This window comes from Perognathus longimembris, chromosome 12 (assembly GCF_023159225.1).
Source record: "Perognathus longimembris pacificus isolate PPM17 chromosome 12, ASM2315922v1, whole genome shotgun sequence".
NCBI classification, from domain to species: domain Eukaryota; kingdom Metazoa; phylum Chordata; class Mammalia; order Rodentia; family Heteromyidae; genus Perognathus; species Perognathus longimembris.
In genome coordinates, this window is record NC_063172.1 from 50103878 (window position 1) to 50173357 (window position 69480).

Below are 69480 nucleotides of genomic sequence, written 5' to 3' on the forward strand. Positions count from 1 at the left end.
AGACTGTGGTTTAAGTGAGATGTAGCAATTGATGGTTCTCAGGGACTGGGGTTCCTGATAGGGCAGTAAAGAATGTAGGACACCACTGACAAACTTGAGAAAGTTTTTCCATCCTGGGTCTGGTGTCAACCCATCAACAGGAAATCAAAGCAAATCTCAGCAAACCTAGTCCTTCCCTTATAGCTCTCCCCCCCCCCCCCCCGCCCCCGCTCCAGCCCCAGAAGCTTCCTCCATTAAAAATCCCACAGGACTCCTGTAGAAAACAAGGCTGGAGGTCAGTATTGAAAAGACAGGAAATCTATGAGACAATTAATGGACTTGAGAACTAGAATAAGGGATCAATGGCAACAGGATGGTTGGATGGATGCATCTATTTGGTTCTTAGGTGAGCCCCTTGACCTAGGTCCCAAGAAAAAGTGCTTGCCTCTTAGGCATGAAGTTGATCATATATTAGTGGATTTTTTTTATTCATCTCTCTTTTTTCTTTCTCTCTTTACCTGTACTGGTGCTTGAACTCAGTACCTCAGGGTTGCTATACTTTTTTGCTCATGACTAGAGTTCTACTACTTGAGCCACATCTCCAGTCCATCTTTTCTGCTGGTTAATTGGAGATAAGGGTCTCTCCAATTTTTTTCTGCCCAAGCTAGCTTAGAATCTCAGCCCTCTGATTTCAGCCTCTTGAGTAGCCAAGATTACAGATGGGAGCTCTTGGTGCCTAGATGTTTATTCTCACCTTTGGGCACATTTAAAATCTTCACATATCTCCAGTAGCTTCAAATATTTAAAATGTTGAAATGAGTAAGTATTAAGAGGTAGTCTTTCTCTTCTCTAGCACATTAAATATTCAAGCCACTAGATTTTCTTTCTTTTTTTCTTTTTTTTGTTGTCTGTCATGGGGCTTGAACTCTGGGCCTGGGCACTGTCCCTGCGCTCTTCAGCTCAAGTCTAGTGCTCTACCACTTGAGCCACAGTGCCACTTCCAGTTTTCTGGTGGTTAATTGGAAATTAGAGTCTCATGAACTGTCCTGCCCGGGATAGCTTTGAACTATGACCCTCAGATCTCAGCCTCCTGAGTAGCTAGGATTTACAGGTGTGAGTGCCTGTGCTGGATTTCTTTAAAGGTAGATTTTTAATTTTTTTTTAAATAAGAACTCAGGGCTGGGAATGTGGTGTAGTAGTAGAATGCTTTTCTGGTATGCATGAAACCCTGAGTTCAATTCCTCAGCACCACATAAATGGAAAAAGTCAGAAGTGGTGCTGTGGCTCAAGTGGCAGAGTGTTAGCCATGAACAAAAAGAAGCCAGGGATAGTGCTCAGGCCCTGAGTTCAAGCCCCAGGACTGGAAAAAAGAGAACCCATATTAAATGTTTCAAAAGAGATATTCATGGAGTGAGAGGTCTTAATGTCTGCTGTCATTTGTCCTATGCAAATGCAGCCGAACAAGGCAGAACATTTGTTTGTGGGTGCATTTCATGCCGCATTCCAACTCTACAATATGTTTGATTTATAACCCTAAAAATAAGACATACTTTGGAGAAAGATGTGGGTTGGGTCAGAGTGAAAGTAATGGAATAAACAACCTCTTGTAATCACTAACATTCCAAAATCATTTTCCAGAGTGATTATCTAGCCAAGAACTACAATACAATGTTTTCTAATTTGTGCTACACTAATTGATGGAAAAAAAGGAAAGCCCTACTCACTCAAGAGCAGATTTTGTTTGTTTGTTTTTTTCATTTCCTAGATCAACTTCCAGGTTGTATGTGGTTTTTAGAAATTGCAAAGCAATGGAACTATTGCTGTACATTCCATTTCTTCCTCTTCTTTCTCCCTTGCTGCTTCTTTACTGGATTTGAAATTAACATATTAAAAATTGTAAAGCATAGGCATTTGAAATTAACTTATACTTAAAATTATAAAGCATAAGCATGCATGACAAATATTAAACACTTGCCATTTAAGATATTAAATTTTTTTTGTCTATTGTGGGGCTTGAACTTAGGGCTTGGACATTGTCCCTGAGCTTTGTTCAAGGCTAGTGAGCTACCATTTTGAGCCACAGCCCTACTTCCAGTTTTCTTTTTCTTTTTTTTTTTTTTTGGCCAGTCCTGGGCCTTGGACTCAGGGCCTGAGCACTGTCCCTGGCTTCTTCCCGCTCAAGGCTAGCACTCCGCCACTTGAGCCACAGCGCCGCTTCTGGCCGTTTTTCTGTGTATGTGGTGCTGGGGAATCGAACCTAGGGCCTCGTGTATCCGAGGCAGGCACTCTTGCCACTAGGCTATCTCCCCAGCCCCAGTACTTCCAGTTTTCTGATGGTTAATTGGAGATAAGATTCCCATGGACTTTCCTACCTGGGCTGGCTTTGAATTGTAGTCCTCAGCGCTCAGCCTCCCGAGTAGCTAGGATTACAGGCCACTGCCTGGCTCTACTTTTTTAATTTTAAGAATACAAAAATCAATTGGGCTGAGGATGTAGCTCATGGTATTGCACTTGTATAATATATGTCAGGCTCTGGTTTGTGTCCTGACACTTCAAAACAAAAGAAAACCAAGCCAAGGAGCAAGTGAACACCAATGAGTTAAAAGTACATTAAAATTTAGGAAAAAGTATAAAACTCCTATCAAGTTTTCTTCCGACACACACTGGAGTCTCTTCTTCTGCAGTCCAGCTACTGGCTAGGCTTGCAGCCCCATATTTCTGTAGTATTATGGCCCTGAAAGACTTCCCCACACAACTGAGAAACAGAAGTGCTCGGTGATGGAACAATTAGATCTCCTAAACCATCAGAACCTTGTGCTTCAGGCCTTCTTTCTGACAGCATGGTTGCTCAGTAAACTTGCATTGAGAATCGGGCTGGGAATGTGGTTTAGTGTAGAGTACTTGCCTATCATACATGAAGCCCTATGTTTGATTCCTCAGTACCACATAAACAGAAAAAGCCAGAAGTGGTGCTGTGACACAGTGGTAGAGTGGTCTTGAGCAAAAAGAAGCTCGGGGATGGTGCCCAGGCCCTGAGTTCAAGCCCCAGGACTGGCAAAAAGTAAAGGGAAGACAATCACTCGTGCTGGATTTCAGAGATGAGAACAACACAATCCTTGCCTTATGGGATGTCTCACTTCTAGAAGGAAAATGGCTGGCAATACAGGATAGCTGCACATTATAAGGCGTGCACAACTGAAGAGAGAGCTGTAGTAACAGTTCATATGTACAAAATGATCGTACATGGTATGGTGCTGGAATGTGTGTTTACTGTGCTGAGAAATTATGGAGAAGGGACAAAAGTAACTAGGATGATAGAAAACTTGATTATATATGAAAATGTATAGGCTGCCCCTGTAGGATGATGTATGATATAAAAAAAAAGGTGGTAGAATGGTATGGGGGGAAAGGCCAGAATCAGGCTGCTTAAAGGTTGCTTTGTTTTCATTGCCTCATAGAACCTGAAATAAGAGCTATAGCAGAGTCTTTTTCATCCTTCAGCCTTTCATACCTGAGCCTTTCATCCCTCACTTTTACTCAGGTAACCAGAGAAGTGAGGTCAGAAACAGGCCAGAATATCATTGATCAAACAAAAACTAGTGTTTAATGCTTTTATTCACCAAAGCAAAATATTCCTGGGCCTGGCTTCGCAGTGGATGTGAAAGTGTCATTATATTTGGATGTAGTGGAGCGCTCCTGTAATCTTAACAACTTGAGAGGCAAAAGCAGCAGATCACAGGTTCAGTGGCAGGCTGGGCAAAGTTAGTGAGACCTAATCTCAAAAACAATACAAACAACAAGGCCACACCCCTAGTCCTGAACAGTGGCTGAGCACCCCGAGGGGCAGATCATGTACACCTGGGTAAGAACTGGGTTGCATTTTCTTCTTCTGTGAAGTCAAATTGAGAATGTCTGTGCTGGTGGATCCTAGCTGCTCGAGAGGATGAGGTCTCAGGATCATGGTTCAAAGCCAGCCCAGGCAGAAAAGACCACAAGACTCTTATCTCCAATATACTACTCAGATAAAAGCTGGAAGTGGCGCTGTGGCTCAACTGGTAGAGTGCCTAGCCTTGAGCAAAAGAAGCTCAGGAACAATGCCCAGGTCCCAAATTCAAGCCCTAGGACTGGCATGTGCATGCGTGCACGCACGCACACACACACACACACACACACACACACCTCACAGTTGAGAATGCCTGAATTGCATAGCTAAAGATGAAATAAGATATTTGTAAAATATGGTGCTCAGTATGCAGTACTTCAAATAGACAGCTAAATTCTCATTTTACGTAGATACATTTGTACAAAGGTAACAGCCCAACACACTGGCCCTGAAGGCTCAGACTGGGACTCCTGAACTCACTATGTGCATACCTGTGTATGTGTGAAGGTGTGGCATGTGTGTTTACATGTATGGCACACATGTATGCACATGTGATCGTGCATGCATGTTCTTTTTATTGTTGTTGTTGTTATTATTATTAGATAGAACTGGGGTTGAACTCAGGGCCTTGCACTTGCTGGGCAGTTGCTTTATCACTGTTTTTTGCTTTAGTTATTTTTCTGCTAGGGTCTTGTGCTTTTGTCCAAGCCATCCTGGACCAGATCCTTGTATTTACGCTTCTCATGTAGCTTCTCAAGCCCAACATGCTTAGCATGTTGATTTAAATGAGGTATCACATTAATTTTTTTTTAATCTGGTCTGGTTTCACACTTCAATCTTCCCAATTACCTCCACCTCAGAAGCTGGGACTCCAGGCCTGAGATACCACTCCAGGCCATATTCGTGTGTGTGTGTGTGTGTGTGTGTGTGTGTGTGTGTGTACTTGAGTTTGCATGTGTGCCCTCGGCATGAAGCATGAGAGAGACAGATGATGGCTCTGGTAATGGTTGTGAGGGTTGCCCCTGTACATTGCAGGGTGTTTATCAGCATCCCAGCCCTCTACCTTCTAGATGTCAGTAGTACCACCTGCCTCCCATGTGTGTCAACCAAAAATGCCTCCAGACATTGCCCTATGCCCTGAAGAAAGGAGGCGTAACTTTTACTCCTCTTGTTGCTAACCAAATATATCAGAGATGAGGATGGTGATTTTCCGAGCCTTTGTGCAGGAACATCATGTCAAAGTTTTCCAATAGCCCCTTTAAGTGGTTTCCCTGTCTGTCATGCTCTATCTGATAAAACCCCAAATAAAACAAAATTCTTCTTCTAAGGACATACCTTGCCCATATTAACAGCAAGTTTTCATTTATCTTACTAGCATAGATAGCGTGCGCGCGCGCGTGCGTGCGTGCGTGCGTGCGTGCGTGCGTGCGTGTGTGTGTGTGTGTGTGTGTGCTGTCTCTGAGCTTGTTTTGCTCAAGGCTAATGCTCTTACCAGGTAAGCCACAGCTCCACTCCCGGCTTTTTAGGTGGGTGGTTGACTGGATATAAAGGTATCACATGGGCTGGCATTGAACTGCAATCCTCAGATCTCAGCCTCCGGAGATGCTAGGATTACAGGTGTGAGCCACTAGCACCCCACACCCTCTTGTTTTTGAGGTGAAACCTTGTCAACTTCCATCTCTCTCTGTTGTACTTGTGACTGGGACACTATGGCATTTCCATCCTGTTCACTTAGTGGGCTTTTCTTCCTCATTTTGTCCAGGTGGACAAACGCTTGATCTTTTACTTGGAGATGTTTTTGTTCCCCACCTCCGCCCCAGCTGAGAACTCCCACATCCTTCCTGCCTCTCACACCCACCTCCTCTCTTTTCCACACAACTTTTTCCAAGCACATCTCCGCAGGGACATCTTTGCTAACTCCGTCTGGTCATCTCTCTTCCCTCCCGCAGCTTTCCCATGACCACATCTACTCACCCTTCTAGTGCATAGGTTCAGAGGAGAGCATCATTTTGATAAATAGATGGGTCACAGCAACTTCAGTAAATTCAAGAAATCACTGTTTTCTGCTGTCTTTTCTGAGCTGTCTGCACAGCACTTGCAGCAAACTGTATCTTGCATTTATCTTAGTCAAACATTTTGCATTCTATGTCTTTTAATAGTTAAAGAATTAAGGTCTATGCAGTAAGTGACTGGCTATTTAGAGAGTCAGAGTCCATTCACTGGCACACGTGAACCTAACCTATATCCTTGGGCAGTTTCTCTACGTATGCATTGCCAGTTTTGCTCTCTGCTCCAAATTAAGTTTGTTTTTTTGTTTCTCCCCCAGTCCCCTAAATTTCTCCCTTCCTTACTTGGGTCTGACATTAAGTTAACATTAAAATCTATATAATTAAAATTTGGCTAGTAAGTTATCTGTAATTTCCAGAGAGACAGAGAGAGAGAGAGAGAGAGAGAGAGAGAGAGAGAGAGAGAGAGAGAGAGAGTAAAAAAGAAAGAGTTAAATAAGTAGAGTAATAAAAATAGAGAGAGAAATGCCCGATCTTGGGATATGTAGCACTGCAAGTTTGGGACCCAGTTATGTCAGAACACATTTATGTTTTTAAGTTTATGAGTACATTTACCATTGAGCCAACAACATTTTCAAAGGCTACTTAGCATATTTGGGGGGAGAAGAATGGGCACATCCTGTGCTTAATGAATCCAGTTACCAAAAGAAAAACTTGCTCAGTGTATTCAGAATGGCTTTTCTTTTGTGCTAAAATATTGTCTAGACCACTGAGCTTTTATTTGTATAAAAAAATTCCCTAGTGAGCATTTTGGTGCTCTGGTTTTCATCAACTTTGCATCTGGTGATGCATCTAAAAGCCATCAGCACGATTGTCCATCACTCTGATGAAGGCAAAGAGCAGACCATATGTTCTGTTCATTTTGAGGCTGGTCTCTGCACTTTTAAGAGCTACTCTCCTCTTCCTCACCTCTCTTTCAGCACCAATCCCACCCATACAGTGCTAATTCATACAATTTTCCAATGAAAGTGTCCATTTCACATTGAGAGGTGCTAATTGCTATCGATCCTTTTTGCCATATTTATGTTTAATCCTTTAAGACTTCTCATTCACTTGTTCTCTTGAAAATACTTCATCTCTGCGCTAGGAACTCATCTTTCTTTCCTAGAGCTTTACAGAATTCTGGAGCATAAACTCATCCAAACATCACCTTTTAGAGATTCTCACCAGCACAAAAAAAAAAAAAATGAGCTGGGAACCAAATCTTATTTTCTTTTTGCTGATGTGTGTCTAAGTTGGGTTTAAATTCCAGTTCTACCATTTTCTAGCTCTGTGAATTGAAGCACGAAGTCTCAGTATTTTCTTTTAGGAGATGTATTTCATATGGTTGGTCTGAGGATTAGTTGAGTGAATATACATAAAGGCACTTAAAGCTATAATGACTTAGTACTGAGATCTGAGAATCACAGGTTGTGGCTCAAGTGGCAGAGTATTAGCCTTGTGCAAAAAGCTCCAAGTCCAAGGCATATACAGACACAACAAAACATCAGTCCTATTATTGCGATGTGATCAGAGAACAGCTCCAAAAGAAAGTCTTTAACGTTTCTTTTGGAATTGCCTCAGAGTGACAGACTTATTCTAACAAGAATGAGTCAGCACATTGATCTTCATTGCCCCAAAAGTTAGAAAATTACCAACTATGAATAGTTTCATAATACATCAAACATTACTTTTTAGAATGACTTACACACACACACACACACACACACACACACACACACACACACACACACCCCAATAATTTAAAAAAAAACACCAAGTTTAAAAGTGGCCAAAACAGCTGGGTGCTGGTGTCCCATGCCTATAATCTCAATTACTCAAGAAGCTAAGATATGAAAGATGGAAGTTCAAAGGCAGCCCAGGCAAACTCCAAAGTAACAACCAAAAAGCCTGGCTTAGAGGCATGAGTTCAAGTGGTCAAGCAAGTCAAGAAAATGTGAGTCTCCAGTTCAAATTCTGGTACTGTCGAAATAAAAGTTATCAGATAACTTGAGTAATCATTTCTTCAAAGAAGATATACAAATGGCCAATAAATATATATATATATATATATATATATATATATATATATACATATATATTTTTGGCCAGTCCTGGGCCTTGGACTCAGGGCCTGAGCAGTGTCCCTGGCTTCTTCTTGCTCAAGGCTAGCACTCTGCCACTTGAGCCATAGTGCCGCTTCTGGCCATTTTCTGTATATGTGGTGCTGGGGAATTGAACCCAGGGCCTCATGTCTACAAGGCAAGCACTCTTGCCACTAGGCCATATCCCTAGCCCCGGCCAATAAATATTTTAAAAGATGTTCAACACGACTAACAATTAGGAAGAAGTAAATCAAAAGAACAATAAAATGTGACACACACTGACAGTTATAGTCATTCTTAAAAAGGAAAACATAAATGCTGATTGGTTTAAGGTGAAACTGGAACTTTCATACCCTGCTGATAGAAATGTCAAATGGTATAGCTGCTGTGGAAGACAGTCCCTTGAAAAGTTAAAGATGAGGACTGGGAATGTGGCTTAGCGGTTAAGTGCTTGCCTGGCATGCATGAAGCCCTGGGTTCGATTCCTCAGCACCAAATAAACAACAACAACAAAAAAGCCAGAAATGGCTCTGTGGCTCAAGAGGTAGAGGCTATCCTTGAGCAAAGGAAGCTCAGGGACAGCACCCAGGCCCTGGGTTCAGGCCCCAGGACTGGCAAAAAGAAAAAAGTTAAAGATGAAACTTAAAGTAGGGCTGGGAATGTGGCCTAGTGGCAAGAGCACTTACCTTGTATACATGAAGCCCTGGGTTCGATTCCCTAGCACCACATATATAGAAATCGGCCAGAAGTGGTGCTGTGGCTCAAGTGGCAAAGTGCTAGCCTTGAGCAAAAAGAAGCCAGGGACAGTGCTCAGGCCCTGAGTTCAAGCCCCAGGACTGGCAAAAAAAAAAAAAAAGAAAGAAAGAAACTTAAAGTAATTTATGTACACATGCATTATGCTATCAATAGCGGTTCAGTTCACAATAGTCATAAAGTGAAAAGAATTCAAATGTCAATTGATGGATAGACATACACAGAGAAATATGAGCTATCCATACTACAAAGTATTATTGAGCCAAAAATGGAATGAGTATTGATTAATACTAAAATGTGGATGCCACTTGAAAATTTTGTGCTAAGAGAAGCTAGATAATTAAAGGCCACATATTGTGTGATTTTATTCATACCAAGTGAGCAGAAGAAGTAAATTCACAGGGAAAGGACACAGACTGGTAGTTACCTGGGATGAGTAGAAGAGAAGTTATCAGGAATAATGAAGTAATAAAATATTTCAGGACTAGTTAGAGATGATGGTGCACAGTTTTGTGAATGCACTCACTACTCAAGTTGTACAATTTTTATTAGTCCAATATGGCTCTAAATATTCTGGTGGTGACTATATGGTCTTCATTTTCCTCAGTATCTGTCACCCTCAATGAAATCAAATTGCATAGAATTTGTCTTTGATGTCAATTGGCTGAATCATTCATAGTAAAATGTTGATTTTATGTTATGTGAATTTCACTTCATTTTTAGAAAAACAATGTAATAATATGAATCATTTTCTAGTGAGGGTATTTAATCCTGTACTACGATGTATATTTTCTATTCTTTTTTTAATCTTTTTTTCATTCTAATTTCGAGGCAAATGCTTGATGTTTAGGCCATGCTGACCTGGAACTTATGATGTAACCTTGGCTGGCCTTGAACTTTCAACTCTTCAGCCTCAGCCTCTTGATCACTAGAATTATAGGCTCTAGGTATCTTATGATACAGGGATGTGCTGCTTAACAATGTAAGTATATGTAGGGATTTTGTTGTCATGTGAACATCATAGACTGCTTATGCCAATTAAGAGGACTATGACACACAGAGGGCCCATCTCAGGGCCCACGGTGGTCCTTTCCTGACTAACCATTGCTATGTGGTAGGTGACTGTATTAGGACATCTAAGAAATCATTGAGAAAATATTCTTTTTGAAAAGCAAAAACCCAAACCAAAACTGGTAGTAAACTCTGGATTCTCGATTGCTTTTGAGAACAAACTATGTTCTGCATGCCGTGGGGGAACAACATGGTGGTCTCTCTTGCCATTCGAGCCTGGTGGCTGGCCAGGAAGCTGGAAAGGCAGGTTGTGGTAAGACACATGTCAGAAAATAGCTCAGCCAGTGGAGGTGGGAAGCCTATCAGACAGGGGAACATGGCTCCTTTCAGAGAAAGGCATAGCAGTAACACTCTTGTTGGAATCCTCCAAGGTGCTTTCTAGACACTTCTAGTGTTTTAATCCAGAAGGCTAGTGTGTGAGGTGATTTGAAGTATCACAAACAAGTCAGTAAATGAAGAAGATCAGATTGCTGAGGATGGGGCTTTCTGCGTATTTTGTAACAAATTTATCATTATTTATTATGGCCATAGGCACAGACACCCTTGTTGGAATAGAACTGACTTAAGAACAATTGGTTAGCTATTCCAAATTCCCCTTATTGCTAGCATACAGCTCAGTAAGATCTGTGAATTTAACAATAATAGAAAGCCTTCCACTGCTTATGGGAAGTTGTATGTGTAAAGGGGTGTGTGTGTGTGTGTGTGTGTGTGTGTGTGTGTGTGTGTGTATGTGTGTGTGTGTGTGTGTTTAAATTAATTAGTTATTTTTTGGCCAGTTGTGGGGCTTGAACTCAGGGCCTGGGCACTGTCCCTGAGCCTCATTGTGCTCAAGTCCAGTGCTCAAGTCCACTTGAGCCACAGTGCCACTTCTGCTTTTTTTGTTTGTTTGTTTTGTTTTTACAGCAATCTATCTCCAACTCACTTCCCTTCAGTCCTTGTCCATATTAAGGCTCCAGGTTGTTTCTAATGCCTTATTTTTATCTTTGCTTGTTGTCTAGCCTTTGTTTTTCCCTTTAGCCAGAATACACCAGCGGTAATGCTCTCTTCTCAGTATCTTTCTAGCCCATGGCAGTACATATGGATTTGACACTAGCTGGCTTCTTTCCAAGTTTCACTGATGGAACAACTGTTATTATTTGATATTAACTACTCTTTGTGAGCTTCGGTGGAAAAGATATTGTCCAGGGATGGAATGTGACTTAGAAACAAGATAGAGGGCACAAAGATTTTTAAATTTTTTAAAAATGTATTTATTTATTTATTTATTTATTTCCAGTCCTGGGCTTGAACTCTGAGTCTGAGCACTGTCCCTAGGTTCTTTTTGCTCAAGATTAGCACTCTACCACTTGAGCCACAGCACCACTTCTGGCCTTTTCTGTGTATGTGGTGCTGAAGAATCAAGCCCAGGGCTTCATGTATGCGAGCTAAGTACTCTACCAGTAGGCCATATTCCCAGCCCCTGCACAAAGATTTTTAATGTTGAGAGTAATCATGTGATATTTATAGGTGCTTTTGGAGGACTGGAGACATTGGTATAGCTAAATAAAACTGGGAAGGACAAGACAAGACAAATAAATGATCATGTAGGAAACAGGAAGGCAAAGATAGTAAGGAGGTACTGTAGCAGATACCTAAGAAGCTGATTATATGTAGTGTTAATGTAGGCCCATAATGATCACTTCTCAAGCTGCTCTGGGATAGTGACTGGATCATGAAAAGGAAAAAAAAAGTACTTTATCAATGGATGAATCCATTGATGAGCTTATAGCTGGGATTGTGGGAGTGCTTCTGAGAGGTGTGATGGTTAAAGACAGTGGACTTGGAAAGCAGAATAGGGTAAGTTTTAATTCAGGCTATCTTCAAGTAGGCAATCTACTAACCCCCAACACGTCTAGTTTCCTTACCTACAACCTATACAAAAGGATAAAAGAGACTACAGAGTATCTTCATTATTATGAGATTCTCATTTCTTACCTACTTTCAAAGCTGTTACTCTTCCATTTTACAAAAAAAGCGATCATACATCGCTAATTCTACTGTGCTGCATTGTTCTTAATGTACAAGGTGCTCCTCATGCAGCAAGTACTCAATAGCTGACACTGTTACCATAATTATTGCAGTAGCTTGAGTGGGAGTGGCCCTTTGCTTTTTCTTCCTTTTTCCTCCATCTTCATGTTGTATAATTTTTGTTTTTGGAAGAGAAGCTTTGTTAATGTACTTGAGATGACTTGGCATTTTATTTAATTCTTAACTATTTTATACTGAGCTATGCAAGTCCTTGATTATGTCCCAACAAAACTATTCTAAGATGAAAATATAAGTTGGAAATGCATTTAATACTCTTAACTCATCAAAAATCATAACTTAGTTTAGCCTACATTAACTATTCTCAGGATATTTATATTAGCCTGTAGCTAGGCAAAATTATTTAACACAAAATCGATTTTACAACAAAGTGATTTTTTTTTCCAAATTACTTCTTGAATATTTGATTCAAAAAACACTGACACAATATAGTATGGACAGAGTTCTGGTCACTTCCCTCATGGCCAAGTGGCTGACTGAGAGCTGTGGCCAGCATTTCTAGAAAGGATAGTTTAGAATTATTACTAGCCTGGGGAAAAAACTCTTCAATTCAAAATCATAATATGGTTTCTAACAGATATGTCTTACTTTCACCCCATCAATAAAGCTGAAAATTGTAAGGTGAACAACTATAAATCAGAAGCTCTTTATATTTCTTTCCTCCTCCCTCCCTCCCTCCCTTCCTCCCTTCCTCCCTTCCTCCCTCCCTTCCTCCCTTCCTCCCTTCCTCCCTAGCTTCCTCCCTTCCTCCCTCCCTCCTTCCTTCCCTCCTCAGCACCACATATACAGAAAATGGCCAGAAGCGGCGCTGTGGCTCAAGTGGCAGAGTGCTAGCCTTGAGCAAAAAAGAAGCCAGGGACAGTGCTCAGGCTCTGAGTTCACAGCCTAGGACTGGCCAAAAAAAAGAAAAAAGAAATATATCTAGTGAGGCTAAGAGGGTTGACTTTTGACATAACAAAACACTTTCCCTCATCTACACAGGAGGTACAGATGGGAAGGGTCATGGTTGAAGGCCGGTCTGTGCAAAAAATAGGTGAGATACCACTTCAACAAACAAGCAAGGGCATGGTGGCCCACTTTTGTAATTCTAACTATGCTGGAAGCAGACATAGGAAGATTTCAGACTGAGGTTGGCCCCTGGCCAAATATGAAACTCTATCTAAAAAATCACTAATGCAAGAAAGGGCTGGGGATATGGCTCAAATGACTCAGCAAGCCCTAAGTTCAAACCTCAGTACTAACGAAAACAAGACAACAAAATTCTTCCATTCTCAATTATTTATGTGAACAAATGTTCTTAATGCTTGTATAAAAAAAGGAATAAAGGGCTGGGAATATGGCCTAGTGGTAGAGTGCTTGCCTAGTAAAAAAGGAATAAAATCTATTCCAACCCTACCTTATTATAGCAGTACACACACACACACACACACACATACACACACACACACACACACACACATACACATTCTGACCAAGATCAAGAGAAGTATTTCAAGGCATCCCATACTACATACAATACCTTAGTGCCTTTCACTACTGAGATCTTTTCTTGAAGTTTCTATGGATTAGAAGCATTTACTACCTCACTTTCTTGAGTGTATAGACTGACTGGTGCTACTCCTAAGCCACTCACTAGTCAACTGAATTAATTAAAAGGAAAAGATTATAGTTTTGGTAGTAAGGTGTATATGCAGCTTATTGAGCAATGGAATTTGATGGATAACAAACACAGTTCAAAATGTCCAATTATTGCCTTTAAAGCTACTCTGTCTAATTTGTATAGCCCATTCCACAGCTTCTGGATCATTTGAAACATTTAAACTAACCCATGGGATACGCAGGGTAGATTTCCTTGTTATAACTCTTTTGAGTAATTAACTGACAATTTATCAGGAAGCTGAAACGTGTCTTGTCTGAGGGAGGTGAAGCTTAAGAGGAGTGGATGGATGAATGAAGAAATGAATGTTGAGTAACTACAGTCGTAATACTCAATGTATATATGTGGAAACAGAGCTAGGTAACTAGAGGGGATGGGTCAGTTCAGATGGTGGGAAGAGCAATGGAAGGGTTGACACTGATCAAGATGCAGTGTCCCCCTTGTAGAGAGGAGGCAGACTGACTTCATCCCAGATTATTTAAAAAGAGCAGAAGCTGACTCCATCTTCACTAAGATCTCCCCCACCCCTGAGCTTCAGGGTTGAGGGGACACCCTGTCTGCTTGGAATCCAGGGAAGATCCCCCTTACTGTGAACAATAGTACCCCCGCCCCCATGAGTAAGCATATCCCCCTGCATTGTGTGAGCCTGCCAAATTTGCATGCTAATTCTAACTAAAATGATAGGTTGATTCAAACAGATACTATGAGGCAGGCTGTAACTGCCACCTGCGTGTGACCTGGCATGCGCTGTAAGTGTTGTAACCTCATTGGCCATTTGTGTGTGGCAGGCTTGACCATGTGGTGTTTGCCCTTATAACCCTAACTTGAGCATGGCTCATGGTCGCAGCTGCAGCTCTGGAGTCTGCACTGTGGCCCTGGCCGGTCAGCTCACTTTTTACTTCCCAATGACTGTTTCTGCATGGTGGACTCTGAAGGAACGTGGGTTTGCGTCCCACTTGGGGTACCCCCCCCACACCCGGTGGCACCATAAATGGCTATGTTGAATTGAAATCCCACTCTACAACTATTTAAAGAAAATTTCACAAATAAATTTAATTAAAAAATATACACAGTTCATGTTCAGTGTGACCTAAAATGAAGTTTTGTATGTCGTTTAGCAATTTTAAGTTTCTCTCTTCTTCCTTGTAGCTTATTAAGAAAAATTGTTGTTTAGTAAGAAAAAAACTGTTGGACTGTTGTCTCCACTCTCAGATGAGTTAAAGGTTCTCTTATACAGTGATCATTAAAGTATTTCTTTCAAAATATCTTCAAAAACTGTACACTTATCCCTTAAAAATCATTGACATCTAGTTTTTTAATCATTGATATAATATTAAGGATGTAATTTGTATTGCATTTTACATAGGGACACATAAAAACAACTATATTAACTCAAGAATTTTAGTCCTGAATAATTTCGTTATTTTGTAACCACTAATATCAACTAGTTGGTTAGCATACCACCACCTTAACAACTAGGAATGAATTTGTAATCCATTGAAAAACTTTTCTCTAATGGTGGAAAAGTTTCCAAGGTTTTTCTTGCTTCTTTGGGTTTGTATTTCCATTTCATTTCTCCAGTAGAGTTTTATCCTGCTATGCCTGAAAGTTTCTGAAAAAAAAACACCCTATCATAGCTGTCTACAATAAAAAATACTTGTGTAAATATAAATCTTTTGGCTTCCTAGGTCTCTTAGAGTGTGTTAGTGGAATGGGTTATCAAATATGATCAGAAGTCAGCTGATCAGAAACCATATATTTTTATGGGAAATGTACTTATTTTAGGGAGTCTCTGCCTTCTAGCTTTGGCGCCTGAGGACAGTGAAGAAAAGTCCAGGAAGGGGAGTGCTGTCTCTTTGGGAATAGAGCTGAGAGAACGAGCCTAGCCCAGGCCCAAACTGAACCTCAGTGCTTTTTCCCAATGGGCTGCTTCCTTCCTAAGGTTGGAGGTCACTAGCTTCTTTCTGTCCGTTTCCCATCCTTGTAAACTGGAGCAAATACAATACTTGCACTATTACCTTTGCAGAAAGGTTCACCTAAGATGATAATATAAAAAATAAGGGACTACAGGGTAGTTGACAGAGCATTTGCCTAGCAGGCATGAGGCTCAAGTTCCATACAATGAGGTAAAAATTCTTTCTTTCCACTAAAACAAAATACAAATGGTGATTACCCTTATTAAAGAAAATTACCTTATTGAAATTTAGCCTTTGAGATGCAGAATTTGAATTTCAGGTTGATAAATGTAATGCTAGCTTAATCCTACCTGTTTAGTTTTATCTTGGGTTTTTCTGTACCCCTTATATTAAAGTTAAAATAAATAGTGCCTAGTGCCAGTGGTTCATGCCAGTAATCTTAGCTACTCAGGAGGCTGAGATCTGAGTATCAAAGTTCAAAGACAGGTCAGGCAGAAAAGCCTGATCCTCTTATCTCTAATCACCGAAAAAACTGGAAGTGGAGCAGTGGCTCAAGTGGTAAAGCTGTAGCCTTGAGCAAAAAAGCTTATGGACAGTGCCTAGTTCCTTAAGGATCCTTGAAGTAATCTTAAAAATAAAATTTAAAGAATTCATTCCAAGTCTAAAAGATTGTTCGATGACTCCCATGGGAAGCTGGCTCTGAGCTAATTATCATCCTGGGACGGGAAGCCAGGAGAGCAAGCGAGCATCTAGTCTCCTAGGAATGAATTTGTGAACACAGTCACATCCTATGTACACATACCAAGATGCTTTTGGTCTTAGGAGATTTTCATTCAGGAATTTTGTGGAAGAGTGTGTGGGGGGAGCATAATAAATCCCTAGAGTAAACAGATATAAAGAAATAGCAAGGGAGAAAAGAAGGGAAAACAAAACAGGGGGAAAAAAGCAACGTTTGAAGTCTTCTCATCTTGATTCCATCAGTGAAATCCCCTGGAGGACAAACAAAGTGAACTAGACTTTTGTAGTCCCTCTGGGTCCCAGAGAGGAGGTGGAGGTAGAGGTGTGGTCTCTCCCCTGTCAGCCTGCCTTCCACCCAGCTTTGAAGTTGACCTGAATGATTGTTTCATTGAGTTTTCAATGGTATTGTGGCTATAATTCAAACTGGAAATGGGAACAAAGTGTTTTTTTACAAATCCTGTGTGAGAGGAGATTCTAAGCACACAGATGGTTTCCGTCTGTTGTTCTCTCCTTGGTGGTACCTTTAGACGCCATGTTTCTCACCCCTGCCTCGGAAACCCCTGCTCTCTGCAGACCTGCTCAACAAAACATTCCCAGCCATCTGCAGATGGTCTAACAAGGGCAGTAGCATTTCTAAATGTTTTCTTCTTCTTTTATTCCCTCCTTTCTCTACTCACTGCCTCTTTCCTTCTCTTCTTTCCTGTTTCTTAGAAAAGGGATTTTTCGGGGGCTGGGGATATGGCCTAGTGGTAAAGTGCTTGCCTCGTACACATGAAGCCCTGGGTTCGATTCCTCAGCATCACATATATAGAAAAAGCTGGAAGTGGCACTGTGGGTCAAGTGGCAGAGTGCTAGCCTTGAGCAAAAAGAAGTCAGGGACAGGGCTCAGGCCCTGAGTTCAAGCCCCCGAACTGGCAACAAAACAAAACCAAACAACAAAAGGGATTTCTCTTTTTGTTTCCTTATAACATGAACAACAGTACTGTAAATGTAATGTTTATGATAAACTTATTAAGGGAAATAAAGATAACGCAGAACAAAACAAAAGAAAACATTTGCATTAAATCGCTTCATCTGAAGTTCATGTCACTTAACATTCTGGGAATACAGAAGTCCTGTTTCTCTGTATGTCTGCCTCTCATTCTCTCTGTCTCTGTGTGTGTGTTTTCACAAATTAAAGAATATTCTATTAGCAATAAAATTTCTTAAGGGTATTGACTCTCATTTCCCTCAAACTGACCCAGTGCTGAAGAGCATCTTCTACTTGTCTCTTTGGTAGAGAATACTTGCAGGATTGATTTCTGCCTATTCCTCCAGGTCAAGCAAGACACCAGGCACATGCAAACAGGCTTGACCACATGCCTGGCCCGGGATACCACCCTTGGTCCCCAGGGGACAATAGCCCTCAAACCAGGTGGAGCATTCCACTGTGGGTCTGGCCAAGGACGTCACCCTGGGCCCCCAAGAGACAATAACCCATTTTCTATTTTCTGCTTCTTTGTTAAACCCTATATAAGCCCACCCCAAAATCCAGTCCTTGGCACAACCTCTAATCCCACAGGAAGGTATGTGCCCCTCACTGTTCCTCAATAAACAGTCCTCGCCTGTTGAGGTTGAGTCCGGTCTATTCCTTTTCTGTTCTCCTCCATTTTCCTAGTAGTACCTCTCAGATCGTGTGATAGGAGATGACTTTCCAGTCATCATCTGAGATCAGTCCTAAAGTTTCTGTTTGTGAGAGTGATTTTGGAATGAATGTTTGGGGTTATGAATAGATGCTGAAATCAGAGCTTTCTGAGCAGGTGCGTGTGGTCTCTGTTGACAAAGTATGATTGGAATATGGAAGTAACGTAGTCCTACAGGAAGGTCATCATACACTGCCCTCCTCAGTTCACTCTGGTCTTCAGACTTTCTAAGAAGCACTGTTGTGTGAACTGTAGGAATTGTAGGAAGATTAGCCAGTGGAAACATGCCTTTGGATAGACAGCACTCCAAACAGAGCTTTTCCTCACCATTTAAAACCACCTTACCAGGGATTAGATCCTTACCAGGGATTAGACCTTGATAAAGGCCTGGGTGGAGGTTGGAGGAAAGAAGAGGGAATTTAGAAAGAGAAAGATAAGGACTCAGAACTATGCACTTCAACTCATTGAGTGTTCTTTAATAGTAAGGACCAGGGCATCGCTCAGTACACTCATGCATATGCACACTTACACATGCACACAAATGGAGAGAGAAGGTAGGAAGGAGTATTGTAAAGATTCATCAGTCTTAGAAGTTATGAGGTCATGGAATAAAAGTATGGCAGGTTCAGACACTTTGGAATTCAGAAACAGTCCCGTGTCCCTTCTTTGCTTCTGCCTCTCCAAATCCCTGACAAGTTCCTCTATTCCTTCAGCTACATCTTCAAATCACTCTTTTGACACGTGGCCCCAAATGATCTCAAGCTCTAGTGTCAAAGATGTTCCAGTATCTATCATACCTGAGAACTGTTTCTGAATATCTTAATTCAGATCTATTAGAGTAATGACACTCAAGACAAGATTGTCATTGAAATCACTTGGGGCATTCAAAATGTTTCAGAATTCATTAAGGAGTCTCACCCTTGGTAATTCAATCACAATCTCTTGGTGGGAGTTTGGAAAGAAAAAGGAGAGAGAGGAAGAGAGAGAGCATGCATGTCTGTATTTGAGCAGAGCATCTGTCATAGCCGATGATGGGTGACTCTTGAGTCAAGCACCATCCAAGGGTCCTGAGCTGAGTTTGGTAAGTAACCTTCAAGAGGCACAAATGGTCCACAACTAGAAAGAGAATGGATTGACCTTCTCTCTTCAATCCATTCTGTTCTTGTCATTAGGGAGTTGTTATTTTTTTAATAATATTTATGAATCAGATGATGTTCACCTCAGCTTAAAGACCTTTAGTGGATCCCCTTATTTTAGATAAGGATCAAACTCTTTAATATGGTTCATCTGGAGAAAGGGTTTGAGGATGGGAACAGAGAAAAAAAGAAAAATTGAATGTGTATGGAAGTGGCGGGATCTAGTTTGGTTTCTGTATCATCTTAACTGTCGGGAAACTCTGACCTCAACTTCTCTACTATAAAAGTATATAGTTGCTGAGCATGTTGTAATGTTCTAGCCCTCAGGAGGCTGAGCCAACCTGGGCTACATGGAGAATTCAAATCTAGCCTCAACTTCATGGTGAGTCTCTGACTCAAACTCTCCCCTCTCCCCAATATGATAGATAAGATGGGCTCTAACATTCTCAGCTTTAATATCCTCAAATTTATTGGCTCTGCACTAACATTTTGGGTACAGAAATCCATTCCAAGGAATGAAATAAGATTTGGTTGAAGCAACATATGCCATGAATACTGTACTTTCTATCGCTCTAACAAGCCATTCTTGATAACTAACTTATAAAGAAAAATAAAGGTTTATTTTGCCTCAGGGTTTGAGAGTTCTAGTTCATGATCAAGTAGACATTACTTTCTGATCTGGTGTGTGTGGGGTACTGGATGGTAATAGCCAGAATTCATATCTTGGTCAGAAAGCAGCAGAGAGAGAGAGAGAGACAGAGACAGAGACAGAGAGACAGACAGACAGAGAGACAGAGACAGAGAGACAGACAGAGAGGCCAGAGTCCTACTACTACTGCCCTCCCTAAGGGCACTTTTTTTGTAACCTAAAGACTTCATATAAGGCCTTACTTTCTAAAGATTCCACCACCTCCCAATAGTGCCACAGTGAGAACTATACTTTTAACATATGGGCCTTTGGGGGACATCCACAAACAAATCATAGCAAATAAATTTACTTCTCACAAATTGGTGAGAAGCAAAAGTGAGAAATCAGGGGTTATAAGAGACTGTGTATGAGATTCTGATGAAATTTTGGCATAATACACAATCCCCATACTCATATGTTCCTCCTGGGGTCTGAAAATACAATCATGTTGTTCAAGTGGCAACAACTGAGATCTGAAACTTCTTCCCAAGGAATTATTCTACTGCCTACTTAGGAACATACCCAGGTTTAAGCTTGGTAAGTGTATGGCAAGTGGCTAAAATCATTCAGCCTCAAATAAACATTGGGAAATGGTAGAGGGGGAAATGATGTGAAACTAACTACCAAGAGAAAATTAAAAGTTTGTATGGATGACTGGGCACATAACAGCTCATAATAGTCATTTGTAGGGTAGATGAAATAGCATGTCAACAATTCATTGGTTGGATGATTATAATGACTCCTGTAAATTGATGAAGAGGCTTGAATTGCAGTTTCTAAAAGCAAGTTTAGAAACATTTCATTCATTTCTACTCAGCCGTGTGCATGTCCCTGAGGTCAAAGATGGTATCCATCACTTTAACATACCAGGGATGAACAAATGCAAACTAATCCATGGCCATAGACTGAGACTGATGGCTGGTAGAAGACTGCTCAAAAATCCTTTGATCTGAAATCACACTGGCACACCCCATCTACCTCCTGTTTCACTCCAGTGTGCTCAAGATCCCTTCTTGTCTGCTGCCCAGGCCTTTTCTCTTCTCATTTAATCTGATAGGAAATTTATGCCTTCACCAAGAAGATTGCCCTTTACTAAATAGACAGGGACTGGTAACTTATGAGCCCTGATGTTTATCCCATCTCCTGTGCTGGAATATCATCTTACAAATAACACTATTCCAAGACTTAAAGCATTAATTATGCCTGTCTGTCCCTTTAGATTGTATGTCTCTTTGTAGCAGACATCATGACTCACTTATTTGTTTCTCCAACATCTGCCACAGTGCCTAGCACATAGTTGGTATTCACTAAATACCCAGAGCACGAATTGTGTTGAGGACTGAGGACTGGCATGGAGAGGGGAGGGTGGATCCTTACCTTCCTGTCAGGACTTTTACTCCAATTTTTTGTGTGTGTGTGTGTGTCTGTCATGGGGCTTGAACTTTGAGACTGAGCACTGTCCCTGAGCTCTTGAGCTCAAGGCTAGCGTTCTACCACTTTGAACCACAGTGCCACTTCTAGTTTTCCGGTGGTTAATTAGAGATAAGAGTCTCATGGAGTTTCCTGCTTGGGCTGGCTGTGAACTGTGATTCTCGGATCTCAGCTTACTAGGATTATAGGCATGAGCCACCGGCACCCAGCTTACTCCAGTTTATTTTGTAACAGTTAAAATATGGTATAGACCATGTGCTTGTGGCTCATACCTGTAATTCTAGCTATACAGAAGGCTGAGATCTGAGGATCTTGGTCAGAAGCCAGCCCAGGCAGAAAAGTCACGGTGAGACTCTTATCTCCAATTAACCACTCAAAAACTGGAAGTGGCACTGTGGCTCACATGGTAGGTAGAGCACCAGTCTTGAGCACAAAGAAGCTCAAGGACAGTGCCTAGGCCCTGAGTTCAAGCCCCACAACTGGCAAAAAATATACTGTACAGGTGATGGAAATTCAGCAGCACATAATATTATTTGAAAATTAATGGAACGGGAAGATGCAGCATAGGAATATTTATCCTGAGTGATTGTGTTTAGGAAAAGGTAACAAACTAGGTTAAACAGAGGAGAATGATGAATGACCTTCTAAAGAGATTAAAATCTCCTAAGCTGACTCAGGGAGTCTCACAATTCTAACCAAGTCCAGTTCAATTTCAAAGCACATGATCTTTTCTTCCCTCAAAGCATGTCCATTCTTATGCATTTCCACTACATATGGGATAATTCATTTGGCTGACAGAATAGGGAGATAATGAGAACAGAAGACCGCCTTTGGGTATCAGAACAAGTTGGGACAAGGAAGAAGAAAGGGGAGTTTTTAAAAAATTTATCTATTGAAGTCCTAATTAGTAAAATTATTTAAAAAAAATAAGGCCATGTCAGATATAGTAAAAAGTAAGTTTAAATTGTGGTCATTTGGGAGGGTCATAATCCAAAATAATGATTGTTCTTATATGAAGCAAAGATTTGGACACAGAAAGATTGCCCTGTTGAGGGGCTGGGGATATAGCCTAGTGGCAAGAGTGCCTGCCTCGGATACACCAGGCCCTAGGTTCGATTCCCCAGCACCACATATACAGAAAACGGCCAGAAGCGGCGCTGTGGCTCAAGTGGCGGAGTGCTAGCCTTGAGCAGAAAGAAGCCAGGGACAGTGCTCAGGCCCGGAGTCCAAGACCCAGGACTGGCCAAAAAAAAAAAAAAAAAAAAAAGATTGCCCTGTTGAATATGATGACTCTCATCTCAAGCCAAAGAGAGGACCATGAGACAGGCTTCTCTCAAAGCTCATTGTGACCTCACACTTCCGGCCTTCAGAATGGAGATCATACATTTCTGGTTAAGCCACCTAGTTTTTGGTCCTTTGTTTCGGCAGCCCTACCAAACTAATTCAGGAATGAAAGAGAATGTGTGTATGTATATTTTTTAAAAAGATGATTTCCTGAGGTGGAGCTGGTTGAATTGCGGACTGTGAATTACAGAAGTGTAAGTGGGGCAGCTAATTCAAGAAGGTTATGAGGAAGGTCAGAGGACGTTGACTCAGTCCCTGATGTCGGCCAGCAGATGGAGCTGTTGGCCGAAACAGCTCTTTTAGGAGAAGGAAGACTGTTAGTCTTTCCATTCGTTAAGTATTTGCAGGTGCAGAGACCAAGTAGTTAGTATGCTTAGCCATGATTTCTAAGCATGCATCTTCTGTGATTCTTGGGAGATTTCAAAAGCAGGGACTTGTGGAAAACATTTTAGGTGGTTATAATCTAGGCTGGTGTGAATGTCTGCAGTGTGGTTCACAGGCATGGAATTTTAAACTTTTGCCACAGCTGACTAAAACATCAACTGGAGGTTTGCCATTGTGACTGTGCCATTCCCTTTTTGTAGTATCTTGCACAAACTTTAATATTTTTCTCTTTGACTACCATTTTATTTTGTGTGTGTGCATGATGCTGTGTGCTGCATCCAGAACCTCATGTGGGCTAAGCAAGCAACTCTACCAGTGAGCCACACCCCTAGGCTCACAACTTTTTTTTTTCCTTTATTGAGATTAGTAATTACATAAATTTCACAGAGCACAGTTTAACCTTCCCAATAATGGACATCGTCATTCTAATCTACAAAGCTTAGGAACTCTATGAACATTAACAATAAAACATAATGTCTAATCTTTTAGAGCAGAGCTTTCCAACGTTTACAGTTGTGAGTTTCTTGAAGTCAAAAACTTTCAAGGCCTCTCCCCATGAGACTATATATTGGTTAAAGAAATATAATTTCTCAAGCCCATGGTACATCTATATCATGTTTAATAATAGTAGCATCCTTTTGCTCATAATATCTATTTCCATTTGGAAATTTAAAGAACCTAAGTATGAGCTATTTATTCTGTTTGTATATAATCTTATCTATATATGGATTTTGTCACCTTAAACAGCTGTTGACTCCTCAAGAGCTCAGTAGCTCATAGGATGTATACACATGCTTTAATTTTATTACTCTGTTATTGATAAAAGTGTTAGTTGTCTTTCAGTCAAGGTTTAAAATACTAGTTTAAGAAAAAACCTTATGGCCTGGGAATATGGCCTAGTGGTAAAGTGCTCGCCTCGTATACATGAAGTCCTGGGTTCTATTCCTCAGTACCACATACATAGAAAAAAGCTGGAAGTGTTGGTGTGGCTCAAGTGGTAGAGCGCTATAGGCTCACAACTTTTAAGCTTACCAAAAGGAGACATACATTTTTTCAATGACATTTTTCTAAATAAATAGTATGTACAAAGCTTGCATTTATGACTACTTAAATCTTCTGGGTATGTTCCTGCTTATTTGGGGAGATTAATATTAACAAAATTGACTAAAAGAGTCTGTAGTGACCAATAGATACAGTTCATTAAAAAAAAACTTGCACATAAACTGTCTTACCTGATTGTCACAAGATCCCTGTAGTGTTCTGTAGATAGATTTTTCAGTCCCTATTTTATAGATGAGGAGAACTGAAGCTTGTAGAGTTTAATGTCCCAATCCACCCAGGTTATAGAGAAGCAAAAACAAAATTAGAGCCCAACTATTTAAACCCCCAGTTTGATAGTTTCTACCATTAATTAAATATTTGAGAATTTAAGAAATTGTTTACAGAAAATAACATATGGTTCAATGTGTTTGGTCTTTACATGCCCTGTCCATCAAGATGTTTATCAATAAAAGCCTATGAACTTGTAATAGAAAATGAGTTGTTAATTATATAAGGTTTTCTGAGTACAAAAATGGGAAGTCTTAGAGTTGCATAGGACTGATTTGAGTGTCTCCAATTGGTGCAAGGTATTTATCATCATCAAACTTCACTTTAACTATGAAGAATAAGGAATCCAAGAAGATTATATATTCAGTACAGCTTCTGGTACTAAATAGGCCTTAACAAATGGTAGCTCCATTCTTTCCAGTAATGAGAGTATCTGGAGGCTTAGCGTGCAAAGAACACATTTTCTTCCCAGCAAATGTCTAGGATCAAGGTCAAAGTCATAACAGGCAGCATGGCTTGCCTTCACACCCACACAGGGCTGCCTGCTGGTCAGATAGGGCCCTCCCTTTCCACTGACTTGCAGGGCTAAATGGACTAGTGCCATTCCTCTCCTGGAGGGGCACATTTCTCTCTGGCTTCTGAGGCACTCAGAGCTTTGTGCCCAGTGCTGACACAGTGCTGACACAGTGAGAGTTTGCATGTAGGAAGAAAGAACAATTTGCTAGTTTTTTTTAAAATCCCTGCTGTGGATCAGAGGCTAGTTTACTGTAAAAGGAGCAGAATTATATGCCTTCTTTAATGTTACCCAGATGATTTTTTCCTCTTTATTTTTTAAGCTATGCTTATAATTCCAAAGAATTTCTTAGCAGCACAGGATTAATCTTGGCACTGCCCACAGCTTGGCCACAGTAGAGTATTTTCTGGCATGAGTATTCTGGCTATTCCTTTTTAATTTCAGAATGTCATTTTACAAGCACCCCTAATATATGGATATATACAATGTAGTTTTCAGTGTTTAGTGTATAATACTTCACAGAATTTTAGAGTGAATTGGCTACAGGTCAGCAGTCTTTTTTCTGTAGAGGCTCAAGTAATAGATAGTGTGGGCACATGGATCTCATAGCTCTGGTGTGAGGTGACTACTCACCTCTTCCCTGGTAGCTTGAAGCAGTCATAACTAATTTCTGCACGTGATATCCTTTGTATGTGACTTCTAAAAGTCTGTCCTGGACACTTAATTTCCAGTGCAACAATGTTAACAAGCATGATTTTGGGGACATGATTGGTTGGTGAGGATTCTACCTTCGCGAATGGATGAATGAACAAATGGCTTTGCTGTAAAAGTGAGCTCACTCTGGTTCATTCACTCTATCTGAATAAGGTGGACAACAGTTTTCCATGTTGTGATTCAAAGAGAAGGCCCTCACTAGAAGCTGAGAAGATACTGGTGCTGTGTCTTGAATTCCCCAGCCACTTCTGGTTTTCAGGTGGTTAATGGAGGTAAGAGACTTACAGACGTTCCTGTCCTGGCTGGCTTTGAATGGCAGTCCTCAGATCTCAGGCTTCTGAGTAGCTAAGATTACAGATGTGAGCCATTGGTGCCCAGCAAAACATTTTTTTAATGAGCTAGGCATGGAGGCTCATAGCTGTAATCTTAGCTATCAGGAGGCTGAGATATGAGGATCCCAGTTCAAGGCCAGCTCAGACAGGAAAGTTCATAAAACTCTTATCTCCTGCACAAAAACTGGAAGTGGAGGTATGGCTCAAGTGAGACAGTGCCAACATTGAGGGAAAAAGCAAATGGTCAGCGTTCAGACTCTGAGTTTCAGCCAGGTTGCCAGCCCAGTAGTGCAGCAAGTTGCTCCTTGCCAGATTTGGCAGTCCCTACCCGACCTTAGCCCCTTGGGTCCAGCTCAGCCTGTCATCCAGCCAAGATGGTAAAGTAGCCACTCACACGCAGCAGTCCTACCCACTGCTTCTGCCTCCTATGATCACACAAGCTCACTGGAAGCTGATGGCTACATCTCCCCTGTATTTGATTGCTTTCCAGATTGCTACCTGTTATTCCTTTTGGGTTTTGAAGCCACGGGTGCTCATCTAGGAATAAGCATTCTTTTTTTTTTTTAAGCATTCCTTTATTGTCCGGAATTTGTGGAAAGAAAATAAGACAGATAAATCAATGAATAAAATGGTATTTAGCTATATAGTGAGCTATATAGTAAGACTCTGTGTCACCAAACTAAGGACTGGAGATTTAGCTCAGTGGCAGGGTGCTTGCCTATTACGCAAAGCCCTAGGCTTGATCCCCAGCACTCTAAGCTAAACTAGGTAAACTAACCTATTAAAGTTTACAGAGGAATTATGAAAATAAAGTTTTATAAAATGCTCTGGGGTCTAGAAACCACATTATTAGAGTTGAATAAGACAACACTTACAGGATATTAAAGAAGAGCCAGAAGATGAAGATTTAGAGCTTATTTGCCTGGATTTCCTAGCAAAATTCTTCCCCTCTCATATGAAGTAAGAACCCTTCAGAATTTAAGATGACCTCAAGCATTTAAACTGATGCATTAGTCTGACTATTTTACAATTCTTGTCTGAAGTTACAGAAATCATACAATTTTGAGCACTCTAGAAAAAAGTCTGATGTAGATCTTATTCAAATGAGTGTCTATCTAGGAAAATAGATTCCCTTCTCCCAGGAAAATAAAAACTGCTATGGAAAGTTGGGCATATTAATTGTGACCTTTACTCACTGACAAAAAACTATTCTGGGTTTCTTTCATGTCTTAGAAGAATTTCAATAAGCAGATACATTTTAAGCAAATTTTTAAAAGAAAAACTTCATTTATGGACACTGAAATTTGTGTTTCATGTCATTTTCACACGACACAAAACAAAATTCTTCTTTTGACTTTTTCTCCTCATGTTAAAAAAATAAAAGATGTTTTTAACTCAAAGGCTGCACAAAAATAGGCATAACTTACGTACTCTTGAACTGGAGGATTATATTTATAAAAACAGTGTTGGTTTGCCTTATAAAGCTCCCCAATGCCTTCGTTTTGTAGCTGAGATTCTAAGCACTGAAAAACTCAATGTTTTTTTTTTTTTGCAGGAGGACAGACAGCTAGTAAATAATGGAGAAAAAAAGTGAATCCTGACAAAAAAAATTCTCCTGATTATTAAATCTAATTTTTTCACTTTGTTTTAATAATCTCCATGACTGATAGATGTCTGCGATGGTTAGACGAGCACCTCCTAAAGGTCCACATGTTGAAAGCTTGGCCCTCAGGGTCGTATTTTGAAATGGAAAGGACTTTGAGAAAGTAGGGCTAAATATGAGGTCCTTAGGCCATCATTAGAAGAATGCCCTTGAAGAAAACTGTGACATGCCACTCTCTCTATCTTACCCCTGTACCCTGGCTCAGGAGATAAGTGGTTTGCTCTGTCACCCATGTCCACCAGGATGTATTATTATTCTTGCCCAGGCCAAAGCAACCAGGCCTTTCAATCTTGTACTGGAACCTACAGGACCAAGAGTTGAAATAAGTCTTTTGTTTATAAGTGAATTGCCTCAAATATTTTGTTATAGTAAAACAAAACTGACTGACACAATATCCATACGAGCATGTTGAACTTGTAATTAAACTGTAAAGAAAAATGCCTGCCTCCAAAGTAGCTCTCTCACATTGGCTAGGAGAGTCCTGGACTTGGTAGATTCATTTTCTCTTCTGTGTTACTTGCAGGCAAACACTAAGGTCAAAGGAAAGCGGGAGACCTCTCTGTTGTGGTTGATAAAGCGACATTAATTATCATAATATTTAAGCTAAAGGATTCTTGGAGGTATTCTAGGTTCACATTGTCAAATTAGGTAGAAATTGAGATCCAGAAAGATTAAATTAATTGCTCCAGATAATTTATTGGCAGGATCAAAACCAATTTGGATTTATACAGAGCTGTTTCAACTGTACCACATACAGAATGGGAGCCTTCTACTGCCAAGGGCCAGTTGGATATGTATAACAAGATTTAGGTCATCCAAAATTACCAGTACAGTTACAAAGGCCTTGGTCAGTCAATAGAAAGCATTACATATCTGTCTTCTCATATGTGAAAGTATTTTTGTGGGCCTTATAGAACTTGAAGGCCAGACATTCCCTGAGAAAATCCAAGGTGCTTAACATGATGCTTAACAACTATTTTTATGAAGCAGAAATACTACTAGGCATGCATAAATTGTATAACCTTTGAGGATCATGGTTAGAATCCAGTCTGGGCAGGAAAGTCTGTGAGACTCTTATGTCCAAGTAACCACCAAAAAAACCCAAAAAACAAAAAAAGCCTGAAGTAGATCTGTGGCACAAGTGGCCTTGAGCACAAAAGCAGAGGCTCAGCACCCAGGCCCTGAGTTCAAGCCCCAGAAATGGCAAAACCCCCTAACTCTAACCCTCCCTGCTCCACTCCCTCCCCTACCCCATCCCTGAGCTCTTTATACTTTCCCTACTGCCTTTGTTGAGTGCTCTTGTTTTAAGCCACAAATATTATAACTGAAATTTGAATAAATAAGGGACTCATTGGAGCAGCATATTGAGAAGAGGCTGATAGGACTTCAAATGTCATTTACAGAAAGCCCTGGGATCCCTGGCTCTGACATCCCTCACTTGTGGCTAAGCCCTCTGGTTGGCATTGTGTGGGCTATCTATGGTTTCACTCACCTCCAGTAAGAATGGAGCTAAAAAACCAACACATCTAGGGAGCAGTGTTCTGAACCTAAAAGACTTGAATTGGATGAATTCCTGAGTAGTTAATTTCAGGACAAAATTAACCCTCAGAGCCCATTCTTAGAGGCAGATGTATCTCTAAAAAGGAAATTCTGAAGGCTGTTAGAAAAAAAAACAGAAGGAAAGCTCAGTCTTTTATAGGCAACCAATGAGTTTACTTTACCACCTCCATAGCCCCTGTGCATTTATTTAACCAAAAGGATTAAAAATACAGGTGCTGGGAATAAGGCCTAGTGGTAAAGTGCTCATCTCCTATACATGAAGCCCTGGGTTTGATTCCTCAGCACCACATGTATAGAAAAAGCCGGAAGTAGTGCTGTGGCTCAAGTGGCAGAGTTCTAGCCTTGAGCAAAAAGAAGCCAGGGTCATTGCTCAGGCCCTGAGTTCAAGCCCCAGGACTGGCAAAAAGCAAAAGCAAACAAAAGGATTAAAAATACAGAACTCGGGGGCTGGGGATATGGCCTAGTGGCAAGAGTGCCTGCCTCGTATACATGAGGCCCTGGGTTCGATTCCCCAGCACCACATATACAGAAAATGGCCAGAAGTGGCGCTGTGGCTCAAGTGGCAGAGTGCTAGCTTTGAGCAAAAAGGAAGCCAGGGACAGTGCTCAGGCCCTGAGTCCAAGGCCCAGGACTGGCCAAAAAAAAAAAAAAAAAAAATACAGAACTGCCAGCAGAGACCTTGGGAGCAATGCACTTGATTGCTTGCTATACAGTTCGTAAAAGAAGCTCTCCAAGCGCACTATGCACACCAACCTTAAGCTTCTTTGGCTACTTGTCTACATATTTTGGCATTATTAAATGAATAGAAAGGAACCTCCCAAAAGTCATTGGAGATTTTCCTAGTGGCTGGCTCTGTAGTTTCCAGGGAGAAAGTAAAAAGAGCTATTGGTAACCCAAGATTGAACTTTATAATCCAAATTCAAAATCTTCTGCCTACCTAGCCCCAGACATTCTTCCCTCCCCTTTATTAGTAAATATCCTCAAAAAATGCTATAATGACTGTGCATATCTATCCCCCTCCCCCAATTAGATCCTAGTCTCCTGAGAAGGTTTTTATTTTTTTTAACCACCTTTTGCTTCTCCTCACCCTGGAATAGCATCTCACCTCTGGAAGAGAATGACTACAATAAATGATCATTGCTAGTTCTGAGGAAGAGAGCACCTTAGCCCAAGGGACACCACACAGTTCATTTACTGACCTCTGATCTTCCTCTTTTTTATTTTGGGCAGCCCTGGGGCTTGGACTAGGGCCTGAGCAATGTCCCTGGCTTCTTTTAGCACTCTGCCACTTGAGCCACAGAGCCACTTCTGGCCTTTTCTATATATGTGGTGCTGAGGAATCGAACCCAGGGCTTCATGTATAAGAGGCAAGCACTCTTGCCACTAGGCCATATTCCCAGCTCCCGATCTTCCTCTTTAGCAACAACATCCAATATTAACCCTATAGTCATTCAGAAAGTGTGTATGTAATAAGACTACTTATCTGTTTATGTTTTTCCTTGAATGTAGGATGCACACCTTTGCAACTGAAGTTCATCTTACAATCTGTGTATAAGTGTAAATCATAGTTTTGTAGGTAATTTTTGGAAGCATAAGATACTGCATCTTACAATGAAAAGTATCTGATAGTAAACAAAATTTGACCCGTGCAACATTCTATCTCTAATACCTCCAACTTTCCCATTTATCAATCCAAGAGAGTCTTCGTACTTCATAATATCCTAGCTGTTTTAAATAACTAACTCCGTATAAAATATAAATATAAATAAAATATAAAGCTTATACTTTAAATATATCTTACTCTTTTAGGAAATTATTTGTATTCTGATTTCCACATATACTAGTAATAGCATTTGATGTAATGTTTGATTTCACTTATCTTTCTCTTTTTAAAAAAAATATAATTTTGTTATTATTAAAATGTTGTAAAGTGTTGTACAGAAGGGTTACCATTTCATAAGTCAGGTGATGAGCCCATTTGTTGGTGGGAGGGGGTGGGCAAAGTCACCTCTTCCTTCGCTTTCTCCCTTTTTCCCCTTCCCACCTCTGCTCACAAGTTATCCAGTCTATTTTCTATGCAGTGTATATTGAATAGCCTGATTGCATTCTCTCCCTCTCAGTTTCCCCTTTATTATCCCTCCCCAGAAGGAAAAAAACCCAAGCAACCACCTTTACCACTGCCACTACCACCACCAACAAAACCCTTATTTCCATTTACTGGAATTTATTTCCATAAGTAATTTTTAAATGTTCAAAGAAGTTATACCTTGTTGTTCCTCCCCCAAGGGTATCATCCTTTAGTCTGTGTGTGAATGCCTAAAGTCCTGCATAGGTTATCATGTTCAATTATATATTAGACCTAGCTTCTACATAGGAGAGAAAACATGTGCTGTTTGTCTTCCTGAGCTTAGCCTACTTCACTTTGTATGATTTGTTCTAGATCTATCCATTTCCTTGCAAATGACATAATCTTTTTTTTTTTTGCAAATGACATAATCTTATTCTTTCTAAGAGATGAGTAAAATTTCATTGTGTATATATGCCACATTTTGTTGACCCATTCATCTGTGGTAGAGAATCCAAGCTGTTTCCATAACTTGGTGATTGTGAATAGTGTAGCAGTGAACATGAATGTGCAAATATCTTTACTTGTCTTTATTTTTTATTACCATTTTCCTTCACTACCCTCTCTCACAAGATTTAAGTTATGGGAAGAAACTTGTAGTGGTTTGGAAAGAACAATTTAGCTCTAGACCTGTTTTGTCACTAATTAGCCAACTCGCTGATCTGTCATCTGCAAAAGGGAAGCGCTAATATTTTCCTCATAGTTACTCAGGATGGAGTGAGATCATGTAGGTGGAGGTCTCTTAAAAGTACTGTATTTCAGGACCTGATAAACAGATAAGTCTCCACTTCCCTCTATAATTTTACCAATCTTGGACAGTGTCCAGAGACAACACTTCAGAAGAAAGGATGTCTTTTGAGGTGAATTTGATTACTTCCCATATTCATCCGCATGATTGCTGGATGGTTTCTGTTCTCCCCACATCCACATAGCATGGAAAACAAAGCCACCCATTGTTACATTTGACTGCATCGAGTTTCCAGTAAGGACATGAAGGCCTTGCCATAAATGTCTGTGTCCCCTGACTTTGCCTTGTCCTGCCAGAAATGCTGCCTTCTCCAGGGCCTGATGAGGGCAGTGGGGGTAGGGAACTTAGCTTGGTGGATTCAAGACTGTGCGAGAGTGAACTTGTTGTTAAGTTGCTTTCACCACTCTAACTGGAGACATGCTTCTTAATATTAGTCATTCATTTGTGCTCTTCTTCCACTTCTTCTTACTACTTTTTTTTTACTTTGTGCTTCTCTTCTGTGTTGCACACCAGTAAAACAATATTTGCAACCTGGTTAGTATTCTGTGTTTGAGATGAAAACATAGATCACAGAACTGGACCTCCTGCAAGCTGGGTAAGTGTCTACCAGTGAGAGACAGCCTCACCCCAGCTCAAGACTTTTGGGTTTTGGTTGTTGTCTGTGTGTAAGAAAAAAAAAATCAAGTGATAAATATGGCATCTGAGCAAGCAGTTGATGTTAGATTTTTACTTATGCAAGAGATTGTCTCTTTTCTATTAGCATATTGTTTTATGTTTTACTCCAGAAAAGGAACTGTCCGTGGATTATTTTCCTTTACTTTTTCCTGGAACCATTCCAGATTCTTATGGCATTACAGAATCAGTATCTGCCTAAAGGCAACCCATCAACAGACAGCCAAAAGAAGGCATGGGGGCTGGGGGGTGGAGGGGAGGGAGTGTAAATGACAGGAACGAGTCAGTTCAAGACTCCTAATAAAAACATAGAATGTGAATAAAAGGTAGAAGGTATAATTTGCTGTCAAGGTTACTGAGTTCCAACTATGAAGAACCAAGAATATATAAAGCTAGAGAAGTATGGACTATTTCTTTTTTCTTTTCTTTTCTTTCTTTTTTGTTTGTCTGTCGTGGGGCTTGACCTCTGGGCCTGGCCGCTGTCCCTGAGCTCTTCGACACAAGGCTAGTGCTCTACCACTTGAGCAACAGTGCCACTTTTGGTTTTCTGGTGGTTTATTGGTGATAGGAGTTTCATGGACTTTTCTGCCTTGGCTGGTTTTGAACCTTGATCCACGGATTTCAGCCTCCTGAGTGAAAGGAAATTATCCCAGAAGACCACACAGGACAAAGTCACATAGTGCTAAAGACTTTATTGCCAGCAGAGCTGACAAAGCCACGTTCCCACAGAGGAGTAAGGAAAATGGTGGTGGACTGTCTTCCAGGGGGACCTGGGGCTAGGGTGGGAGGTGCCCCATCTGCCCCTCAGGTACCATCATCAAGGGCAGAGTCACCTTGTCAAGGGCAGAACTTATGTCTGGACTGGGAGCATTCTACAAGCTTACACCCAGTAACTAGGATTATAGGAGTGAACCACCAGTGCCAGGCTTGTAGTCTTTCTTTAAACTGCAAAAGGACAAGGGGTTGGGAAGATGGCCTAGTGGCAAGAGTGCTTGCCTCCTGTACATGAAGCCCTAGGTTCGATTCCTCAGCACCACATACATAGAAAAGGCCAGAAGTGGCGCTTTGGCTCAAGTTAGCAGAGTGCTAGCCTTGAGCAAAAAGAAGCCAGGGACAGTGCTCAGGCCCTGAGTTCAAGCCCCAGGACTGGCAACAAAAAAACAAACAAAAAAACTTAAACTACAAAAGGACAAGAGATTTACCCAAAGAGGAAAACAAAAGTTTTCAGAAGCTGAGAGTTTATTTGTGTAAACCCACAAAGAAAGAATTTATTTTTGACTTTCGAGTATATTTTCTTTGGATGATGAAGTAAGATTATGTTCTACATTGTTCAAACTTCATCTGTGGTTTGAGTCTACAAGGTATGATTCTTATGTAATGGGTTTATTTTTTAGATTTGGTTGCTATATTGTTTTACTATTTTTGTAGTGAAATGTTTTGTTTTTTCATTTTTAGTTTTGTTACTCTTGTTATTCCTTCAAGGAATAAGGAAGAAAAATAGTCTCTGAATTTAATTTGCTATCTTAGGTTCGTGAAAGCAGAAAATATTTTTACAATAACATACTAGTTTAAATGATTCAAGAACACAATAAATGAACATTGTAGAATAAATTTTAGTGCATAAAAAAGTAAAGGACAGAGAGTGTAACACATTTGGAGAGAGAAAGGGAAGAAACTACATCTAAACAGTTAGGTATGAGAATGTTGCTCAAAAGCAGAAAGCTTGGGCTGGGGATATGGCCTAATGGCAAGAGTGCTCCCCTCATATACATGAGGCCCTGGGTTCAATTCCCCAGCACCACATATACAGAAAATGGCCAAAAGTGGCGCTGTGGCTCAAGTGGCAGAGTGCTAGCCTTGAGCAAAGAGAAGCCAGGGACAGTGCTCAGGCCCTGAGTCCAAGCCCCAGGACTGGCCAAAAAAAAAAAAAAAAGGCAGAAAGCTTGTGTTCACATGCTGAGTTCCACCCCCCAGTCCCTCAAAAACAAAAGAAAAGGAACGGTAAACAAACAACAAAAACCCCAGAGATCAGCAAATACTCTATTAAAATGGGAGTTAACCCTCCAGGCCACTAGTGGCTCAGCTTGTAGTCCTAGCTATTTCAGGAGGCAGAGATCTGAGGATCACAGTTTGAAGCCAGTCCAGGTAGGAAAGTCAGAGAGACTCATCTTCAATTAACCGCCCCCGTCCCCCCCACTCCCCCCCCCAAAAAAAAGCTGTTAGTGGAGCTGTGGTTCAAGTGGTATAATGCTAGCCTTGAGTAAAAAGTTCGAGAAAGCAACCAGGGACTGATTTCTACGATGCAATTGAAGGGGATTACTTTGGGGAAAATCAGCTTTAACAGGAAACAGGGTTATTTAAATTTCGTATTTATCCTTTACAATCATTAAGTGTCACTTAGAGTGGCGTTTTTCTGGGGCAGAAAAATCCCAATGTAAGTTGCAGCAAAAAAAAAAAAAGTGTCTCCAATTCATTTCCTCTTCTCTGGGTCCGTGGGAGCCTCAGCGAGTTGTAGAAAGTTTTCTGCCCCGGGTCACAGTGGGTGCTGGTGACAGCGGTTTGGTGCCGGGTCCAGCGACCCCTAACTGGACCCTACAGATAAAGAAGCCAACTTTGGAGCCAGGAAAACAAATGTCTTTCCTGGCCAGGCTCCTGGATGAACCCTGCTCCCCACACCCCGTCTCCCGCCCTCGGAGCACCTGCTTTCCGGTCTCCCCCACCCCTGGGCCGTGGTCCCGCGGGGCTGGGGTGCTGGCGGGCAGGCTGGCAGCGGGGAGTGGGTGGCGCCTTAGCGCCGACTGTGGGCGCGTCCCACCTGGGCCGGGGCCACGGCGGCCACCCGCTCGGAGCCCGTCGGGCGCGCGGCCAGGCTGGGGAGGGGCCGCGGGGAAGGGCGGAGGGCCGAGGGCCGAGGACCGAGGGCGGGAGCAGCACGGGCCGGGCCGTCGGTGCTTTTCGGACGGTTCTGGCAGCTCCCGGGGCTGGTGCGGAGCGGAGCGCTCGTCCGCAGGGGCAGTGGCGTCGGCAGGTGCCGCCGGAGCTCCGCGATGAGGACCCTGTGGATGGTGCTGTGCGCGCTGGCACGGTTGTGGCCGGGGGCCTTCGCGGGCTGCGCTGAGGCCGGGCGCTGCTGCCCAGGCCGGGACCCAGCCTGCTTTGCCCGCGGCTGGAGGCTGGACAGGGTCTACGGAACTTGCTTCTGCGACCAAGCCTGCCGCCTCTCTGGGGACTGCTGCTTCGACTACGCCAGGGCATGCCCAGGTGGGTGGCCGGGCCCCCGGGAGGGACACCAGCCATTCGCCCACAGCCAACTGGCATAGGGCTCTAGGCACTGGTCTGCATCCCCAAAGCTAGATGCTTCCCAGTCCCTTCCATTCCAGCACGTCCAATCCACCCGCCCCAGCCCATCTCAGCACCTCCATCCAGTACACCCAGCTCAATCGACTTAGGCCCCCTCGGCGTCTACATGTCCGAAGCACCCCTCCCCAGCAGCTGGCTGGAGCCTGGGCTTCTGCTCATCCTTCCGAGGAGTTTGAGATCCCCGCTGTGACTCAGGAGCTCCTGCTAGGTAGGGCTGCATAGTTCTGGAAAGTTGTCACTGAAGGCTGCCAGGGCGGAGCCCCTGGGCCAGGCTCTCCAGATCCAGTCAACCCTTAGGGATTTTTTTGGAACTGGAGAATGGTGGCCAGAGAAGAAAAGTGGATCTCTCCCACTTTGGGTTATGTGTGAAGCTCTCCAGAGAGCAAATTCTTGGAGAACTGAGGTCTCCTCACCTCTGGGCTCCATTCCATAGCTCAGCTCAGTGTGCTCTTAGGATTCAAGTCTATCCATGTAGCATCAGAATTTTATTTCAAAGTCTTGGGTTTGCTGAGTTGCTTTGCTCATAGCTGATACTCTACTACTTGAGCCTCAGCTCCACTTCCAGCTTCTTTGGTGGCTAAATTGGAGATAAGAGTCTCAGAGACTTTCCTGTTTGAGCTAGCTTTGACCCACAATACTCAGCTCTCAGCCTCTTGAGTGGCTAGGATTACAGGTGTGATTCAGGACCAGCTCCCTTTGTGTTTTGAATCTTGCTGGTTTCCTTTAGAGTCAGTCTTTCCCACATTAGCTCACAGAACCTCTCCCCTCTAGAGAGAGCATAAATGCTGGCTTGATTGAGTTAAAAAGTAAGGGAAGATACTACATAGCGATTAGAAATGATAAAACATTGGTATTCGCAGGGAGATGGTCAGAGCTTGAACAAATAGTGTTGAAGGAGACAAGCCTAGAACACAGAGAACAAAGGGGCGTGGTCTCCCTGATATATGACTGGGGGGGGGGGGTGGCGCACAACGACAGTAGAGACCAGGTATGAGTGAAAAAAAAAAAAGTAAGGGAAGAAATGGTGAGTGCAGTTCTGAAGAACCAGCATGTCCATCGGAGAAAAGCCAGTTCTGGAAGTCAAAGTGGCACTGCTCCTTAGTCACACTGCCCCTTGGGGCCACACCTCATGTGAGCCCACACCTATTCAAGCCCCAGAATCCCAGCATGGGATCCTCAGAGCCCCCCAAACCGGAGACCACCTAGGGATGAGTGCTTCTGCCCTTTGCTAAAGGAAGGGGCTCCCAGGCCCCTGGCCAATGCCTGGGCCTGAAGCTAAAAAGAAACACAAACCCTGATTTGTTGACTCTGGTTGAGAGCTAATGATTTACCTTGTGAATAGAGATTTTCTTTTTGATATACTTCCTTGTAGGTTCTGCTCCAAAAGAGTATGGTAGTGTACCTCTAAATTAAGGTAGGAAAGGCAGTTATTCAGGAAATGAAACATCCTCAAACCAGATGTTCCCGAACTCCCTCACCACCTTCTAAAACGCTTGCTTCCTGACCTGGATAATTCAAGTTAGCTGCCACTCCCATAGTGATTCTTTCACAAGAAGCTTATCTATATTTTAAAGAGAATCATAGGATTTATGTAGTACTGATAACATATCCAGGTCTGTGCATAGAGATGGAAAGATATTGCAGATAGGGGACTCTGCTCCCTAGGAATTCCTAGTGTAACCTGAACTCATGCAAAAATAGGTGTAACATGCTTAATACAGTAGTCCCCTCTTATTTGCAGGTGATGCATACCCAGAAAACCCAGTGGATGCCTAAAATGATGGATAGTACTAACCCTACATCTATTATGATTTTTCCTGTATCACTGCAATGCTGTCATATGGTTATCCACATTACTATCCTCCCATGTTTTATGCCCCATTACTGCCTTTGCACAATTACTATTATGCTTTAGGCCTACTATGAAGTAAAGGTTACTTAAACATGAAAGATACTGCAGATATTCCACAGTTGATTTGATAACTAAGAATATGGCTACTGAGTGGCTTGTGGTAGGGTAGCCTATTCAGCACTGGAACACTGGACAAAAGGATGATTCACATCCAAAGTGAGAGAGGGTAGGATAATATTAGATGTTATCTCACTACTCAGAACAATGTACAGTTTAAGACTTATGAATTACTTATTACTGGAATTTTTGCATTTCATATTTTCACACAATGGTTTGCTGTAGATTCCTGAAACTGAAAATGGGGATAAAGGAGAATTATTACCAAAATAGGTGATCTGGGAGGACAAACCTAGAACTGAGGCATTCAAGGAAGGCTTTGCAAAGGAAGTTCTGGACAACCTAATTCTTAATAGTAATGGAGAGGTCACCAGCAGAAGGGGTCACTGAAAGGGTCATGATTAACTGTGCCAAGCCCAGAGACTAAAGCAGTGAGCAGGACAGACAGGGAATGTTGCCAGCTCTGAAGAGACTGAGGCATTCTAGACAAGTGGGGAAAGGAGAGGCAAGTGTGTTGAGAGGAGCTTGCTTTCTAATGAACCCTGACAGTATGACAAGAAGCACTCTCTAGAGCCTTTTAAAATTTTTTATAATTTTATTTTTTGTGCCAGTCCTAAGACTTGAATTTAGGGCCTGGGCGCTGTGCCTGAGCTTTTTTGCTCAAGTGGGGCCATAGCTCCACTTCCAGCTTTTTGGTGGTTAACAGGAGGTGAGAGTCTCATGGACTTTCATGCTTTGGCTGACTTTGAACTATGATTCTCAGATCTCAGCCTCCTGAGTAGCTAGGATCAATGGAATGAGGAGCCAGTGTCCAGTTTAGAAACTCCTCTTGATAAGAAGAGTTCTTTCCTCAGCAATGTACTTTCTCCTGACGTTTGCTGTTCCTTGCCTTGTCACAGCTCTGTCATTTGTTGTTGCTTCCAAACACTGTGATAATTTTTTATTTGCTATCTGGTGCTTGGCACACACTAAGTACTCAATAAATATTTGTTGAATGCACAAAGGAATAAATAAAAAGGCATTGGCCAAGTCCTCCCTACATAACATGACTAGACTTAGTCTGCTCATATTATGAGGTAGAAGCCAAAACACCATGTGAGGGTCCAGAGAAGGAGGGAAAGAGCAAGGCGAAAGAGGCAAATCAGAGGCTTCTAGAGCCAAAAGCACAGGTATTCTCAATTCAGGCCAGCATGGTTTCCGGGCAATGAGGAATCCAGAAGGTGTCCCCTGGAAGGAACATTGCTTTCTGTGCCTTAAACTTAAGGGCATCTAGCTTCTCCTGGTAGCCACATGTCCTTCAAATCCTTTCCAATCCATTGACATCCTCTGCCAGTACATCTTGAAAGAAACAAGTTCCTTTCATTTTATTATCTGTGGTGTGAAGTGGTAGTCTCTTTTATTTGATCCCAACTTCCCTGTCACGAGTTTCAAAAGATGGTTACAGGGAGTCTGAGTATATTTTCTCTGTACCACTCGTGGTCATAGAATTCCCAAATGTCCCCTTCACTCCTGGCAGTGACTTGCAGCAAGGGGTACTCTAGTTTATCTTTCCACAGACACCTTTTGTTTGGGAGTTATTGATGGATTTTCTGCAGAACCACTCACAGTTTGATGAGTTGTGTCAAGAGAACTGGACACAGTATTCTCTGTAGGTACCAAAGAATAAGCAAGAAAAGGTGTTTCTAAGGCCTTTCTTGATGATGCCAAACACACACACACACACACACACACACACACACACACACACACATCAACACACACGAATGCATATACATAGCCCTCAGAGAAAAACAAATTAAGCTTCTATTCAAGAAGGAATACTTCACTTTATAGCTACTGTTTGGATTATTTCTTCTTTAACATTAAAGCCTTGTTCTTGTTTTCCTGTAGCAATGTCTCCTTGGCTAATCACAGATTCAAGCATTCCCCTCTGTAATCTAGCCTTACTTTCTTGGCTCTTTGCCACTTCAATGTCTAGGGCCACCCACAACCAACTCACATCAAGTTCAAATAGTCATAATAGTTTCTATGGAAATACTCTATATATACTTTATTCACCCACAATTATACCCATTTGTGCATTGCTACTACTTCTTGACATTCTGTGGAAGGAAAATGGAACCATTCCTACACACACACACACACACACACACACACACACACACACACACACCCAGCATACTCATAAACATGTCATGGTAACACAATTTTAAATATCTGTCATCTGTTCTTTTTCTGTACAACCTGTCACAGGTTCTCTGAGAACCAAATGACACTGTATTGCCCAAGGGTCTAATTGAAAGCTTTAATGAAATGATTAAATATTTTCATTTCTGTGTTATCTAGTCCTGAATGGTTGGCAGACATTAAGTAGATCATGAAATGCTAGCAAGACAATGAAATTCATTAGATAAATAGAATTGTACACATCATGTAAAGTAGCAAAAAAGCAGATACAAATTTAAATTAAAAAATAAATATGCTTTGAAATCCAAATGAAATGAGTTTACAAAGAAAACACTCCCCTCCCCTCCACCCAATAATGCTATCTTCTAAGGTAATTTTGCTTGGATATGACTTGCTTCCAAACTGTATGATCATGGGAAAATATGTTCCCCTCTTATGTGTTGGTTCATCACAGACATATATAGCTTACATTTCTATTCTTGGTCACTTCCCTGTGGCTAAGTTTAGGGATTTATGAGAACCAGAAAGCTCTTGAGGTAGATGAGTTGGTAAGTCAAGAAGGGCTCATTTTACTTTAGATTCTGAACTATTATTTTACTTCCCAGTCATCTGAGATCTGGAGGTGCCTACTCAACCTTCTAGTAGCAACCTAGATATCTACTTTGTAGCTGCATTCCATTCTGGTGCTGCCTGGAATCACCTCCCAATACATGACTTGCTTTCAAATCCACATGTCATGATGTGGATTTCTTCTGGGGAAACCCAATCTGAGTTTAAACAAAGAAAAAAAGAGAAAAAAAGCTTGAGGAACTTCCTGCATCCATTAATTCTAGCCTTCTTTCCCTTGCATGGGATAAGATGATGTCATGGAATCCTATGAGCAGTTGAGAAGCTGTGACAAGCTTGGAGTCGAGGGCAGACCTACCTCTAGCTGCCCAGGTAACACAAGCTACCAGCTTCCTTGAACAGCTGGTAAAGTTAGATATGAAGATTGAGAAAGCTTTTGAAGAAAGACTAATTTTGGTATGCTGTATACAGATATGAATTAGACAGGCTCCAGTGAGGAAAAGGACAATGCTAATGGAATAGTTCAAAAGGAAACGTGTGTCTTCCAGCTGTAATATATGACTTGTGGTAATAAATCTGTCGGAAATTCCTGTGTTTCCCCTAACCTCTGTGACCAAAGATTTCTTGTGATCTATGATGACTTCCAATGCAAAAGTTTACACATAAAGAAAGAATAACAACTTGGTGTAGAAGATAATACCTGAGATTAACCTACCAACACATAAAAATATTTTCTGGAACTCTTTTATTCATATAATTCTATATGAGATTTTGCCCATTTTATCTTATAATAAAGTCATAAAGATTTAAGTCTTGGTCCTGGACTTCCTGATTCTCTTTACAGGCATTACTTTTTTATTTAATTATTTTATTTTATTTACTTTCTTGAGACAGAGTCTCACTAAGTTGTCAGGCTAGTCTCAAATTCCTGAGCTTAAATGATCATCCTCCTGCCTCCATTCCTAGTAGCTGGGACTATAACTGCTCCACTGTGGCTGGTTCTTTATGGGGCTCTTGAAGTCATAGATTGGAAAAACAGGAAATAGCTTTCTGCCATGGACAAACATAGCCAACAAGAACAACAACTAATGTAATGAGTCTGTAATTTTGAGGATTTTAACAATGGGACTAAACCAAACAAAATAAATATTGGACAAGAAATATGTATGTTGAAGAATTCCTAAGAGGCTAAATTTAGTCAGAAAGTTCTCTCCAATATGACCTTTTATCTTACAGATAGGGCAAACTGAAGGCAATATTACTAAAAATTTATATTAATACTATGGTTAATTTTATATTATAGTCCTAATATTAACATTGGAAAAATGCTTTTACAAATATGATATTGCGGGGAGCTGTTGGCTCACTCTTATAACTGTAGCTATTCCAAAGGTTGAGACCTGAGGACTTGCAGTTTGAGGTCATCTTGGGCAGGAAAGTCTGTGAGACTCCTGTCTCCAATAACCACAAAAATCCAGAAGTGGAGTTATGGCTCAAGTGGTAGAACACTAGCCTTGAGCACAAAACCTCAGGGCCAGTGACCAGGCCCAGAGTTCAAGCCCTAAGGCTGACAGAAAAAGTATCAAGTATTGTTTAGGTCTAACACGTCAGGGCAAGACTATCTAGACTCAGGGATGAAGAAGTTTTGTATTGACAGAATTAAGGACAGAGGAGTCCTCAAACTAGCTTCCAGTCTGGATGTCTTTTGGATAAATGGGTCAATGAAGTAATGGTATCATTAAAATAAAAAGGAAGGGGTCAACAAGAGGTGAGCAGAGCAAAAAGTGACCTGTTATTGACTTTTCCAAGGGATTTATGGGTGCAGATAAAAAATAAACACTAATATAGCTTATTCTTGATTTTTAGGGTAGTTGGCTTTTGAGACCAATAGATTTTAAAGTGAAGGAAAAAATCATGCTTAAAATAGAATTGTGGGAGAGGAATGGTGAAAGAGATGACATTGATCACGATGCCTTGTACTCATAAGCTGACTTATTGAATTGAAACTCCTTTGTGTAACTGCTTAACCGTAATAAAAATTGCATTGGAAATTTAAAATTACTGACATGTTATGTTGTCTGTGATCCTTTTCATGTCAGAGTAAGCTATGTGCCACCAAATATGTCTTTCTCAGACCACAAACCCTAAACTAGAATGTGCTGGTAGGCAAAACAAGTTTTCACATACAAACTGATAGAAGTACAAATCAAGGTTGGAAAGAAGTCAGAGTGATTTTTGGCACAAAATACCAAGAACTTGAAATATGAAGGTAATAGGAAAAGTGGCTCTTACTTCGTGGCAATGAAAGTTTTACTATTTGGTATAGAAGTATTCTGTCTTCTTTTTCTTTATCCCATTATATTCTCTTTAAACTCCAGAAATAACTCAATTTAAAAATTATTACACACTGGCAAGTTGGCACATCTGTACTCAATGGTGCTCAAGAGGCTGAGGTGGGAAGATCGCTTGAGTTCAGGAGATGGAACTGGCCCAACTAACATAATAAGACTCCCTCACAAACACACATTAGTTAATTGATTAGCTAATCCATCAATTAATTAAAAATAAAAACTCATTACTATCTTTAAAAATGATTCATTATGCTCTCAATGGAATAATAACAAAGCCAACTGATTTGATAGTGATGGGTAAGAAAAGCGCAGTCTGAATTCCATCTTCAGATTTAGCAAAAGCCTTTTGAGTCAATGAGAGATTGGCTGGCTTTGTCCATCAGGGGGATCCTAAGACAGGTCATTTGACTCTAGAGAACAATCTAGCACATGACTTGGCTGCTAAAAACCAGCAGAGCTCTACCATATACTACGTGTGTACATGTACTGATTAGAACAAGACTAGAACCAAATCTAGTCTTGCCTGACTTTCTCTCTCTGTTCATGGCTGCTGGCTGCTCATCTCTGAACTCTAGCTTCCACAGTTTATGAGTCTATGAGCCAGGAAGGATGAGATCAGACTAAGAAGGAGAAGCCTAGAGTGTACGGACCCTGTGTGTGGCCTTAAGTCATGTGTCAGTACATTTGCTGAGAAAAATTGACCTGGGTAAGTGATTTATTGATGGATGAAGTACATTTTCTTCTTTATACTTTTTTCCCCTTTCCCTATATTATCCATATATGAATATACATTATTGTTAAATAATAAATATCCTGAGTAGAGGGGTAGAGGGGATGGAGAGAAAATGACTATCTATATATGGATATAGTTAAGGAAAAAAATAATACTCTACAGCACAGTAGGGTGATGACTGGTATAATAAGTTGTGTATTTCAAATTGCTGGTAGAGAAGATTTCAAGTGTGGTTTCTTTCTTTTTTAATTGGGGAGAGGATTGATGCTGGAATTGGGGCTTGAATTCAGGGCCTGAACAATGTCTCTTATGTTCTTTGCTCAAGGTTGACACTCTACCACATGAGCCACTGCTCCACTTCTGCTTTTTGGTGGTTAATATAAGAGTCTTTTGGATTTGTTTGTCTGAGCTGGTTTTGAACCACGATCCTTGGATTGCAGTCTTCTGAGTAACTAGGATTACAGGCAGGAGCCAGCAGTGCCCTGCTGCTGAATGTTCTAAGCACAGAGGAATGCTAAATCTGAGGTGGTGGACATGACAATTATCTAGCTCTGATCATAACCTGTTGCATACATATACTTAAAGAGCACACTGTACTCCATAAATATGTATGTCCACTAGATGATCTGCAAAAGAAAATAATATTGTAAGCAGGCACAGATAAAGTAATATCAAGGACAAAACAAAAGATGTCTTTGGGAATATGAGGAAGTAGACTAAAGGAATTTATTTGGGTGTGTGAATCTGGCTTAGGATCCCAGTGTATCCGCCTGCCTCTTAGAGGTACTTAATTATCACTTACCCATCCGGGCAGGTGGAGGACCTGCTTTGTGCAGTCCCCTGATAAATGGCTGCGATCAAGCTGAAGTTGACTTGGGTTAACCTCCATTGTTTGTGTTGGCAGGAACCACCTGGCAGATTAGGTGGGTTTACTCAGGTGAGCGACCTATTCTGCTGTTTTCCAGCTCGGCCCTGCTTTGTTGGAGAGTGGAGCCCCTGGAGTGGCTGTGCAGGCCAGTGCAGGCCAACGTCGCGCGTGCGCAGGCGCGTGGTGCAGCAGGAGCCCCTGAACGGTGGGGCACCCTGTCCGCCCCTGGAAGAGAGAGCCGGCTGCCTGGAGTACTCCACGTCGCAGGGCCAGGACTGCGGGCACTCCTTTGGTATTGACGTCTTCCTGGTGTCTGTCTTTGTTATCTTTGATGACATCTTGGCCATTTCATTCCATAAAAGGCCATGTGCTGTCCAGGGAAAGTTCCACATGCTGCAGGGAGTGGGATGGGCCGCTCTGCCCCAAGCAGATAGGAAGCTCAGGAAACGCTTCATAAAGAAACTAGTGACCCGATGCCTAGCCCTCCCTTCCCTCAGGGTAATTTTTAACCTGATGGCTCATTTTCTTTGTGTATGCATTCAATAATAAACCACATAGACACGGTGCATGTTCTCTCTCTCTCTCTCTCTCTCTCTCTCTCTCTCTCTCTCTCTCTCTCTCTCTTTCTCTCTCTCCCCCACTCCTCCCCCCCCTTTATTGAACTGCAGCCCTTAGCCCTCACATGCATGTGCATTTTTGTGAACCAATCATGCAGGTGACAGAGGAGTTAAATACAGCAAAATAATCTTTCTATTTTCACTGTGATTCCAATAGGATTTTAATTTATGCCTTATTGTTGCACACCCACAAGTGTGACTGATAGAAAAAGTGATTTTAAAAAAGTGAAAAAAGGGCTGGCCTAGTGGCCAGAAAAAAGTATGGCCTAGTGGCAAGAGTGCTTGCCTCCTACACATGAAGCTCTCAGTTCCATTCCCCAGTACCACATATATGGAAAACGGCCAGAGGGGGCGCTGTGGCTCAAGTGGCAGAGTGCTAGCCTTGAGCAAGAAGAGGCCAGGGACAGTGCTCAGGCCCTGAGTCCAAGGCCCAGGTCTGGCCAAAAAAAAAAAAAGAAAAAAAAAAAAGATTATTAGAAACGCTTGTCTCTTAAGTTGACTGGACTGGGCTGCTGTGGCCAGATTTGAAATTGAATTGAAAGCATTTCTTGGGCTGGATAAAGTGCCAAACACATTCCTCCTCCTAGCTACTTAGGAGACAGAGGTGGGAACATAACTTTTGCCTAGCAGTTGGAGGCCAGGCTGGGCAACATAGTCAGGCCTCTGTCTCAGAGAGGGGGTGGGGAGGAGAGAAGGGAGGGAGGAAAGATGACTGAGGTTATGGAAAGGACAATGAAGGGGCTAGGAGCTGGGTCATGAATGAGCTGGGGTCTCCACAGCCTCGAAAAGAAGAAGAAAAAGCCAGTGTCAGTGTGTTGATAATAGGGCAAAACAGTGACTGCTCAGGATAACAAAGACCAGATGTTGTTTTTTTAATAGGAACATTGAAAATGTCACATCAACATAATCTTTATCAAGCTATTTTACTCCATATTTATTGAGAACCAATTTGATACCAGGCATGGGCTAGATGCCAGGGCTCTAGGAGGAGAGGAAGATGACCCAGAGCCTGCTATCATGCAGTTCAGTACCTAGTGGAGAGGACACAAATATCAGATTATCATAGGAAATTAATCTCAGAAAATTACAGCTGTGGTAATGAGTAATATTGGTAGCAAATGAGAAAGCTGCCCATGGAACTCTGAGCAAATAGGTAGGGAGTAGTAAGGACTTCTCTAGAGACAGGGCTCAGAAAGTAGAGCAGCTCAGACAGACTTAGAATAGTTAAACCCAGTGGTCAGGTGTAGGGGCTTTGAGGGATTTCAAGGCCGATCAAGGTCAGAGACATGGTCATAAAAGGCGGTAATACTGCAGGCCTTACTGGGCAGTGCTTGGACAAGTGACATGAAAGGGGAAATTCTCACAATGTGAGGGTGTCCCGAGGCTTATGGTAGGCTTGGCTGGGGTGGGGGTACCATGCAGTAGGGGAAGATGGTGCCAGAACTCTCAGCGTAGAGGGGAGAGCATTCAGAAGCACAAGCAGATTCCAGAACTACAAATGGCAGAACTACAAAAGGCTGTGTCAAATCAAGACAGTGGATCCTGGATATAGGGTCACTGTACTGCAAAGCAAGCAGGCCCTAAATGGCCAATAATATGCTTTGTGGGTTATTTTTAAAATAACTGCATCTGTGAAAATTTGAGATTGGTGCCAGCAGATTTTTTTAAAGCAGATTTTTAATAGAAAGGGTTTTAGCCTGCAGTGACCATCAAAGCTGGGGACCATCCATGGCTTGTTTATATTATATTGGGAAAGTACAAGAGTCATTTGAGATTCCAAAGCAAGGCTGTCATATGTTGGGGATGGGGAGACACAGAAAATGCCTTAGGACATTTTCTGAAGAATTGTGGAAAGTCCAAGTATTTTCTGCAGGGACCATTGTAATCACATTTGTGATGGGAAAAGATCACTCTGTAGTGGAGGGAGGGGTGAGATGGAGCCTCATGATGAGTCAGCCATCACATTAACCATACAAAGAAATAATTTATTGCTTCCAGTGTGGTTGCTTACAGAAGCAATCTTAGGGGACAACCAACACTGAGGTTCTGGGAGGAGATTACTATATGAATTACGAATTTTCTTGGTAGCTGTTGGAGTCAACTCGACAGGAAAAGAATCCGCTCTGATCCTGTATGGTATCTGGCTGTCAGGAAGCGTTTCTTCAGTGCACTAGGCCCTTGACTGCTTCCCCAGGCTGCCAAGCTCTCCTTCTGATCTCTGGGTCTTTTTACAACAGGATATTGTGGCAAGGTCAAGAAGAGGATGCTATGGAAAATGACCAAAGAGTGTGATTGTGGGACAGTGTGGCGCTGGGCAAACCTAGCACATGCCTCGCTCTTGTGGGGGGAGTCTCCTCTCTGCCTGGTCATGCCCACTCCTTTCTTCTCTGGCTGGCCATCCCTCCTACAAATGATCCCAAATTATCTATCTTGCTGTCCTTCCACTATACCCCACTAAAAGGACCAGAGGAAGCAAGCAGTCTCCATTTACCCAGGAAAGCTGTGAGTGACATTAAGTAGATCCCTGACATTTGCACGGCAGAGAGTTTGTGTAAGTGTTATTGGCTTAGCCTTTATAGCAGTCTCCAAAGGAGTGTATTGGTTTTTTGGAGCTGACACAACAAATTGTCAGAAACTTAGTGGCCTAAAACACACCCTACAATTCTGTGGGATAGAATCTCAACACAGGCCTACCTGTACTAATAACCAGGTTTCAGCAAAAATTTATATTCTTTATGCAGGTTCTAGAGAGAACCCTCATTCCCTTGCCATTTTATAGATAAACAGGATTTTTTTTTTAAACAGGCACTGGGGCTTGAACTCAAGTCCTCACACCTTCCTTTAGTTTTTTCGCTGAAGGCTTGTACTTGTGCCACAATCTCACTTTGTGTTTTTTGATGATAAATTGGAGATAAGAGTTTCTCAGCTTTGTCTGTCCAGGATGGCTTTGAACAGTGATTCTAGCCTCCTGAGCAGTTAGAATTACAGGATTGAGCCTCTGGTGCCAGGCTTATAAATGAGGTCCTTAATACATAAGATCAGAAAATATAGTAGATTGTATCCTGCAGTATGTGGAGAATGGAACTTGTGAATGATCAACTGAACCTTGATACTGAGCTGCGAATATTTATCTAAGCAAAATGTTGAGGGTGCAACTCTAGTGTGGTTTCTTCTTGCTGCTTGTAGTAAAACAGGAGAGAAAGGATAGAGACTGAGGAAGGAGAATGTTCAGTGCTACTGGAATCAGGATTTGATGAATTAAGAAGTTCTAAATCTACTAAAATAGGAAAAGATGCTAAAATTGAGAGAGAATTGCTCTTAAGAAAATAGGTTCTAGAGAACACACTGAGAACACTGTTGTTTCTAAGATTTTTTTACAATCTCTAAAACATTAGTTAGCAAATGAGTAGGACATCAGTAAACTAAATAACATACAGTGATTATCTTTCAAGTCTGCAGGTTGGAAGTCAGACATGAATGAGTCTTCCTGGGCTAACATCAGGATATCAACAGGGCTACCTTTCTTTCTGCAGGCTAGAATGGAGAATTTGTTGCCTTACACTTTTCTAAGGCCGACCACATTCCTTTCTTCGTGGCCTCTTCCCCAGTGCTCACAGCTAGCACTGTCAAGTCTCTCTGCTCCTTTCTTCTCTAGCCACATCTTTCTCTCACATGATCTCATGATCCCAAGAGCTCCTTGTCAACGAGATTTTTCTGATCTTAACTTTAGCTGAGTAACAGCTGTAATTCAATCTATAATTAATTCCTCTTTGCCACGTGGAATGCCATGGTTACAGTTCTGGGGATTAGGTCATGTGCATCTTTGGATGGCCGTCTTCTTTACCATAGGAAAAAGGAGGGCAAAGTTGTTATCTTTGGCTTACCCATGAAAATGTTTGAGTTCTGGGAGGTGACAGCACTTGTGAAGAGGTAGCAAAACTGAAACCCGAATCTCACAGCTACAGGTTCTATAAGGACTTACTCTTCCTATATTGTTTTCTGATAACTGGTACCATTCCAGCTAAAATTGTGAGTACATGCTGGTGACTAAGTAGAAACAGAAATGCCCTTTGAAGCCAATGAAGGAAATACCACTGAAGCTTTCTGGCTAATGATTTTTTTCCTATTTCAGTGAATACATCTGACTATATTTCATCATAAAATAACTGGAAAAGGCAGAATTACTGAATTTGTTTGCACATTACTCATGTTTATGTGCATTTTTTCTTCCTAAGAGGACATCAGTGTGTGGTATCATAAACTTCATGCTTTCAGTTTGGAAGCATAAAATTCAATTTGTCAATTTCTCATTTCATTTTTTTCTGAACCACAGTCACTCTAACCCTCTGTTTGGGACACTCAGGAATGAGGAATGTTGGGCCTGCAGGCCATACAAAAGTCCCAAATCTTTTGGTACATAACAGGGCATACACATTTTCTTATCTTATGTTTCTAGTCAGCTGCCTGTAGCTGTGTACCTGTATTGATCATCTTGTATGGCACATGGTGGATGTGTATAAATATATAAATGACTCTTGGCAGAATAAAAGACCCCCTGCCTCTCTCAGAGGGCAAATTCTCCAAGCAAATTTAATTTTCTTTCATGTTCAAAGGAAATATGCGCAGAGCCATGGAAGTTGTTGTAAAACTGAACAATGGTAGGCTCATAGATTGCCAGAAATGTTGGCAAATGGCCTGTGAACAAAGAATGTATTACATTTAAATATTGTTGCCAGGAAGGGGAAAAAAGGGGAAGCAACATTTATGGAGAGCCATTGTCCCAGGGCATCAGCTACATGCTACAATACATGGGCAGGAATAATTTCTAAATCGTTGATCAGTATAAGGTACTACACATTATATTGGTGGGTTATATTAAAGAGTGGTTCTGATCTGGAGCCCTCCAGGGCATCTGGCCCCTGGTCTATTTTTTACTGAAATCGTGAACAGTGGAGGAAGGAAGGATGACCTGGCAATGGAATGATCCAGCCATCCAAACCCCAGGGTGGCCCACAGGGACAAGGGAGGCAAGGTCCTAGTACCTGGCTGGCTTTGAAGAGGCACCACAGCCAGGCACTGGTGGCTCACACCTATGATCCTAGCTTCTCAAAAGGCTGAGTTTGGAGCATCACCTCTTGAAGCAGCAGACTCTCATCTCCAGTTAACTCACAAAAAGCCAGAAGTGGAGATGTGGCTCCTGTGCTAGAATAGCAGCCTTGAGCAAAATGCTAAGTGAGAGCAGGAGTCTGAGTTCAAGCCCCAGTTACTGGTGTGCATCCCCCCTGCCTCTCTCCCCATAACCAACAGCTATAAGCACAGCACAGAAACTGAACATAGAAAACATTTTTTTCTCAGCTATACTGAGGTTTGAACTCATGGCTTCACACTAGCAAGGCTGGTGCTTTACCACTGTGCTACACCTCCAATTCCTTTTTTTTTTTTCCTGACTTGTTATTTTTGAAATGGGGTCGTGCTTCCTCAAGGCACATGTCTAGGTGAAAGAGCTCAGGGACAGTGCCAAGACCTAAGTTCAAGCCTCATGACTGAAAAAAAAAAAAAGCGGGGGGGGGGGGGGGGCGGGCGTTGCCTGGATATCCTGGGTGGCCTTCAACTATGATCCTACCAAGCTCAGCCTCCCTAAATGGCTAGGATACTTCACCCAGGTGAACATGGTTAACTTTTTTTTTTTTTTTGGCCAGTTCTGGGGCTTGGACTCAGGGCCTGAGCACTGTCCCTGGCTTCCTTTTTGTTCAAGGCTAGCACTCTGCCACTTGAGCCACAGTGCCACTTCTGGCCGTTTTCTATATATGTGGTGCTGGAGAATCGAACCCAGGCCTTCATGTATACGAGACAAGCACTCTTGCCACTAGGCCATATTCCCAGCGCAACATGGTTAACTTGTAAAAAACCAGAAGGTATCTGCTGGAGTGAGAGCCTTACTTAGTCATACACTAGCTATCTTCTCTTCATGGAGCCTCCATTTTATGAGGAATAAAATTGTTATCTTTGTACGAAGGTTGTTTTTTTTTTGTTTGTGTTGTTAATGAAGAATGGGAATGATGGTGTAAAATTACTCTGCAGATGGACAGGCTATTGAAACACAATGGGATGGGACGCTGTGCCCACTGTAGCCTCTCTAACTCCTTTTTAATTTTTAACTAAGTGGTTGTACAATGAGGTTACAATCCCATATGTCAGGTTATGAGTGCAATGCATCATGATCAATTCTACCCTTTCCGTCATTCTCCCCTGTTTTCCCTCCTCTCATTCCTACCCTCAAGTTATGTAGTTCAGTTTTTACCTAACATACAATGAATATACAGGGGCTGGGAAGGTGGCTTAGTGGTAGAGTGCTTGCCTTCCATGCATGAAGCCCTGGGTTCAATTCCTTAGCACCACATAAAAAGAAAAAGCCAGAAGTGGCGCTGTGACTCAAGGGCTAGAGTGCTGGCCTTGAGCAAAAGAAGCCAGGGACACTGCTCAGACCCTGAGTCTGAGCCCCAGGACTGGCAAAACAACAACAGCAACAACAACAAAAATGAATATTGTATTTGTTCCCCCTTGGGAACTGGAGAAATAATAGGATCTATCTCTGAAAGTGACTGTGAAAATGAAAGTGACTTAGCATGGTGGCCAGAAACTTACAAACACAAAATAATTTGCTTTTAGATTTTGTTATAATAGAGCCTTTCCTGAAGATTTTGTATCAGAATCTATATTCATGTTTCTTGTTTCCTAACTTCCTAATTTTTTTCTGAGTGACAACATTAACTTACCTTGGAACTTTGTAAAGACATATAGAGTGTAAATTATAAGATGGTGACTATTTCGAGCCCAAACATTTTATAGTCAGGATTGTATGATGCTGGAATTTAGCAGCAAATTATTCCTTCTCTTCGTGAATAACTACATCAACATATCAAAAGAACAGACATGAAAACACGTGGGAAAACTAAGCCTTTAGGTGTTTTGTTTCTGATTACAGGGTCTGAGAAGAACAAAAGGATCCGGATGCAGGTGTTCACTCGTTCCTCTTAATTCTGTCTGTGAATTTTAGAAATGCAAAAGCTACAATTGCACTTATGAAGTGTGACATACTCCCTTTGGAAAACAAACATGTCACTGCAGCGAGAAGGAGCCTTACCACCTGGGATGCTAGGGTTTACTCGAGGAGTGGATAATTTTCATGTTGGAGAGATGAAGACACCAAACCACAGGAGGCAAGAACTGTATCTGCAGCTCTTGACAGCTCTTGTTTTATATTCCCTAGTAATAGAAAAATGACTCTTGAGTATGAAAAACCTAAAAGAACTAAGGCCTGCCATCTTGTGGCAGTGAGGAGCCAGATAAAGCCAACATGCTTACAGGCTTGAAGCAGATTCTTTGCTACCAGCGCCCTCACACTGCTTTGCTCATGCTGATGATTTGGGCATCTCACAAGCCAACATGGGCTTATATCTATCGTCCTCAGGACCATCTGGGTTCTGAAACAAAAGATAGGAAGAACTGTTGCACCGTCTCAGCCTCAAAGCTGATGTTGTCAGCTTTTCACACCCACACATTGAATCTGCACATTCAACTAATAGAAGATGGAAAATATTCCAGGGGGAAGTTGTGTCTGTGCTCAACATGTACAAACTTTTTCACATTATTATTTTTTAAACAATACAAAAACATAGCTGTTCACCTAGCATTTATTGTATTAGGTATTATGAATAACCTAGGGAAGATTTAAAGGAGAGAAGAGATTGTGCATAGATGGTGTAAGAACTAGAACAAGAGTCTTAAGCATTTTAGGATTTTGGTGTTCTCCAGGGAGGTCCTGCAAATGATCACCCATAGCTAAGAGGGGGTGGCTATATTGGAACAGGAGACCACAGAGAAGTAGAAGCCATCTGTGTCTTGGCAATTCCACGACTTCATTCATTCATTCATTCAGTGGCCCACTCACCCACCCCACAACTATTCATTGGGTGTGCAAATGTGTAAGAAGTATAGTGATGAACAAGGTCACCCTATTTTCTTGAGTTGGCAGCAGACTGGCATCAAGAGGACTTGGGGGTGCAAAGTGTAGCAAATGCCTTCCTTGACAGTGTGAAATATGAGACACAAAAATAAAACGAATAGATGGAGATGGGGGAAGGGGGGTTGCTCCTCTTCTTTTCACTGATTCAGGGAGGCAGAGGGAGGGTAGGGCTGGGAGAAGGAAAGGGAAGAAAGGAAGCTGCAAGAGACTTTCTTAAGCTGTGAGGGGACCCGCTGCGCTGGCTGGCACTGGGCAGTCGCATGGGGACCCTAGATGGTGGGCAAAGCTCCGGGGCCCAGGAAGCCTGGGAACACATACACAAACACATACACACACACAAAACCTCTGCTTCTAGGGGTGTGTGTGTGTGTGTGTGTGTGTGTGTGTGTGTGTGTGTGTGTTAAGAATCTTATGGATTTTCCTGCCTGGGCTGGCTTCAAACCATGATCTATTACAGGTCATCAGTGACCGATTGTTTCTGGGGTTTTGTTTTGTTTTGTTTTATAGTTTCTCTTCCCTATTTTCTGATAGACTTTTTATTCTCCTTCTATATTTTTTCTCTCTTTGTGTCCTTTCTCTCCCATTGCTTCTCAGTTTTTGTCTACTCTTTTATTTCATTGTTCCTCTTTGCTTTTTTAAGAAAAATCTCTCCTTTTTATTTTTAAAAAGATGTGTTCTCCTCATTTCTCAATAAACATCACTTTTTCCTTGCTTTTCCTTCCATCTTTTTGTTGTTTCCTGCTGGTTTCTCTTTTGGGGCTTCTGTCTTCCCTTTCTCAATTTTATCTCTGCAGACACATGTGTTTGCCTGTGGTTCCCTCCCTGCCCAGCTGCATGCGCACAAATCTCTAATCAGTTTGGTTCTGCGCGCCTTGTAATTAAGCCTCACCTTGCTAGTTGATGGTGTGCCATAGTTTTTCACCTTAAAAATGATCTTTAGACAGGTATGGAACTGAGTTAGTGTAATCTTTGTCTGAGTCCTTTGGTGGCACACATTCATTGTACTTCCCTCTTTTCTAGTCCCTGCTTTTATAACTACCTCCGCATTCAACAAGGAGAGAACAAGACAAGTTGCATCTCCACAGTGGTCTACGCACACAGAGGATGCTGGGTAATTTGGTATTGTTTAAATTATCATTATGTTTTTCTAGTCACACAGTCAAGTCTATCCAAAAGAGTAAACTTGTTGTGACTACCTATGTTTTCTTAGACTGTCACTTGTCTATTAACTTTGAGTAAAACATGGTTCATCATACAGCTGAGAAAGTTTTTTTTATGAGATATGAAGGTTTGTGTTTTTGTTTTTGTTTTTTTTTTGCCAGTCCTGGGCCTTGGACTCAGGGCCTGAGCACTGTCCCTGGCCTCTTCTTGCTCAAGGCTAGCACTCTGCCACTTGAGCCACAGCGCCACTTCTGCCTGTTTTCTATATATGTGGTGCTGGGGAATCGAACCCAGGGCTTCATGTATACAAGGCAAGCACTCTTGCCACTAGGCCGTATCCCCAGCCGGAGATATGAAGGTGTATCTCTCTTCAAGTTCTGATCTCCAAGAAGAAACACACTATACAAAATTGAGATAGTACTGGGAGGGGGCCATGCGTATATATGTCTGCACTGGGGCTGGTCTAGGCACTGTCCTTTAGCTTTTTGTCTAAGGTTCGTGCTCTACCATTTGAGCCACAACTCTACTTCCATATGTTTGGGTGGTTAATCAGAGAGAAGCTTCTCAAGGACTTTCCTGCCTGGGGTGGTTTAGAACTGTGATCCTCAGATCTCAAGCCCCTGAGAAGAGAGGATTTACAGACCTGAGCCACAGACAACTGGCTGAAATATTATTGGTTTAGTTGCAGTAAGGATGCTTTTCGGGTAAGTCTTTATGAAGTCATGGAAAGTGGTACACCATCAGTTCAGAGGATTCCTGCTTGAAACTTCATGGATAAGGCTGGAATGAGCCTCAATTGAGGCTCCTTCTTGTGCCATCATATAAAACGCTGGCTACATGCTCACTTTCCACATTGCCACTCCCTTGCCATGAATGTGAGCATTCATCACATGAGGCTGGTCTAAACAGGTCATGGGAAAGCAGTACTGAGGGACAGCTGCCTAATCTTATTGACTGAAATTGCATTATTGAACTTCCTACCTCAGTAACTATTATTGAGGTTACCAATAAGCAGTGTAACCACTACTGTAGCAAAACCTAATTGTGGCAGAATTTATAAATATCTTCCACTTGTTACAATTTACAATTCAATCAGTAAGAAATTATCTGGCCACCAGAGGCTCACACCTGCAGTCCTAGCTGCACAATAGGTTAAGATCTGAGGATCTAGGTTCAAAGCCAACTCAGGCAAGAAAGTCCTTGAGATTCTTATCTCCAATTAGTCAGCAAAAGGCTGGAAGTCCAAGTATGGCTCAAGTGGTAAAATGCTAGCCTTGAGCTTGAAAAAGCTAAGCAAGAAGGCAAGGCCCTGAGTTCAATCCCCAGAATTACTTCCTCCCATCCTTAAAAAGAAATTAGCCAGCTGTGCACTGGTGGCTCATACCCGTAATTCTAGCTGCTCAGGAGGCTGAGATCTGAGAATTGCAGTTCAAAGCCAGCCTTGGCAGAAGAGTCCCCATGAGACTCTTTTTTTTTTTTTTCCATTTCTTTATTGTCAAAGTGATGTACAGAGTGGCTATAGTTTCATACCTAAGGCAGTGCATACATTTCTTATCCAACTCGTTATCTCCTCTCTCATTTTCCCCCGTCTTCCCCCCTCCCCAGGTCCCTCCCCCCATGAGTACAGTTGGTTTACAGCATATTTGTAAGTATTGCTGTTGCATTGGTTTAACTTTTATACTTTGTCTCTCCATTTTGATATTCCCCTTCCCTTCCCTAATTCCAATACATGTATATACTCTTATCTCCAGTTGTCCACTCAAAAACAAGAAGTGGTGTTATGGCTCAAGTGGTAGAGCACTAGCCTTGAGCATAAAGAGACTCAGGGATAGTGCCCAGGTCCTGAGTTCAAGCCCCACAACCGACAAAGAAAAAAAAAAAAGGAAAGGAAAGAAACTAGCCATTGAGCTGAAAGTACAAGTTTTTCTACAACATTGATGGGGTTTTAAAAATTATGTTTTATTTTTCTGGAGAATTGGAGAATTATGTTGCTTTTATAAATACTAAGTCTTTATGTATTCACCCATAGCTGGAAGCTCCCTGGGGTCTTCAGAACCTAGTTAAAAAATCAATTTCCATAGCTCAGTATAAAGTGACTTCAACCTGTTGCAGAACAACGTATCTTTGCCTTCCATTCTGCTTTCATTTATGATGTCTAATACAGCTTTGATGCTTGACTTCAAGACTCATCTATGTGACCCCAGACCATGCACGTGGGCTGGGTCAGGAAGATAGGGAAAGCCCCAAGCAACTTTCGAGGGGCATGAAAGTACGTGCCCTGGTGTCAAGGAGAAGCTTTCCTGGGTTCATATTTAAAGGCCCTCAAACTCATACAAATACGTGTGTGTGTGTGTGTGTGTGTGTGTGTGTGTGTGTGTCTGTTTAATAGCTACAACATTACCAAGGGCTAATTTCCTATAAAACATGTACTTTTCTTGTTTCCCTGGTCCTAGGGCTTGAACTCAGTGCCTGGGCCCTGTCCCTGAGCTTCTTTTTGCTCAAGGCTAGTGCTCTGCCACTTGAAGCACAAAGCCATCTCTGGATTGTTCTGAGTAGTTTATTGGCGATAAGAGTCTCATGGACTTTCCTGCCCAGGCTGACTTCAAACTGCCATCCTCAGATCTCAGCTTCCTGAGTAGCTAGGATTACAGGGGTGAGCCACTGGCACCCAGCAAACACGTGCTTTTTTTGTGTGTATGCCAATACTAGGCCTTGAACTCAGGGCCTTGACTTCAACTTCTGGCTTTTTCCGGATTAATTGGTAATGAGCATTCTGGATTTGTCTGCTAGGGCTGGCTTTGAACTTTGCACCTCACACCTCAACTCCCTGAGTAGCTAGCGAGTCTCCCAGGTGCTGGTGATTTTATACACAATTTATTGTTTGATCTGATTGAGCAGGATACAGGTTATTCAAACCTGCAAATTCATGTTAACCAAAATAGTTTAATCATGGATTGAAAAGGAACAAGAAAGGTTCTCTTGTCAGGTGCGTGCCAGCTCCTGAATGAGAGACTGCAAAGGAATTCTTTGCACGATCTGCGTGATGCATTCTTGTGAAGATGCTCCCTGCTCCTGTCTGCTAGATGTCCTGGTTTCCTAAGATTTTCTACAGCATTGGATATCCTCAAGTTACAGCATGTGAAATCATCCCTTCTTTTACTTTAGTTACTGTATGGAGTTTAAGACCGAGTCCCTGACGCCTCACTGTGCCCTGGAAAACCGGCCCCTGACTCGATGGATGCAGTATCTTCGAGAAGGATACACAGTGTGTGTGGATTGTCAGCCTCCAGCTATGAACTCCGTGAGCCTTCGTTGTTCAGGAGATGGCCTGGACTCCGATGGGTAAGAGAAACAAACTGATTGAAGGACTTTTCTCGGTACTCTTGCTGCGGATCTGTCTTCTCTGTGTCCGGCCCAGCTGGCCAGCAGGTTCCACATGAAGGCATAATTTGGACTGTGAAGAGAATAATCTGTCCAGCAACGCGAGTCCAGGGCTTCAGTTCCCACTATGGGACTCTGAAGTTCTCTGTGCCAGAATTGCAATGGGTCAGCTTGAAAGTTCCCAAATGACCACCCAAAGCCCTATTGCTCCATCGTGGGTGGTATTCTGAAGAACACTTGATCCAAATCTCATGAACTAGAGATTTAAAATATTGCAGATTGCAGATTGCTGGCCCTATTTCAGACCAACTGAATCAGAGTCTTGCCAGTAGATTTTTGAATACTCCCTTCAGTCAGAAGTCAGAAAACATTTCCTAGAAAATTTCCCCAGAATACAGAGTTTAGGTTTTGCACCTTACACGGCTTCTGTCACCTCCTGAACTCAGCCATTCCACCCTGCGGCCACTCCCGCTGCCAGGGTGGAGTGAGGGCAGCCACATGTAAACACTGGATTTGTTCCAACAAACCCTGTGTTTGGACACTGACACTTGAGCTTCATATACTGTTACTATGTCACAAAATATTGTTATTGGTAATTTTCTTTTAGCTCTCAGTAATTAGTTGACAAATTCATCAATGTTGCCAGCACCAGCACTAGGGCTTGAACTCAGTGCTTAGGTGCTGTCCCCTTAGCCTTTTGTTCAAGGCAGATGCTCTGCCATTTGGGTCACAGCTCTATTTTTGGCTTTTTGCTGGTAAATTGGAGATAAGAGTCTCATGACTCTTCTGCCTGGGCTGGCTTCATACTGAGATCCTCAGATCTCAGCCTCCTGGGTAGCTAAGATTACAGGCATGATCCATCAGAGCTCAACTCTGGTTTGGTCCATTGCAAACAGGAGGTAGGCTGGAGTTGCTCTACAAGGGCTCATAGTTTACTGACTCTGTCCAGGTTGTTCAAACCCATTCTTGTTTCAGATCCACTGTGCAGTGGCACTTTTTGCATGAAATTACACTTGAGACAGTGGCTGGCTCACTTCTGCAGGATGATAATCCTCCATAATTATGGAGATTTTTCTAAAGGAAATGACCCCCAAAACATTTAGCCATCACAAATCTAACCCATCCTGCTTTATTTATCAATGACTCTGATAATATCATTCATATTAAGACGGAAGAAACTGTTGGATAAGGACCAATTTAGGTCACACATGGATTATGTTTTCAATATGTCAGATGGAATTAGTAAAAATGCAGATTAAGCAGTAAAACATTGATATTCCCAAGAAATCATTATTCCCATTGCAGGTCTTAATATTTAATCATTTGAACTTATGTTTATTACTCACCTGGGCCTAGTGGTCTATATTGAGTATACCATATGAACAATAAAGTGGGTAAGGAATGCCTATCAAATGAAACTTAATATTTATACTTAATGCTTTTCTGAATACCTCATCATGTTATGTCTTGAAATGAATTTATAATTCAATTTGCACCCAATAAAGAAGGTACTTAATCCCTAGCTCAGGTATTATTGACTTTAAAAACAATAATTTTAATAATCTGGCTTTGTTCTCTTTCCACATCACCCAGTTTTTCATGATAAAATCAAAGGCTTGGAAAGGAATGAAAGGGATAATTTGGTGTAGACCTTTATAATTTAAATGCACACAGAATTCCATTTCCCTTTATGTAGTGCTTATATTCAGATCAAGTGGGAGAATCAGATACAGTAACCCCCAAAACTCAACATGAGAATGACCTCAAATAGGCATTTATTGGTAACATACTACATCTAATGAAGAGAAACTCCATTTGTAATAGTTCGTTAACTTGATTTGTAATTCACCTTAAAACTGCATACACACAGGTTTTTTTGTTTTTGTTTTGCTGGTCCCGGGTCTTGAACTCTGGGCCTGGGCGCTGTCCCTGAGCTCCTTTCATCCAAGGCTAGCTTTACCACTGGAGCCACCGCCATTTCTGGCTTTTCCTGTGATATAATTGGAAATAAGAGTCTCACAGACTTTCCTATCTGGGCTGGCTTTGAGCTGAAAAAGCTTTAATTTCATAGATAAAGAGTTTTCTTGTGTTCAATTTTAGCATAACTGACATTTCCAAAATACTATTTCAGAAATCAGACTCTCCACTGGCAAGCCATTGGTAATCCTCGATGTCAAGGGACCTGGAGAAAAGTCCGGCGAGTAGAGCAATGTTCCTGTCCAGCTGTCCACAGTTTCATTTTTATATAGCAAGCCAAGTAACTATTTCAAAATTTGTATGTGAATGTACTAAATATTGTTAAGTTGTCTTTAATGCTTCATAAACCTTCCCAAACTGCTTCGCTAGAAGTCCTGGCTATGTCATCACCGTAATCTGCTGTTGGGAGAGATCTCAAGGAACACAGTAACTTTCTTTTAATTTCTACTAAGTTGATGACCCATGCTTGAAACACCTGTGGTCTTATCCCTTTGACCTTCGACCCAGACTGAGACATCTGTCTGTCTGCACTGGAATTATTACCATGTGGTCTATTATGGGTAGGCTGTCAAGTGCCCCTGCTCTGAATCTTATAAGATTTCTCTCCAGTTCATAATCTCTAAAAAGCTTTTCACTTTGGAGAGAGTGAGATGGATAAAGAAGCAATGTACTCAGAAATTAGCATGTTGGATTGGAACTCCTTTGTACAACTACTTAAAGAATAATAAAAAGTTTGAAACATCCTCTAACTAAATAAGTTTCTACATATATATGTATATGTGTACACATACATGTAAATGTTTATGTGCATATATACATACACAGATATACCCTCTCAATACATATTTCTCATATATTATCCCATAATTATTTTAAGCAAGTTGTCATAAGCAATTTTTGGCAGGGCAAGATGTTTAAAATTTTAGTAAGCATTTCTTAATGAGAAATTAACAAGGGTGTGAAAAAGTTGTTTGTTTGTTTTTTTTGTTTGTTTGTTTTTTTTTTTGGCCAGTCCTGGGCCTTGGACTCAGGGCCTGAGCACTGTCCCTGGCTTCTTCCCGCTCAAGGCTAGCACTCTGCCTCTTGAGCCACAGCGCCGCTTCTGGCCGTTTTTCTGTATATGTGGTGCTGGGGAATCGAACCTAGGGCCTCGTGTATCCGAGGCAGGCGCTCTTGCCACTAGGCTATATCCCCAGCCCTGTTTGTTTTTTTTAACCATTCTGGGGCTTGAACTCAGGGACTGGGCACTGTCCCTAAGCTTCTTTTGCTCAAGGCTAGCATTCTACCACATGAGCCACAGTGCAACTTCTGGCCTTTTCTGTTCATGTGGTACTGAGGAATTGAATCCAGGGCTTCATACATGCTAGGAAAGCACTCTACCACTAAGCCACATTCCCAGCCATGAAAAAATTGTTTGGTGAAGAAGAAATTTGTTTTTGTCAATTGAAAAAATTACCCATTCTAGGGGCTGGGAATATGGCCTAGTGGCAAGGGTGCTTGCCTCCCATACATGAAGCCCTGGGTTCAATCCCCCAGCACCACATTTACAGAAAAGGGCCAGAAGAGGCGCTGTGGCTCAAGTGGTAGAGTGCTAGCCTTGAGCAAAAAGAAGAAGCCAGGGACAGTGCTCAGGCCCTGAGACCAAGCCCCAGGACTGGCAAAAAAAAAAAAAAAAAGAAAAGAAAAGAAAATTATCCATTCTAGATCAACAGGAGTTGCTTCAAGTGTTATACTTTTTATATATGTTTTCTTTTTTTGTCAATTCTGGGGCTGGAACCGAGGGCCTGGGCACTGTTCCTGAACTTCTTTTGCTCAAGGCTAGCAGTCTACTACTTCAGCCACAGAACCACTTCTGGCTTTTTCTGAGTAGTTGATAGGAGATAAAGAGTCTCACAGACTTTTCTGCCTGGCTGGCTTTGAACTGTGATTCTCAGATCTCAGCCTCTTGAATATCTAGGACTATAGGCATGAGCCACCAGCCCTTGGCTAACATCTTATACTTTTTATGAAGGAAAAACTAGCACTAGTAAATGAAACAAATGCTTTAATTATGACAATTCTACCACTATTTGTATTTAACATGATGGCTTCCAAGGCTTTAAAACTTGAGTCTGAATGAAAATCATCTTTAAGAGTCCAATTTGAAATATGTTTACTACATTTTTAACAGCATATACTTTTTCTTCTTTGGGCTGGAAGGCTGCGGCACATATGATAGAAGACAAACATTTCATCATAGATGCTGTGATGTCACACAAAAGGAGAGAAACGTTAAGTCTCCTTTATGATAGGGAGCTGAAAGGACTCTAGCAGAGCAGGGTGTATAAGGGTCGTGAGCAGCAGTCCTTATGTATTCAGCAGCAGACCCAAGCACTGAGTCCTTCCCTCACACTCAGCTTTGGGGAAAATCAGCCCAATGATGCCAAAATCTGCACTGGATATTTCAGTTTTGAAACATTTTAAATTTGGGAAATTTTCCTTTGAGAATTGAGTTTGAGATTTAAACTATCTGGAAATTTTCCTTGGGTTCAGTTGTATTATACAGTCTTTCAGTGACTGAGGGTTAACTGAAACAAGTATTTCTTGGTGCTTAACATGCAATGACATAATAACAATAGAAAACTTAAAGGAATACCAAAGTCTCTGATATTTAACGTAGAAGATAATACTATTTCTGGCTTGTATGTTCATTTAACTGCCAACGTTGCTTCATGGAAAATTAAATTCTTCAGAAATTGATCAGAAAGATTCGAATCTTAACAAGGCTAGTAACCTCAACTGCACATTTTAGTACTAACATTTTGAGGCTATTTTAAACATTGTACAAAGAATTTTTGAAGATATGTCTGGATATTTTCCAATATTTCTTAAAATTTTATACTGGTAAATAAATTTTCTGTTCACATTTATAAAAACATTATACTTGCTTGACTAAAAACAACCCAACATCTCTAGGCTGAATTAATAAAAATTTTCCCCCTACAAAATCCTCCAGAATTAATAGATATAACATAGGTACCTTGATTACTAGCAGCAATTTAGCTATGACTCATTTATGGCTCCAGTACTGTTACAACATCTAACATATTCAAGTTACAAGAAATCAGTTTTGCACCTCTATGCATTTAATTTTTGGTGTATGACCACCAATTACTATGAAGTTGAAGTTAAATTTTTGTTATTTGTATTCTTGAGAAAATTCCACAGGTTAGAAGACTTAATTATTCAATGATGGCTTTGAACAGCTTATTTATTCTAGCAAAGCTATAGGACACAATTCAGAACTGAATGTTCAAGTGATTAGTGAATCAAAAGTTTTTATTTTCAGAGTTAAAGAACAAAGTATTTAAAGACCTCATAACATTCTTTTTTACTGAGTCACTGGGTGTTGAATCCCTTTCCTTGGGCAATTTACAATGATTTATAGACTTGAAAATCACTTAGTAGACTGACTTTTAAAAGTGAATGTGGCAAGTAATTTGAACAAAAATAAATATAACCAATAATAAAAAATGGGAAAGGAATTAAGGGTTATAGTGTTTTAGAAAAGCGAGAAAGAGCAGGGAAGGAAAGGAGAAAAAAAACAAGATAAACTATTATGGCACTCACCTCTTTTCAAGTTTTTCTTTGGCTATTTGTTGTTTGAGAATGACATAACTAAACATAAGTAGCAATAGCAATTATTTAAACTGTTTGGATCCCTTTGGCATAAAATGTCTTTTTTTTTTCTACTTAGAGCCATCTTTTTTAGGTATGTACAAAAGGATGCAAAGTAAAACTGGTGTCTGAGAATATTGTGGAGAAGTCCATGCCAACAATTGCAAATTGTCTTAGAAAGCAAGGCTTGGGCTTCCTGTGGTATAAGCCATCAGATGAACATACTTCTAGAGGCCAGATGGACTTGTTTACCCTCTCTTCCTTGTAGAGGCTACAGGACTGGCAAAAGAAAGTGCAAATTTATAAAGTAGACCAGAAGAGGGATGGGAAGAATCAGCTCAATGATTTTGAGGAATTTTCTTTTGGAGATCAAAAGAAATGAGATTTTACTGAAGGACAAACTGGAAGTGGATAGAAGGACTTACCCTTCAGTGGAAGATGGTAAAAAACATTCTTTTTAGAGTCGGGAGGGCTCATTAAGTAAAGGATAAGTTTCAAATAACAAGAGCAACAACCCTCCTTGCTGGGGTGTAGTGTTGTAGTCCCATTACCCCAGCACTCAGGAGGCTGAGGTAGAAAGACTGTGAGTTTGAGACTAGATTGGACTAGGTAGTGAGAACTTGTCAAAAGGTGGTGAGGGGTGTGTGTGTGGGGGGGGTAAGTTCAAGTGATAAAACAATCTTTCTAGCAAGTGTAAAGCCTCGAGTTTAAACCAAGCCCCCCCCCCCCAAAAATCCCCAAAACAAAAGCCCAACAACCTAACAACAGTGACAGTAAACACTCCTACAGAGAAACTAGAACATTGAAAATCAAGGATTAAAAACCAAAACAACAAACAAAGACAAAAATCCAAAACCTTTCAGAAGGAGCAAAACAGATCACCTATTCAAGAATAGGAATCCCGGCTGGGGATATAGCCTAGTGGCAAGAGTGCCTGCCTCGGATACATGAGGCCCTAGGTTCGATTCCCCAGCACCACATATACAGAAAACGGCCAGAAGCGGCGCTGTGGCTCAAGTGGCAGAGTGCTAGCCTTGAGCGGGAAGAAGCCAGGGACCAGGGACGGTGCTCGGGCCCTGAGTCCAAGGCCCAGGACTGGCCAAAAAAAAAAAAAAAAAAAGAATAGGAAGCCCTGTGAGAAGACAATAGCATAGGTGAGCTAAGTTGAACAGAATCAACACTCAAGCTCTGAGGGAAATAAATTGTGTCAGCCATTGCTAGCAGAATGCAGACTATCAGAGGAGCAAGGACTTAGGAGGATCAAGGAGACCCAACATCTGTATAATGGGACTCTTCCAATGCCCACTGAATGCCTGGCTCATTCGTGCTCTTATAAGGAAAGCATCACACTATAGCTCATTATCATGAAATTCCAGACAATCAAAACACAGAAGAGTCTAAACTCTTTCAGAGACAAAAACATTAGCCACCTATATAGGATTAATAATTAGAAGGCTACCAGACTACTAACCTAAATTTAACAACATTTCATGCTAGAAGACAACAGAGCAGTGCCTTTGAAATTCAAAGAAAATGTTTCTCAAACATTCTACATCAAATTCTACATCCAGCAAAACTGTGACTCAGATGTGAGGAAAAGATAAAGATATTTTCAGATATGTAAGGTACAAAAATTTCCTTTCACCCAGGATCAGCTGGCTCACACCTGTAATTCTAGCTACTGAGGAGCCTAAGATCTGAGGATCACAGTTCAAAGCCAGCCACGGCAGGAAAGTCGCTGAGACTTGTATCTCCAATTAACCACCAGAAAAATGGAAGTGGCACCATGGCTCAAAGTAGTAGAGCATTAGCCTTGAGCTGAAGAGCTCAGGGACAGTGCCCAGGCCCCAAGTTCAAGCCCCACGACCAACCAAAATAAATAAATAAATAAATAATTCATCTCTATGAACTTTTTCTGTGAGGGAAAAGAAAGGGGTATTCAACCCAAACTCGATTATAAATCAAGAAAGATTCAAGAAATAGGAATGATTCTTAGAGGAGAGACAAATGGGAACCCAGGGCACTGAAGAAGCACAATAGAGCTTGACAACCTGAGAAGGTGTGGGGACCAGCCAGATTACCTGAGATTTGGAGGAGGGATGGCACAAAATCAGTGCATCAATAGAATGGCTGACATATTTCAAGGCCAATTATATGTCCAGTTTTTGAAGACTTTGGACATGAATGAGAGCTACATGGGAATTATATGGTCACAGAGTTATAACAACATGAACATTGACTACTCGTTTAGCTAAAAGTTGGCAAATACACTGGAAGACAGCAGAGAAGCTCATGTGTGGGAGGAATGTACCTGTGTGGGGGGCATCACTGTAGTGTAAGTCCCACACTCAAACTTTATTACTGGAAAAGCAAAAACCTAAAAACAAAACTACCTTAGAAAAGAAGGAGTTGAGAAGGACACCTTTAGGGAGCACTAAACTTTGATGCAAAGGTAAGAATGTTTTCCATGTTAAGCCAGGTAGAACAATTCTAGTTTTCAAAAGGATAATGAATGTGTATTATTATCATAGAAATGGAAATAAAAGTTTAAATAAGAAATTGCAAATTAAAGTATGATTAAAATTTTATGCAAAAAAATCCAGGCAAACAAAAATATGGCTCAAGTGGTAGTACACCAGCCTTGAGCAAAATAGACAAGACAGAGTATGAGAGCCTGAGTTCAAGCCCTAAGGACTGATATACAACCAAACAAAATGAAACAAACAACAACAGTAAGAAGAGTCTTAAGGGACACTACCTTGAAGCATATTTGTGTTTGTGTGTAACAAGTACCAGAACTCAGTCCCTTAGGATTAAGAAGTGTTGAATACATGTTTAACCTATTTCCTTCTCAAAATTCCAATTTTATAAGGCATTTTCCCCCAAACACCGGAGAATTCCTATGAATAACAGCTCATCAAAGTGACTATAGTTGTTTTTCCCATGTGGTAGTGGTAAAAAGGTTTGGGATTTAGAGAAACACGAATGAACTTGATGTAACTTTATTGCCAACTGGTGATTCATACATGAGAAGAAAAACACTTGAAATAATGAAGACACACACTTATAAAGCACACACCTCAACCACAGGTACCTTAGGAGGGGTGTAGTGTATTTTACAATTTGTATTGGTATTGGCTAAGGTCTCTCACCTGATCATGTGTTGCCTGGCTGACATATATGGAGGGGATAAAGGGAAAGAGAATGCTGCCTGAATAATGAACATTTTTCAAAGTTCTGTCACTCACCAATGTGATTCTGGGAAAGTCAAAATAACTGAAATTTAGTTTCCTATGCGATTAATATGCATGAGGGGTTTTCAAGAATTAGGTGAGACATAATCCATTCAAGGCAAAACACTGCACATTTATGAAGTCTAAGGACAGATGTGAGCTCTCAAGAAGAGGAAAAACACAATATTTAGGAAGGAAAAGTTAATAATTATTTCTTTGTGTCTCTTGTAAAACAAACCAGCAAAACACGGGAATATCGCTCATAAGAAAAATGTAATGTTAAATTGTTTTTATATTATGAATGTGTGTGCTGGGGGATGGCATAATTTGGGAAAAGTAAAAGCACTTGGTGTACCAGTTACCAACTTACTGGCTTTTGGGTCCAAGTACCATTGTCTGACTTTTTTGATGTCCAGACACTGGGGCTGGACTCTTAAACACCTCTCTCTATAAATACTGCCAATGCCTGCTAACATTACTAAAAACTGTGTGTGTGCTGTTAATGGAGCTTGAACCTCAGTGCCTGTGTGCTCTCTCTCAGCTTTTTCTTCTTAAAGGTGGTGCTCTACCACTTGGGCCACAGCTCTACTTTCAGCATTTACTGATTAATTGGAGGTAAGAATCACATGGAATTTCCTGTCTGGGCTGGCTGTGAATGGTGATTGTCAGATCTCAGCATGCGCCATGGGCTGGGTCCCTGCAGAGGAGGAGCGACAGAGACTCTAGCTGCATGCTTTGGTATTCCATGAGCGTCACTTGCACCCTACTTCCAGCTTCTTCATCCTCAGCAGGCTGTCTCCGAACACTGGGTAGACCCTCTTGGAAAAGGTTTGAACTTCAGCTTTGAAGGAAAGGGGGCTCTTTTGCTCTCTATGGTTCATCCATTGTCCTCTCTTTAGCAAAAGGAACAGCCCAATGTGGGAATAATTAAGCAAGGACACCAACTAGGTTTTAACTTTAGGGGAATGGTGAACTGGACACAAGTCCAAACTCCTCTCCTCTCCCAAAGAAACTGAAGGAGCACTGTATTGGGTTGAAGAGGTAGTTGGTAGTCAGCTAACTTGGGGATGTGCAGCCCAAATTCTCATCTTCAGGCTCATCTCAGAAACCCAACCTCCCCTGGTTCTGAATTGAATTTGGAAATTTCCAACCTAAAACAAACAAGAAAAGATGAAATCCTCAGTTATGATCAGGACATGGAGGCAGGTGGATTGATTGTGCTAAACTATTTTACTATCTGGTCTTTATAAGGTTTTCTAATTTCCACTAGGGTGATTACATCATTAACATTTGGTGTAATTATTGATGACATTGGATTTAGGTCTTTTATTTCCCCTTGCTTTTCCCTGTTTCACTTTGGCTTCTCTTTTTCTAGTTTTGTTTCTGGATTGTTTCCATAATTTTTGGTATTGCATGTTAGTATCTATTGTGCATCTAATGGTTGCTTTAGAGGTTATAATACTCACCCCTAACTTTCCGTGGCTTAAGAGTTAATTTTTTTTTTTTTTTTGGCCAGTCCTGGGCCTTGGCCTCAGAGCCTGAGCACCTTCCCTGGCTTCTTCCCGCTCAAGGCTAGCACTCTGCCACCTGAGCCACAGCGCCCCTTCTGGCCGTTTTCCATATATGTGGTGCTGGGGAATCGAACCGAGAGCTTCATGTGTAGGAGGCAAGCACTCTTGCCACTAGGCCATATTCCCAGCTTAAGAGTTAATTCTTGTCATACTTAAAAGTCTAACAACCAGAAACTGTGAACAACTCTGTGAGACTGAACATACCAACAATGGACAGGCCGTTTGACAACACAATACTCACAACCTCTGCAGCAACAACCAATCCTAGAAACCAAATGACAACTTTTGTAGCCATCCATTCAAAATAGGACTAGTTCAGTGACTGCCAGCATCCAATTATTTCACCCCTACTCCTAATTCGTGTCCAATCACAAAAAAAGTCCATCTCCAAGACAGAATGCCAGATGTTAGTTGGTCACTCTCAACTTCCTTGGATTCCAACCATTTTTTTTTTTTAACTTAATGGTGGTTTCAGTGAAGGAATAGATTCCTCACACTGCCAGTTTTAGGAACATCAGTCTGTATAACATTTTCAAATAATTAAATCTTCAAAACAGGTAATGTAGTGGTTGTCAGGGGCAGGAAGAAGGATGCGGGAGGGAAGTGAGACTTAAAGTGAGCAACTTGATAGATTCTCCTGCTATGAAGGATGTTCAGGATCTTGCTTCTGGTGGTAGACAAATACAATGATGATTAATTAAGTAACCAGAACTCAATGCAGAGTACAAAATTAAAGACTCTATTAATACCAATTTCCTGGAGGTGAGATGTATTACTATTACAAAATACTAATACTGTGGAAAACTGGACCAAGTATAGATCTTTGCAATTGTTAGCTGAATGTGTACTTACAATTATCTTAACAAGATAATCTTTATTTCATTGTGGTGCTGGCCCCGGGACTTGAACTCAGGGCCTGTTCACTTTCTCTGAGCTGTTTTTGCTCAAGACTAGAGCACTACCACTAGTGCTCTACTTTTGGCTTTCTGGTAGTTAATTTGAGATGAGAGTCTCATGGACTTTCCTGCTTGGGCTGGCTTTGAAACACGATCCTCAGATCACAGCCTCCAGAGTAGCTAGAATTACAAGCTTGAGCCACCAGCATCGAGCAAAAGAACCTAATTTTTAAAAAGTTAATAGAGAAATGATATATTAGGAAGACACTGCTCAGTTTTCCATCACTATGTACAGCATGTAAGTTCAAAATGGCAACTAATTCTGCTAATCTCTGGTTAAATCTTCTAAAGAATAAATTATTCAAACTGTGT

The 69480-nt window shown here is 41.4% G+C and overlaps 1 protein-coding gene across 1 annotated transcript; it reads left to right on the forward strand.

The window, feature by feature from the left end:
- Positions 1-35510: 35510 nt before the first annotated feature.
- Positions 35511-60724, forward strand: Sbspon (somatomedin B and thrombospondin type 1 domain containing). Its single transcript, XM_048359062.1, has 5 exons — positions 35511-35815; positions 44687-44881; positions 54253-54343; positions 57559-57735; positions 59906-60724. The coding sequence occupies exons 1-5, from the start codon at positions 35602-35604 to the stop codon at positions 60021-60023; spliced, it is 795 nt and encodes a 264-aa protein (XP_048215019.1). The 5' UTR covers positions 35511-35601; the 3' UTR covers positions 60024-60724.
- The last annotated feature ends 8756 nt before the right edge of the window (positions 60725-69480 follow it).

Coding starts and splice junctions, on each gene's coding strand:
- Sbspon (XM_048359062.1), top strand. CDS start 35,602: ATGAGGACCCTGTGGATGGTGCTGTGCGCGCTGGCACGGTTGTGGCCG. Junction 54,344..57,558: donor ACGCACACAGAGGATGCTGG/GTAATTTGGTAT, acceptor CTTTTACTTTAG/TTACTGTATGGAGTTTAAGA. Junction 57,736..59,905: donor GATGGCCTGGACTCCGATGG/GTAAGAGAAACA, acceptor ATACTATTTCAG/AAATCAGACTCTCCACTGGC.